This window comes from Gigantopelta aegis, chromosome 4 (genome assembly GCF_016097555.1).
Source record: "Gigantopelta aegis isolate Gae_Host chromosome 4, Gae_host_genome, whole genome shotgun sequence".
Classification (NCBI taxonomy): Eukaryota; Metazoa; Mollusca; class Gastropoda; order Neomphalida; family Peltospiridae; genus Gigantopelta; species Gigantopelta aegis.
The window spans coordinates 58,112,024-58,184,112 of record NC_054702.1 but is presented as its reverse complement, the minus strand read 5'-3'; the positions used below and the strand labels follow the sequence as shown (position 1 = coordinate 58,184,112).

At 39.1% G+C, this 72,089-nt stretch overlaps 2 protein-coding genes across 2 annotated transcripts; one reads left to right on the top strand and one right to left on the bottom strand.

Annotated features, from left to right (window-relative positions):
- Positions 1 to 33,813: 33,813 nt before the first annotated feature.
- Positions 33,814 to 39,470, bottom strand: LOC121372138. The gene is made up of 2 exons (XM_041498404.1): positions 39,299 to 39,470; positions 33,814 to 34,629 (listed from the first exon to the last, which is right to left on the bottom strand). Exons 1-2 carry the CDS (start codon positions 39,459 to 39,461, stop codon positions 33,926 to 33,928), a joined length of 867 nt encoding a protein of 288 aa, XP_041354338.1. The 5' UTR covers positions 39,462 to 39,470; the 3' UTR covers positions 33,814 to 33,925.
- Positions 39,471 to 45,323: 5,853 nt separating this feature from the next.
- On the top strand, positions 45,324 to 49,005 carry LOC121369910 (uncharacterized protein F54H12.2-like). The gene is made up of 3 exons (XM_041494989.1): positions 45,324 to 46,516; positions 47,291 to 47,404; positions 48,819 to 49,005. The coding sequence occupies exons 1-3, from the start codon at positions 45,324 to 45,326 to the stop codon at positions 49,003 to 49,005; spliced, it is 1,494 nt and encodes a 497-aa protein (XP_041350923.1).
- The last annotated feature ends 23,084 nt before the right edge of the window (positions 49,006 to 72,089 follow it).

The window sequence follows — 72,089 nt, the reverse complement described above, 5'->3', positions numbered from 1 at the left end:
GCTGAATGGATCCACTGAGGTGGTTCAATCCCGCGACGCAAGCACCTCAAGCGAGCACTCAACCAACTGAGCTAAACCCTGCCCTCAATATAGAGGGATGAATCTAGAATTTCTTTTTATTTGATTATTTTTAAATTGGAGATGGTGGGGGGGGGGGGGGGGGTTATGAAGCAAATGGGCACATGGACCAAATCGTGAAAAGGGCTACACAATGGACACTTTTTAAAAAGCCAGAAAAATAGGCAGTTGAAAATATCTAGAGAGGAGGGGACGGGTTCCTTGCCTCCAATACCCCTACCCTTGATCCACCTCTGACATAGTAAAAATGCACACGGTAGCCATATCAAGGCTGGTCTTCATTAAAAAAATCTGTAACAGGTAGACAACCAACAGCAGACAAAAGAAATTCTTTATGGAAACGCAGACGTTGCGTCAAAAACATGGCTGAAAAACGTTCGCTAGCCAGGTTAAACCAAATGACAACATCGGGGACCAGTCAAATATCACGCGAACGTTAAGGCCGTTGCACACATACGCGACACATCACAGCAACAGGCCAAGCAACAGCAAAGTAACAAGATGTTGTGGTGTAGGCTCGTGTGCGAGACCAAAGTACGCAACAAAACGTCGCTTGGCTGTGACGCGGCCACAGGCAACGTGTGTGGTACGGAATAGAACCAGTCCTATTTCGTGCGACACGTAGCGTTGTTGCAGCCAATCAGAACACGCGGAAAAGTTCAGGGTCACTATTATCCGATTTCAAGCAGATTGACTTTTAAGTTTTCGCGAAAATCACGATCGAGACAAAGAATGCAAGTCGCACATTTATTTTTTTATACAACTATTTTTAAATTGTTAAAAAAAACAGCACCAAAACTCCCCAAAATTATAGTTTGCGACAGGCCATCATGACAACATTATTTTGGCTTTGTACACAATAAATATAAAATAGTTTACCATAATTTCATTTCGGTTTTCTTTTATTGTTGTTTTAAAATTTAGATGCATTATTGTTGGAAATGCAAGACAGTTATTTTTCTGAGATATTTTCCATACATGGGTCCGGGGTTTAAAGTTGTAGTTTTTTTGTCTTTCGTTTGTTTGTTTGTTTGGTTGGGTTTTTGGGGTGTTTTTTTTTTTGCATCGTGGACCCGCTGTTGCTTGTGGCGTGTTGCCTATGTGATGCACGGGGCAGACTTCATGTAAACGCGTGCGTGTTTGTGTTTGCGAGTGTACGTGTTTGTGTGCGTACGTGCATGTTAGATGGCTGGATTGCTTGATGGCCGACTGGAACAAATAATGGAATTTAAAATAATAATAATAATAATAATAATAATAATAATAATAAAATGTTTGTCCATACATAACTTATTTTAGTGTATTTTTTTTGTTTTGGTATACTGTTTGCGCATCTTCGATACTAGAATCATCCGCCAATGGGATGAAAGTGTACTGTGTATTTACTTACTTCGAGGTTTACTCGGATTTTCCTATATATTGCACTTCCTGGTTTCTTACTGGTCAAACAAGTTTAGTTTTTTTCTCCTCGGCAATTCTTGTTACTTAACTTGGGAAAGATTCCGATATTTTCATCAACGAGACTAACGTATTCTCTTGGTTGTGTCGTGTTCAAGAGACTACAAAACAGTTTGACTCTGTTGCCTTGGAGAACGGCCGGGTATAACCAGTAGTTACCGTCATCATAGTCACGGTTACACTTTCGTAGATCTGCGCACGTCGCTGCTTCTACATAAATAACACAGTTAATTTTATAATTAGAGATATACTTACAATACACAATACTACAATGAAATCTTCACTACTAAGATTCAATATCCAATCTAAAAACGTTAGCACATCAATACAATAATTTAATCTCTAATCTAAAGAAATTCACACCTCACTACAATAATTTAATCTCTAATCTAAAGAAATTCACACATCACTACAATAATTTAATCTCTAATCTAAAAAAAATTCAGACGTCACTACAATAATTTAATCTCTAATCTAAAGAAATTCACGCCTCACTACAATAATTAAATTTCCAATCAAAAGAAATCCACACGTTGCTGTAATAATTAAATGTTCAATCTAAAGAAATTCACACCTTACTAGAACTACAATAATTTAATCTCTAATGAAAAGTAATTCACACCTCACTACAATAATTAAGTCTCCAGTCTAAAGAAATTAACATCTACTCCTGTCACGGGGATTCTATAATTCCCGTAACTGAATAAAACACGATTATCAAAATATCTCTCCTAACTGTATATCTATTAGATCTCTCTGTAACAGGCTGTTAAACCCTAGTATGGCTCGTCTCTAGGTATGATCAGAGATACGATCTTATATAAAGTATATATTATTATAGCACGTTTAGCTCACTAGAAACACAACAAAACACAATACATTTTGAAATCTGTATTATCCTACGCTGACAAATGTACAGCCGTAGTAGTTAATTAATAACAGCAGTAATAACAACCCAGAACTGATCACTTAATTAGTTAATCTCTAGGTGTCTAGTCAAATACTATTATATTGCCTTACTGTGACGTCACTACCCATACAAACAGAAAGAACTATATGCGCCGGCACACTACCACAGGCGGTGATAAGCCATGGTTTAACGAGGAATGTAAAGCTCGATTTAACGAATATAGAGCAGCTATCCATATGTTTAATGGTAGAAGAAGTGATCTAAATCGAATTGAACTCGTACGTGTAAAAAGAATATATAAGTCATTAGAACGCCGCCTAAAAAGAAATTATAAATGCCAACAAGGCAACATGCTCAACTATCTCCGCAAATATAACCCAAAGCAGTTTTATGTACATTTCGAAAAAAGGAAGAAAAACGTAAATTCAGAACTAACAAATGATGAATTCTATAACCATTTTAGCAAATTGGCTGAAAACGTGCCTAAATTAGACGACGAGACACAAGATTTTTTACGTAAATACGACCAGCAAGTTAGTGACGCACCGAAACGCGAGCTTGACTCTAAAATTACAGAGAAGGAAATTCTTAATGCTGTACATAAGTTAAAGACGAACAAATCCAGTGGGCTTGACAAGGTATTAAACGAATATTTTATAAATTGTATAAATGTTTTGATGCCATGTTTATTGATATTATTTAACGCTGTCTTTGATTCGGGTACATTTCCACACAGTTGGTCATTGGAATGCATTGTTCCTATTTTTAAAAAAGGCAATACAAACGACCCTGATAATTACAGAGGCATAACTTTAGTCAGTTGCTTAGGGAAATTATTTACTACCATCCTAAATGAACGATTATTAGTTCTTGATAAAATGATAATTTTTAATTAACCCTAACTACTCATTCAGTAACCTTGTAACACCGAATTAATACTGGTACCTATCACAATAAAGACAATAACCTACAGTTTACCTAGGTCCGCTAGGATGACTGGCTAAGCTTTATATTACCAAATACTCATATAATGTTAGAACAAAAAGTCTACGATTTACTTCGTCAGATGACCGAAGACACTGTCTAAAGAATATTGGTATAATACAGTATCAAAATATTTAAAGTCACATCAATCACATCAAGGTTATACACAGAGCAGAAATGATATTTACCAAAGTCCAAACGGACTAACGTTCCCGGGAAGCTTCATTTTCCGTTCTCCTCGATATCTCTAAAAACTAGCTATTTATTATAAAATCAGAATTCGCCTGGGGGTACAAGGCGGTACCTCCCCCTATCATCTGATAGTTCACCTCTACTAGAGTCGATATATTTCTCTCTGATCGTCAGTTGCCCATCTGGGCTTAAGTGCAATTAAACTGCACACGGCCCTCTAACACAATGAAAATCGCCACAGGCGAAACAAATGTAAGCGCATGGTCCGTCACACACCCCCACCTCAAAAAGGATATTTCCTCTACTCTAGGAATAGGGAAATATACTACATTAAAACAAAAAGGTGCGTTAACCGACGCATACGGGCATTTATAACACATGTAATAATAAGGTGACTACCAGTAATCACACTGAGTCTCTGAGTCCCTGGTATACAAATAAAATATATATAAACAAAACAGAAATAAAGAATGTCAACACATTATCATAACGTTCAACTTCGGGACAGGGCATCAGCGATTACATTGGATGTGCCCTTGATATGTTCAATGGTAATTGGGTATTCTTGCAGAAGAAGACTCCACCTCAAAACTCTCTGGTTGGTGGCTTTCATTCTGTGAATGAAAGTAAGCGGATTATGATCAGTAAAGACCACCACTTGGTGCACTGCCGATTTCACGTAGATCTGAAAATGCTTCAGAGCTTGTACCATGGCCAAAGCTTCCTTCTCTATAGTGGAATAGTTCACCTGGTGTTTGTCAAACTTTTTCGAGAAGAAACTTACAGGATGGTCCAGTCCATTTTCGTCTTCCTGGAACAGCACAGCTCCAGCTCCCACGTCACTTGCATCCACAGCTAGCTTGAACGGCATTCGGTAGTCTGGTGCTGCCATCACGGGAGACGAGGAGAGCATCTGCTTGAGACGGTTAAATGACTTCTCGCATTCATCTGACCACTGGAACTTCGTTTCCTTCTTTAGCAGCGAGGTGATGGGGGCCGCTACCGTCGCAAATCTAGCAGGTAGTACTATACCAGAAACGACGATATAAACGGCCATACTAGTACCAATGTGTCAGGTAGCCTTGTGCCATACCAAGGAACCGGCGAACTTCACGACGGTTGGTCGGTGCAGGGTACTGGCTGATGCTTAGTGTCTTGGCCTGCAGTGGGGCGACGCAACCATGTCCGACAGTATGACCTAAGTAGGTCACTGAAGCTCTCACGAATTCACATTTGCCCAGGTTCACAGTCAAGTTGGCTTTCTGTAGGCGACTGAATATTAGTTGTAACCCGGTTAAATGTTCATCCCAAGTGTCGGTGGCTAACACCACATCGTCCAGATACACACTGACGTTATCTAAATCAGATAACACCTGGTTCATCATCCTTTGAAAGGCAGCAGGGGCAGTCTTCAAACCAAACGGCATCACTCGGAATTGGAAGAGGCCGTCAGGTGTGATGATCGCCAGAATGTCCTTAGCTTCCTCCGTTAACGGAATGGCATAAAAACCCTTCAGTAGGTCCAATTTGGTGATGTATTGCGCGTGTCCAACTCGGTCGATGCAATCGTCAAGGCGGGGTAGAGGGTAGGCATCTGCCTTGATGAGTTGATTCACGCGACGTAGGTCAGCGCACACCCGGAAACTGTTATCTCCCTTTTGAATCAGAATAACAGGTGATGCCCACTGACTGACTCTTTTTTTAGTGCCGCACGTTTTACAGGATTTATCCGATAGGCATGCTGTCGAATCGGTGTAGCGTTGGGTTCCAAGCGCACATCCTGAATTAAAGTATTGGTAACCGTTGGAAAGTCCTGACAAATGGAAACATTGTCTTGTATCAACGTAGTCAGCTTTGCTCGCTGGGGGCTGTCAAGGTGCTGTAGATAGGAACTCAAGTCTGCTAGAATCTGGCTGTTGGTTAATTTGATCTCCGCAGTCTTGACGTCATCACAGGAAATTGAGTGACTCTCAATTTGGACAGGCAACACTGGAACTATCGGCAGTCTGTCAAAATAACCTTTTAGCAAATTGATGTGACAATACCTACTTTTCCTAACCCTATCAGGAGTGTTTATCACATACCCTGTCTCATTAACCCGTTTGTGCACAACATAGGGACCGAAATACCGGTTCTGTAATGAACCCCGTTTAATGGGAAGGTACAGCAGCACTTTATCCCCTGGTTTAAATTCCCGACTCTTAGCCTTCCTATCAAACACTGATTTTATTTTGCTCTGAGCATAGCTCAGATGCTTCCTAGCCAGTTCGGTCGCCTGCCACAACCTATCTCTAACTCTCCCTACATAAATCAGCAGGTTTTCGGCATTATCCTTATCTAACCAACTATCTTTTACCAATTTGAGAGGGCCTCGGGCGGAATGCCCATAGACCAACTCAAATGGGGTGAATCCTAAGGATTCTTGCTTAGCATCCCGTGCTGCGAACAACACTAAAGGAATTGACTGGTCCCAGTCAGTAATATTGGCGAAACAATGGCAGCGGAGCATACTTTTCATGCTCTGGTGGAAACGTTCTATGGCGCCCTGGCTCTCAGGGTGGAATGCAGCAGAACGAATCTGCCGTATCTCTAACATAGACAGTACTTGCTGGATTAACTTGCTCATAAAGTTCGTACCCCGGTCGCTTTGAATTTCACCTGGTAATCCTGTGTACATAAAGTACTTAAGCAGCGCACTAGCTACAACCGACGCAGTAACCTTCCTTAAGGGAATCGCCTCTGGAAAACGCGTAGTTAAGCACATAATTGTTAATAAGAATTGGTTGCCTGAACGCGTTTTCGGTAATGGCCCCACGACATCTATCAACACTTTTGAAAAGGCTTCCCCAACTATGGGAACCTTCTGCAGGGGATAGGGAGGAATTAGCTGATTTGGTTTGCCCACAACCTGACACACATGACATGACATACAATGCTTACTGACATCTGCAAACATTCCCTTCCAATAAAACTCTGAGGCAAGTTTACTATGAGTTTTATTCCGCCCTAAGTGGCCAGCAAACACGTCCTCATGTGCTAACAATAACAATGACGGACGGTACTTAGAGGGCACCACAATTCTACATCTTGTCACACATTCCTCACTATCAGGCACAACCTTTTCCACACTCTTATTCATTAACACTCCCATGTCCATATAATACCCTGACATCTGATCCTTCATCTCACCCTCAGTTAACAATGTAGTGCGAGCTGCCAACAAACTTGGATCAGCCCCCTGCTCTAGGATTAACTCTTGTCTATTACAAGGTAAGTCCCCCCTATCAAACACGACTGGTTCATTTCCCCTCTGCGGGAGATCAACAGGTTCCACCACATTTAATTCCTCAGTTGACTTATCTACCATATTACTGATAACCTCATCCACTCCAATTTCATGGCTCACACACGTATCAGACAAATCACAAATATCCTCTGGGTCTCGTGCTAACCTACTGGCCATAGCCCTAGTCATTACACACGCAGGATATCTAGTCTCATCAACCTCACACTCTTCTATGGGTAAAGGGCTGTCTTCAATTAACTCCTATGTTTTCAAAAGGCAAGTCCTTCACAACACCCATAATGACTGGTCCCGTCACAAACTTCGAACACAAAAAAACCTTATGTAACCTGACAACCATATTTTCTCCAGTAACCGAGGTTAAGGCCAAACTACGTCCTATGTCTGAATGTTCAATACCAGCTAAACTCTCTTGCGTGATCAAACTCTGACTACACCCGGTATCTCTATAGATTGATATAGCCTTAGGACTCAATTCTTGTTTCACATCACAAACCATACCAGTGGATACATACGGGTTTACTTTCTCTGCCATGGGACTAACCATTAATTCTCTCGCTAACGGAGCTGACCTCACTAAACCGACCACTTGCGCATTATCGCGTTTCCTTTTAAAACAGTCCCCGATAAGATGGTTATCCTTTTTACAGTAACTGCAGTGTGGACGAAAAGTTCGTGCATTGGCTGATAATGCAGGCCTATCCTTACTTTGCCCACCAGGTACATTCCTTGCCTGACTAGCTGACCAACTAGATGACTCTCCCCGATAGTTACTTTCCCGGGAAAAACCTGGCTGAAATTTCTTCTTATCACCCTGTTGTAAAGAGTTACCCGGTACTGCCTGAGCTTTGTGTATTAACACGTAATCATCTGCCACTATACCTGCCTCCTCTATCTTTTTGACATCACGATCCTCTAAATGAATACGTAAGCTAACTGGTAATCCATTTTTAATGTCCTGTAAGATCAACAACTCCCGTAACTCGGTATATTACTCTACCTGATGAGAAATCACCCATTTATCAAACATCCCTGCCTTCTTAGCCACAAACTCACTATAAGACTGACCCTGCGTTTTTCTCAACTCGCTATACCGTAAACGATAATCCTCAGGTCGTAATTCATAAGCCCTCAACACTGCAGCCTTAACTAGTTCGTACTGACTTGCTCGCTCATCACTCATTGAATTATAAGCTATACTAGCCTTCCCCTTAAACTTAGACACGGCTAACAATGTCCACTTAGACTGCGGCCAATTTAGCTGCTTAGCGGCCCGTTCAAAAAATTGAAAGAACATATCTACCTCCTGGTCATCAAATACCGGCACTGATCTATAAGCCTCCGACATGTTAAACCCATTTCCGGCTTCTCGTCTGACTTCTTCAGTATTCAACTTTAACTCATGTTCCACTTTTAATTTTTCTAACTGGAATTCTCTATCCCTATGTCTATCTTCTCTATCCCTCTCTTCTCTTTCTCTCTCTCTCTCTCTCTATCCCTCTCTCTATCTTCTCTATCCCTATCTCTATCTTCTCTATCTCTATCTTCTTTCTCTCTATCTCTATGTCTATCTTCTCTATCTCTCTCTTCTCTTTCTCTCTCTCTCTCTCTCTCTCCTATCTCTCTTTTTCTCTATCTCTATCTTCTCTCTTCTCTCTCCCTCTCTCTATCCCTCTCTTCTCTTCTCTCTCTCTCTCTCTTCTATCTAATGCACGTTCTTCTCTTTCGTACTCAAGCTTTTTAAAAGCTAACTGTTGTTCCATACTCAAGTCACTTATCTCTATCTCTGGAACAATCTCACTGTCTTCCATAACAGGCCTATCACCAAAAACTTCCTGGATAATAATTGTCTTTATATCACCTAAGGTTTTAGCTGATGTTAAATCAATTTCTCGCTCACCCGCGATTTCAACTAACTCGGCCTTACGTGCTCGCTTAATCTCCACTACACTGAGCGTAGGCCTATCCAGCAAATTCTTATCCATGTTTAGATATGACGCACTTATTATTAATTAATTTTCTAGTGAACAACGTGCTACTTCTGGTTAATTTGTAAAATTAATTTATAAAGCCCCCATTTACAAACAATACTTTTTTAAATATGCATGTCCCGTTTCAGATCCGGGACGAGCGCCCCAATTTTCTACTCCTGTCACGGGGATTCTATAATTCCCGTAACTGAATAAAACACGATTATCAAAATATCTCTCCTAACTGTATATCTATTAAATCTCTCTGTAACAGGCTGTTAAACCCTAGTATGGCTCGTCTCTAGGTATGATCAGAGATACGATCTTATATAAAGTATATATTATTATAGCACGTTAGTTCACTAGAAACACAACAAAACACAATACACTTTGGAATCTGTATTATCCTACGCTGACAAATGTACAGCCGTAGTAGTTAATTAATAACAGCAGTAATAACAACCCAGAACTGATCACTTAATTAGTTAATCTCTAGGTGTCTAGTTACACAATATGCGAATCACTTCACCGTTACACCACACCAACACGTGTGATAATTGAGAAACGTGTGTTAATTTTTAATTAACCCTTACTACTCGTTCAGTAACGTGTGAGGAACGCTTCCAGGGGAAGTTAATTAATAAAGGAATTACAGCTCTATTCCTAACGGGTTAATTTTTAATTAACCCTAACTACTCATTCAGTAACCTTGTAACACAGAATTAATACTGGTACCTATCACAACAAAGACAATAACCTACAGTTTACCTAGGTCCGCTAGGATGACTGGCTAAGCTTTATATTACCAAATACTCATATAATGTTAGAACAAAAAGTCTACGATTTACTTCGTCAGATGACCGAAGACACTGTCTAAAGAATATTGGTATAATACAGTATCAAAATATTTAAAGTCACATCAATCACATCAAGGTTATACACAGAGCAGAAATGATATTTACCAAAGTCCAAACGGACTAACGTTCCCGGGAAGCTTCCTTTTCCGTTCTCCTCGATATCTCTAAAAACTAGCTATTTATTATAAAATCAGAATTCGCCTGGGGGTACAAGGCGGTACCTCCCCCTATCATCTGATAGTTCACCTCTACTAGAGTCGATATATTTCTCTCTGATCGTCAGACTTACTGACGCCATCGTCGCCAAATCACGGTTGTAAAAACCGCACTCGCAGAGGTATTACGTAACTACTCGCCACATGGCCTCCACAGTTGGACTAAGTGCATATTGGAATGCCCGATCGCGCGAAGTATTACGTAACAAGTTGCCCATCTGGGTTTAAGTGCAATTAAACTGCACACGGCCCTCTAACACAATTAAAATCGCCACAGGCGAAACAAATTTAAGCGCATGTTCCGTCACAATCTCACTACAATAATTAAGTCTCCAGTCTAAAGACATTAACATCTCACTACAATAATCAAATCTCTAGTCTAAAGACATTAACATCTCACTACAATAATTAAATCTCTAGTCTAAAGACATTAACATCTCACTACAATAATTAAATCTCTAGTCTAAAGACATTAGCATCTCACTACAATAATTAAATCTCTAGTCTAAAGACATTAACACCTGACTATAATAATTAAATCTCTAGTCTAAAGACATTAACATCTCACTACAATAATTAAATCTCTAGTTCTAAAGACATTAACACCTGACTATAATAATTAAATCTCTAGTCTAAAGACATTAACATCTCACTACAATAATTAAATCTCTAGTCTAAAGACATTAACACCTGACTATAATAATTAAATCTCTAGTCTAAAGACATTAACATCTCACTACAATAATTAAATCTCTAGTCTAAAGACATTAACATCTCACTACAATAATTAAATCTCTAGTCTAAAGACCTTAGCATCTCACTACAATAATTAAATCTCAAATCTAATGACATTAACACCTGACTATAATAATCAACACCTCTCTAAAATAAGTCAGTTTCCAAGCTCACGACATTTACACCACACTACAATAATTAAATCTCTGTTCACACAATATTTCCATGGCAACTCGTCGCGATGGGATAATTAGATCTCCAATCTAACGAAACTACAATAATTAAGTCTCTAGTCTAATGAAAGTACAATAATTCAGTCTCTAGTACAATAATTAAATTTTGAGTCTAACAAAATCATCAGTCTAACGGAATTTACAACTCACCAATATGATTAAATATACAATTTAAAGGGACAGACCCTAGTTTCAACCCGTGAAAATTAACACTAAGTTTAGTTAATCTACAAATCTGTAACACATTTGGATAAAGTTACAATTGAGTGAAACATGAGTCTGTGACTATGAAATGGTGAAATACCCTCTAAAAATAGACTACCCTTCGACTCCATAACTGTTACTTCTTAGACGCGCGTGCGTTTAAAAAGAAATGTGAGAAATGTATTTGTGATATTAGAAACACCAGGATGACCAAAACCACTTCGAATGTACGGAAATTGATCCACTAAACCATAAAATCTAAGTAAAGCATGATTTCAGTTACAAAAAACGGCTATAATAGTAAATAGTAAAAAATATGCCTTAGTGTTTAAAAACTAGGGTATTTCCCTTTAAAGACGTCACTACAATAATTTCATCTCTAATCTTTAATCTAAAGAAATTCACACCTCAATATAATAATTAAATTCCAATAAAAAGAAATTCACACCTCACTACGTTAATTAAATGTACACATTTCACTAGGGCCTACAATAATTTCAATCGGACTAAATTCACACCTCATTACAGTGTAGTACTTAAGTCTCAAATCTAACGAAATTCACACTCCATTATAATAATTAAATCTCCAATGTACAACTACATTCATACCTCACTACCATACATAAACGTCCAAACTAACGAAATTCACACTTCATTATAATAATTAAATCTCCAATGTACAACTACATTAATACCTCACCACCATACATAAACGTTCAATCTAACGAAATTCACACTTCATTATAATAATTAAATCTCCAATGTACAACTACATTCATACCTCACCACCATACATAAACGTTCAATCTAACGAAATTCACACTTCATTATAATAATTAAATCTCCAATGTACAACTACATTCATACCTCACCACCATACATAAACGTTCAGTCTAACGAAATTCACACTTCATTATAATAATTAAATCTCCAATGTACAACTACATTCATACCTCACTACCATACATAAACGTCCAAACTAACGAAATTCACACTCATTATAATAATTAAATCTCCAATGTACAACTACATTCAAACCTCACCACCATACATAAACGTTCAATCTAACGAAATTCACACTTCATTATAATAATTAACTCTCCAATGTACAACTACATTCATACCTCACCACCATACATAAACGTTCAATCTAACGAAATTCACACTTCATTATAATAATTAAATCTCCAATGTACAACTACATTCATACCTCACTACCATACATAAACGTCCAATCTAACAAAATTCACACTTCATTATAATAATTAAATATCCAATGTACAACATACTTACGTCTACATATCGCTGTGCTCCACTGACCGTCTGCAACACACGATAACGAGTTGCCATCAAACGTATAGGCACCAGCATAGCACTGAAACGACAACGTCGATCCCACTGGCCACCAGAGGACGTTCCCAGTCATCCGTATTTTACCTAATTCAACAAGAGGCAGCCGACATCCTGAATGCACGAACATGTTATCATTAAGTAATGGAAATGAAATGTTTTATTTAACGACACACTCAACACATTTTATTTACGGTTATATGGCGTCAGACATATGGTTAAGAAACACACAGATATTGAGAGAGGAAACCCGCTGTCGCTACTTCATGGGCTACTCTTTTCGATAAGCAGCAAGGGCTCTTTTATATGCACTATCCCACAGACAGGGTAGTACATACCACGGCCTTTGATATGCCAGTCGTGGTGCACTGGCTCATTAAGTAATGGAGACTGTACGAAGGTGTGTAGATTCGTGAACAAATAATTAACGAGCCCCGTAATTTCTATTTTATCTTCTTTTTTTTAATGAAAATATTGGCTAAAATGGCAAATAATATTTGCAAAACTAATAACCCCAAACAATAGGATCCTTTCGGACCTAACCTGGCCTCAGATTACAGTTATCTGCCCATTTGGTTGTCGAAAATCCGGAAATTTGACCGTGCAAGTAGTCTGCTGTTTGACTGTGGTTATTTCATGGCAGACAGCTATTAAGTGGCAACTATTTGACTGAAGTGACAGGGGAGAGCATATAGTTTGTAAACATGTGTAACTTGTTAACATTGAAGACTTGTGTGTGGTAATTCCGGCCCATGCAAAAGTAGTGCTTTTTTGTATAAAATGGGTGTACTCCGGCCTGGTTTAGAGGGTGTGTTTGTTTAAACCAATATGCTGGGAGAAAGAGCTGGACAACAGGGGTTGTCCTTTTCAGGGTATGTGTCCCTCAGGCAGGCAAAGGTACATACAAAAATCCACGGGCCTGCTGACATTAATAAAAATGATATAGCCACTAAGGCTATATAGAAACATATAGCGAAATTAATTGTGGTCTGAGGCCACCTGAACGATTCGGTCAGGAAATCCTCAGCGTTATGGACGTGCTAAACGTGTAATCTTTGATTTCCGATTTAGTCTCCGATAAACTACGCCGCATTCCGCCAGAATATATTACTATCACTATAGTCCTGGGCCCCGTTCCACGAAACGATCTTAGCCCTAAGATTACCTCAAACGCATAGCTACCCTATGCACTTAAGTTGATTTTAGGGCTAAGATCGCTTCGTGAAACGGGGCCCAGTTCAACTGTTTAGACCCTTTTTTGTTTTGTTTAAATGTTACGTTTAATTCCTATTCAATCCTCGTTTTCTTTACATTTGCATGAAAACAGACCGAAACCCCGACAGGTTTTATATACAATTCATCATCTAAAATGCACGAAGTTGACTTATTTCCATTTTACAAAAATCTTTGTATGCAGGTTCTTTCTACTATAAATAACTACGGCTGTTTGCATAACAAAAGATCAGGCTACGAGGCTACGTGAAGGCCATTATAGTTTGTTTCATTGAATCAAGGTTATGAATGTTTTGGAATGTAAAATGTGTACCAGCTTTGTCTAACCTTTCCTTTAAACATATACGTAATAATACATGTAACCATTCCATGTACATGCAGTATAGTGAATCAATTTTGGCAATACATTATTTATTTAAATTTTATTTTATAAATTATATATTTACATACCGTACCTAACCTAAAAAACTGGGGTGTAATAACAAACAAAAATCAGCTTACACAAGATCGGGGTGTTACAGAGTCCACAGTGTTAGGTGAATGTTAACCATACAACATCCCAGCACTGGACAAATATCCATCCTGGCACACGCACCGCCAATCACCTGCCTAAATTAGACGCTACTCATCGAGTTCCTAAACTCTGTTCGATGACTGGGAAGGGAAAACTACTTATTATCTGTCATGCTGGCTGTGATAAATATGGACTGATAGATGGACTTGGTATTTGAAGCTAAAAAAACACACACAGACGGAGACTACCATGGTGAGATGAATCATGAACATTTTATTAAATGGTTTGAAGAACAACTTATGCCTTCTTTACCAGAGCCTTCTGTCATCGTCATGGATAATGCTAGCTACCACAACAAAATAACTGAGATAACACGATGTCCTACACTTCACGCCAAGAAAGACAGCATGCAGTCGTGGCTACGAACTAAGGAAATACCTTTTGAGAATAACATGACAAAATCAGTTGTTTATGATCTTGTGAAAAGTAACAAATGTGCACCGCAGTTTGTTACTGATGATATTGCCGAGCGTCATGGACACTTATGCCTAAGACTGCCGCCAAGACATTCGGAACTGAATCCAATAGAACTGATTTGGAGTCAAGTAAAAGGGCACATAGCTCGTCATAATGGTGGTAAAACGAGCACAGTAAAGAAAGAACTGGCACTTGGTTTGAACTCTGTCACACCCACAAACTTCTCTGACGCCGTTAAACATGTAATAAAGATCGAAGAAGATTTCAGAAAGCAAACTAGTTTTATAAGAAATAAAATACCACCTGTGATAGTCTCCCTTAACGAAGACAGTGATGAAGAAATTAGTTCGTCGATTGATTAAGTTACTTCTCCCTATCCATCATGCATATAACGTTCAATGCATGTATTAACTCTTTAACACTGAAAACAATTTATTCCCACGACATTCATTATCAGTCACTATCAAACAACCTATCAATTGAACAAATATAAACGTGTATTACAAAACACGGACAATCAATATAAAATCATATAAAATACACCTGCATACGAAGCCAGAGGTGGGTGTGTGATTGGGCAGAGGGCCACGCCTCCACCAGTCGCGGGTATACAATATTCTGGCCACGTGTATGTGCAACATGTCACAATGAATATCACCAGATTAAGACCTCACCCCAACCCACTCACTAAAAGGGAACGTGGCTTTCAACTGAACACTTGCCCATGCATTAGTAAATAATAAATATTACATATTATTCATGGCAATTCAACCTGACAGTCATAATGTATTAACCTATCTTATATTTACTTTACAGTGTTTTATATCCCCAATAGTACCCAAACGTATTTATTTTTGTGTCAATACATTACATTAATGAAATAGCAGGCGCGGATCCAGAAGTTTTTTAATAGCGGGGACTCAAAACCCGTTGTTGCTTTTGAACAGGTGGATGGGATAAGTTTTAGTTTTTTGTGTATTCTGTAATATATATTGTTTAACAAAAACAGAGGGGGACGTGTCACTTGGACTCCCCGCCCGAAATCGCGCCTGAATTGTTTATTGACTTATGTTTCCAAATTGTTTCTTAAATATAGGTCATACTACAATATATTCGCCTAGGAAGGTGGAACAGAACATTAGTTTAAAACACACTATGGAGTGATGCTTTTGTTATGCCAGTAGCCTTAGTTATTTATAGGAGAACGAACCTGTATTCAAAACATACAGAGATTTTTGTAAAATAGAAATAAGTCAACTTCGTGCATTTTAGATGATGAATTGTATGTGAAATATGTTGGGGTTTGGGTTTGTTTTCACGCGTATGTAAAGAAAACCAGGATTGGATAGGAATTAAATGTAACATTGCAAAACAACTTAGGGTCTAAACAATTGAACAGGACTAATAGAATCTAACACCGTTGTGAGGTATAGATAAGGCAATTCCAACCCGAGGAACAAAATGTTTTATGTGAGGGGCGAGGTTTACCGAGGACCTTACAAAAACATTTGTCCCGACGGTTGGAATTGCCGTATCTATACCTCACAATGGTGATTGATTCTTTTTCTTGCCGATTTAATTACAGTAACAAAACATTAATTTTGTAAGCTACGGTTTGTTTATTGTAGAACGATTCATAACATTTCACCTACAAACTCCTTTAATCATACGTGGAAAAATATAATCCACATTATGCAACGACATAAAAGTGTAACAACTTAAAATAAAGTTGAAAATATTAATTTGTTTAAACATTTTAAAAACAATGATACAACGTTAAATGGCAAACAGAATTCTGAAAAACATGAGTTATGACGTCAATCGTTGTAAAACATGAATTATGACGTCACGCGTATGTAGATATCGTCTAGCCCTCGGGTCGGACAGATTTATCTAGTCCTAGGGTCAGACAGATTTTTCTAGAACCGTGCAAAAGCTGGATAACTCTGTCCAGTCGGCAAGAATATAGTATCAGGTTTATAATTCTTAAATTACATGTTTATTTGATGATGCAGATGTCTGACATCGTGGGCTAAAGCATTGTACTTTTTGTTTTACAATGAATACATTCTATCAGTAGTGGGTTCGAATCAGGGACCTGATTGCAGAAACATTCAAATTGCAATAATTAAATTCCCGTTACATTCATTACAATTATAACGTCATCTCACTGGTCTAGCCGTAGTAATGGGAGTTTGTTTATTCCTTGATGAACGTAAAAAGTTATTCGTCTGATGATGTCAATTTATAAGCGCAAGTTATCTTATTGAGCGTTATTGTTTATGGACCAAAACTAAATCAAAATGAAGTATGAACTTTTAGTGTTATTATTAGCCAGTATGATTCAAATTTGATTATAAGTATTATCTTTTTTATTTCTTTTACGTTCATCTGGGTATGAAAACCCCCAAACAAAAACAAAAACCCAAAAGTATGTGAGAACGGTTTCGCGATTCTCAGATTTTGCGGATTATAATTTTTTTGTTCATACCCCGAAAAATGTAAAAGAAATAACAGACAATCCGTAAATGTTTCGCAGGTGTTGATTCTTAAAACATAATCTAGACCTAGAACAATAGACTGGCGTCACAAGTATGGATTAAAGAGTTTTAAATTTATCTCCAATAGATTTACATATTTATAATATACATTGTACTTCAGTCAATCTATGACCTAATCCACCACTAATGTAGAGAGAAAAAAAAAATGTTTTTCTCAAACCTTTGAGACCTATACAAATTATATTAAAATATAACGAGTGGAACATTGCACTGGCATAGGAAGCGGGGGGGGGGTGGGGGGGGGGGGGGGGGCGGGGGCATGACCTCCCCCTCTTTTCTTCATCCAGTAGCAGCAGCGATGGTTTATAAATATGTATGTATATATGTATGTATATATATATATATATATATATATATATATATATATATATATATATATATATATATATATATATATATATATAGATATAGATAGATAGATAGATATATGTATATATACTGAACAGCATTGAAAAAACGCACCACCGAGAAATGTTTGGATTTCGAAAAGAATACCTAAGCAATAAATGCTTTTGTTATGAACAGCAATAGATGGATGATTGATAATGACAACAAACAAAAAAGATTGCACAATCATTATTAGTTTTAATTCATCTACGTATGAAAGACATGTGGGGTCACAATGCAAAGCCAATAGCGCGTATGACCACCATCAGCAGCAACACAAGCCATGCAACGTCTTCTCATCGACCCAATAAGTCTGCGAATAGTGTTCTGGGGGATAGCATTCCACTCCTGCTGTAGTGCGTTTTTCAGTTCTCTAAGGTTATTCATTTGTGGACGACCTCAAAGATCTCTATTGGCGATAAATCAGGGGACAGTGCTGGCCATTCAAGCAAAGGGACATTATTGTTCTTTAGATACTGTGTTGTAACACGTGCTGTGTGCGCTCGGGCGTTGTCTTACTGAAATGTGTGCATATCCCGATGCTGATGAAAGAAGGGAATGACGTGATTTTGTAAGACGTTATCCCGGTAGTAAATGACATTCATTCTGCCACGGCAAACATGGAGTGTTGTTCGGTGATGATAACTGATCCCGCCCCACACCATGACAATCCCTCCACCCCATCGATCCGTCTGGACAAGGCAGTCATTGTGGTAACGTTCTCCACGCCTACGCCACACCCGCAACCGAGTATCAGCATTCCTTACGAGAACAGCACACTATGCCAACGTTGTAATCTCCAATGACGATACCTTCCTGCCAAACGTCGGCGCTCATTTTGATGTCGATCAGTCAGGATAGGTCCTACATATGGTCTATGAGCACGCAGCCCAGCAGAGCGAAGACTGCGACACACAGTGTCTGCGCTGATAACCCCTCGTCGACCTTGAACAGTTGGTGCAGTCCTGGCAGCTGGCCTCAGACTAGAGTTATCCACCCATTTGGTTGTCCAAAATACGGAAACTAATGCGAGAAAATATAGTTTTCTTGTGATGTGATTAATGGCTGGGGAGCTGCTTAGTATACTGGATTGTTACACTGGGTTTGACAGGTAAGAGGATGCAGTTAGTGAATATGTGCACTTGGTTTACACTGGATACTGCATAATGTCCCCCAGAGCACATTGAAGTCATTCAAAATTTGTGTAAAATGCAGAGAAATGGATGTGATTCGGTCCCTTAGCCCACGTGTGTTTGTTTACATTGATATAACGCGGAAAAGAGCTGGACAACAGATGTCGTCCTTTCGAGTGTTCAATGGGCCCAGGCAGGTAATGTTTCCCGTGAAATGCTAATGGCCTGGTGAAATTAATAAAAGTGCTACAGCCACTGGGGCTACATGAGAATACATAGTGAAATTAATTGTGGTCTGAGGCCTGATATAGTAGGATGTTTGACACAGGGTGACACACTTTGATACCTAATTGTGAGGTAACTATGCCAGTTACAGCACTCAAAATGTACATGCTAATTGTCCAGATAGGTGGAAATCTGAAACTAATCAGTTTGGGTGGTGAATATTTTATTTTGTTTAATTAAATTAAATTTTATTATATTTATATTTTCAAAATTTGTAATTTCACAAATTATGACATAATTCAGCATGCATTGTACCCCTATCAGGTCATAGGTCATTCTTTTCAATCAGGCTGTATCCCTACACCCTATGAGAGCCTCACTTTGAAGGTTAAGGTCAAATAAGTCAATATGGAGGATTTCTTCAATGATGTTTGACACAGGGTGACACACTTTGATACCAAATTGTGAGGTAACTATGCCAGTTACAGCACTCAAAATGTACATGATAATTGTGCAGACAGGACGAAATCTGAAAGTTATCAGTTTGGGTGATGAATATTTTATTTCTTTAAATTAAATTAAATTTTATTATATTTATATTTTGAAATTTGTAATTTCACAAATTATAACATGATTTGACCTGCATTGTACCCGTATCAGGTCATAGGTAATTCTTTTCAATCAGAATGTATCCCTGCACCCTGTGAGGGCCTCACTTTGAGTAATTGAGCTAATTGAATAAGTGAAAATGGAGGCTTTTTTTCAAAAATACCAGAGGGTAATTTTTTTCAAAATGTGATCCTGGGCCAAATGGTGAATGTATAATGTGGAATGGGCCTCCCAGACCAAATGGATATGGTGCTATTAAGTTCAAATCACCAATCACAGGCCAGTATCGTACAGTAAATGCTCACAGATTAAGTTTCATGGTCTTTAATAAGGAGATGGACCTAGATGGCAGTGACATCAGTCACCTGTGCCATAACCGTCTTTGTGTGTTTAAAGATCACTTATCTGCTGAGCCACATGCAATTAACAGCTCGCGCATACAATGTGTGAACCGGGATGTCTGTCAGGGACATGGACAATACCCTCCCTGCCTCTTGCATCTCAGAATGCATAACATATAAGAATGTAAAACAATAACAAAGTTTAATTTAAAGAAATATTTTATGTCATAAAATCACATATAAATATCACATATAAATATCACATGATACATTTATTCAAAAGCATACATTTATTCACATTACTATTTTTTATTGTTTAAAGTCAGTCTTCAATGTCTAGGGTTCATGTCCACAGCAGAAATGCTCTCATGCAAACTGATAGTTCCTATATTATATGTATCACTTGAAAGTTTGTGACAAAAATTACTTTGAATAACTGTGGTCACAGGAGTTGTCTGTTCTTTGACTGTCAATATCTAATAATCCTTTCTTGTAGTCAGCTTGTTGATCTCTGTGCAAATGTTTATATCGTAAGTGATCTCTAATTTTACTTCCTTGCTGGACTAAGTGCCTTTTAATCACCTGTGGATTGTTTTGATATCTTTTTTGATAGTCCGACTCTTTGTCCATCTGACGCAGTGAACGCCTCACCCGAGCTGACAGTTCGATGCCACAGTACTTGCACTTTTCTATCATCGATGTTCCCGGGGCGTTGTTCAGCCTGTGGATGGTGGATGCAGCTCTCCCAGTCATCGTTCGTGAATAGTTCACATTCTTAGGTAAGGAAACACTGAGAGAACGGTTCGCAGCCTCACATTTCTGTGTGTCTGTATACAGTTTCATTTGCTCTACAGCTGAAATACTTAGTTTAATCTTCAGAAGTTCCAGTACTAACATTTTGTCATTTTCATTCATATTCAGCTCTGTGATTCTGTGTGTACCCAGGAACATGGATCGGTGCCACCAGTTGTTCGTTATTCCTCCACTGCAGACGACCGAGTACCGCGAACACTTTGAACAGTCACCACCGTAGCACGAAAGTGTCGATTGCAGGACCTTTGGTAAGTTTCGTTTCAGTACACCGATATTACCAGTGTGTAGTTTCATCAGTTCTTTAAGAATTAAACTGCACCTTGCTTTCATATCCTGGCTGAATACCTTCTGTGCTTCACGCTTTTGTTCACGGGTGGACCCAGTAAACATGTCGGGACTGAAGTTAGCTTTGTAACACTTACGAAACTGACTCTGACCTAAGTGGGTTGGATCAGCTAGCCGCTGCACTTTCCACATTGGATGTAGAAGTTTCAAAGCACTATCAACTCCAGCAGATGATCTGGAATCTCCATGTGTTGTGACGTATTTTATGAGAATACCTTGTAGAGCCAAGTCTGTTCCGATATCTTTTCCCATCTCGTATTCCGACAGCGGAGCAAATGGCGGCAAGTTTGCTGTGCAGTCAGGATGACCACCGGGACACGTCACATGAATACCTTTGTTTCTTAACCAGGCTCCGGTCCAACAAAGTTTATTCTGATAGCAGGCACTTACAATGAATTTTCTTTCAGTCATTGTTTCACACGCAAGTCCTATAGCTTGTGATGCATTCTGGTCCGGTTTCTTCCGACTTGTTATTGTCGTGGAGTTGTATCTCCCATCCATGGCTATGTTAATTTCATCACGTTCATTTCCACGTTTCATGTTAATGTCTTTCAGTAGCTCAACTTTTTGTGCCATATCTTTTTCATTTAGATCTGTTACAGCCGTTGATACCTTGTATGATGTTCTCTGCATGCTGCTCCGACACGGCGGTGGAATGTCCATGCCTGCCAATAGCACTCTCGCTCTCGTATTGCCGACGGGAGTATCTTGGAGCCGATAGCAAGACCCACATTAGTTTTTGCTGCATTTGGGCCAGGTTTATTTGTCTTCACCTCATTGTACAATTTGCTTTCAGGAGCAGTGAAGTCACAATTCACACAGTGTAGTGTGATTTTCCAACAAAGACCCCACTTAACCTTAATATTTGCATTTCAGGCTCGTCGCACTCAGGGGAAGCTGTTGAGTGGTATCTGAAAGCTGCATTCCATGCATCTACCATTCTGTCATTGTCCATTATTCTCATGCCTTCTTTGTCTTTACACTGTTGTTCTTCTTTCATTTCAGACGCAGTACATGTACTCGTAATGGGACGTAGCAGGCGGACTGGCTGTGACGCACCTTCGCAATCTGGAGTGGATATGGTGGCTGAAGTGGAACTCGACTTCGTGACCAAGGCAAACTCGTCTATATTCATCCGGACTACTGGTCGCAACTTCTCAGTGTGAGATTCTGGACTTGCATGTTCATGCAGCAGAGTTGCACCCTTATTCCAAGGTGCATGTCCCTTCTTGAACTGTGTCTTTCGTCTTGTATTGCCTTCCATGGATGTGACTCGTAGTGTATAAAACAGTGAAATACTTATTGTGGTATGCATGTCCACCCTTATATATATGTTCATGTGTGATGTCACTTTCAGTTCTGATGCATTAAAACATTTCAGTGCAGTGGCAGTTGACAGCTTTTTTTTGTTCACTGTGTATTCGGTACTGCATCTTTGCAGACTGGTGCCCTGTCCTCTGCATTCAGGTGTGACCTGTTACGGTGTGCAGACACCTTGCTAATTACCCTCACCAGAATGACACTCGAGCAGTCCTAATTTGTAATTGGCATATATTGACTGTGTGCAGTATTCAAAATTTTACAGTTTTAAAGATTAAATTTTGTTTAAAAAGAGAACTTTGTGGGAATTTTTTCTTTTTAAATGTATCAATTTAAATTAAATTGATTTTTTTTTTGGAAAAAATCATATTCCTGCCAACTGCTATATTTCAATTGCAGAGAACACAATAAGGAGCAAGTTTCTTTTTGTTGTTCAGAAAAATGTCTGTAACTTTTAAAGTTATTGCATAATTACTAGTCCACTATTGGGAATAATTTGACGCAGATTGCCGCCTTTTGCGGCACAGGCAGTCCCCCATTTTACAGGCTCCAATAGCCATATTTGGTATCGAATATTCTTTTTATTCCCTGTATGCAACTTGACATATGTATTTAAATGCCATATGTGAGTTTGAGTGTCATGGTGAAAACAATTTTGGTCTGATAGGCCTCAGACTAGAGTTATCCACCCATTTGGTTGTCCAAAATACGGAAACTAATGCGAGAAAATATAGTTTTCTTGTGATGTGATTAATGGCTGGGGAGCTGCTTAGTATACTGGATTGTTACACTGGGTTTGACAGGTAAGAGGATGCAGTTAGTGAATATGTGCACTTGGTTTACACTGGATACTGCATAATGTCCCCCAGAGCACATTGAAGTCACGCAAAATTTGTGTAAAATGCAGAGAAATGGGTGTGATTCGGTCCCTTAGCCCACGTGTGTTTGTTTACATTGATATAACGCGGAAAAGAGCTGGACAACAGATGTCGTCCTTTCGAGTGTTCAATGGGCCCAGGCAGGTAATGTTTCCCGTGAAATGCTAATGGCCTGGTGAAATTAATAAAAGTGCTACAGCCACTGGGGCTACATGAGAATACATAGTGAAATTAATTGTGGTCTGAGGCCAGCTGGCAGCGTTTTAGCACGAATATGGAGGCGAACAATATGGCGATCTAGTCGTGGTGTCGTAACACGTCGTTGGCCTGGACGTGGACGGTCCCTGGTGTTTCCTGTCTGCTGGTATCTCCTGTGGAGTCTAGTGATTGTTGAATAGAAACCGCTGTGCGATGACTCTACTCGAAATGCCGACTTGAAGCATGCCTAAGGCGCGTTCACTTTCCTCAGCTGTCAACCTTTGCCATCACTTTTTTAACGTTCCCTCATAGACTACTTCATAAATGAAAGTGGCTTTTCACAGACCATCTTTTATCAGCATGATTTGCACATTCAATTTACGTTTTTCATGCTATGCATGCAATATGTTGTGTTTTGGTGTTGTGTTTCATGGAGTGTTTAAGCAATCGTTTTTGTAAGTTATTCGTCGTCATGCATTGTCTATAAGGTAGTATGGTACTTATTCTTTGATATTTTTAATGCTGATATACTCCCCATTCACATTTGTTATCAACTTGTGGTGCGTTTTCAATGATGTTCAGTATATACACATACACACACACACGCGCGCGCGCGCGCATGCATTCAAACATACACATACATACATACATGCATGCAGGCCAGAGGCCAGAAAGGATTTAATTATCCCTTGTGCCAGTGCGTTAATATCTATGCATATAGCAGTCAGCCTTGACATGCATACAATATATAGATATTCATACATCAACACATACTAGCCACTGCCAGGTCTGCCCACTGTTTCATGCACGTAAGCGGGATCGACTGCGTAAATTGTAGGCCCCATGCACGTGGTTGAGTAAAAGACCAACCTTTTTATGGATGCCTCGATAGCTCAGGACGCATCGTGGTTAGTCTGCAATTTGCGGGCGATTCGGTGCCACAGGTTCGAGTCCCAGCAACGGCATGGGAAAATTTGTGAGGCCAGAAAGAGTTTAATTATCCACTGTGCCACTGCGTTAATATCTATGTATGTAACAGTCAACATCGACATACATACAATATATAGATATTCATAGATCAATGCATATATTCATGCATACATACATACATCCAAATATATATATATATATATATACTCTTCAAAAAAAGTAGGGGAACTCTAATAAGACTTTACAATTGCCAAAATTGTAAAGTATATTAGCTGTGGGGAACCGCAACTACAACCGGTAGTTCAGTATTACAGTAGGTTATATGACAATAGTGAATTAATTGGGCAAACATTACAACCGGTAGTTCAGTATTACAGTAGGTTTTATGACCACCAAAGACCTTGAAGGACGATTGGGGTCAGAAGTGAAATGTGAAAGTCGACGGGTTTTTTTTATTAGTAGTGGGTGATATCGCCACGATGTGTCAGACATTCATTCAGTCGACGAGGCATACTGCGTATGAGTCTCCCTATTATGTCCCAGGCGTGTTCAATGGGGGAAAGGTCTGGGCTCATTACTGGCCATGGCATTCGATAGATGTTGTGCTGCTGGAGGTGAGCATTGACGATTCGTGCACGGTAAGCACGGGCATTGTCGTCCTGAAAAACAAAACGTCGACCCACACGCCAAAGGGTGTCAGTATGTTTTCCCGGTAGTACTGCCCAGTGACGCTTCCTTGCATAATATGGAGGGGGGTTCTGTCAGTCATAGTGATACTACCCAACACCATAACCGATCCACCGACAAATCTGTCATGAAATCGCATTGTGACGTTGGCGTGCCGTTCATTTCGTCGTCGCCAGACCCGACCACGTCTGTGAAGGAAGTCCAAAGTGAATAGGGACTCATCTGAAAACATGACACGTGACCGCAACTAATACCCCTGTTCTAATTCTCCCTACACCATTCACGTCTGTGGGCAATGTGACGATCTGTCAAGGTAGGCACAACCCTGGGCCGTCGAGCATGAAGATGGGCTGCATCTAATTTCTAATCGTCTGACCCGTAACTCGGACACTAGTAGCCTGATGAAGGTTTGCCGTTTGAGCTCGATTTCTTAGAGCCTGGTTACGGATGAATCGATCCTGTACTCCTGTCGTTGCCCTGGGACGACCTGAACGGGCTCGATCGTCAGCAGTTTGGGTTTGTTGGTACCTGTTCCATAGTCTGCTAATCACGTACTTCGAAACATTGAAGGTGTTGGCCACTTCACGCTGACTTCTGCCAGTTTGCAGCATGCCAATAGCCCGTAGACGCTCATTGCGTCGAATACGCCGCATCGCAAATTCAAACAATAAAAATTACTAAAAACAAAACAATAACAACTATATGATTAACAGAATGAAAAAGATTGACAGAAATAATGTTTCACAGTGATTAATGAACCTTCCTGGAAATTGTCAAAATCGAGAATGACATCCCACGCACGTGTACGGGGCAACTGTGTGATGCACGTGCAAACTATGGAATGTGTTTCGGTGTGTTGATAAACAGACCTGAACGTTCTTTACTAAGATGTCTGTGGTCAAAACGTATGTTCGGTCTAATAGTTGATATTAACATTAATATTCCAGGTTCCCCTACTTTTTTTGAAGAGTATATATATATATATATATATATATATATATATATATATATATATATATGTATGTATGTATGTGTGTGTGTGTATGTGTGTGTGTGTGTGTGTGTATGTGTGTGTGTGTGTGTGTGTATGTGTGTGTGTGTGTGTGTGTGTATGTGTGTGTGTGTGTGTATATGTGTGTGTGTATGTGTGTGTGTGTGTATGTGTGTGTATGTGTGTGTGTGTATGTGTGTGTGTGTGTGTGTGTGTGTGTGTGTGTGTGTGTGTGTGTGTGTGTGTGTGTGTGTGTGTGTGTGTGTGTGTGTGTGTGTGTGTGGCACCTTCCTACGCCACTGCATTGTTTATATTTAGATTGAAATGAATACTCCTTTTTCTATGCTTTAGCAAATGTAGGTCGAATTTCATCATTGGATGACTATGAAGCGTTTGGGAAAATGAAGAAGTATGAGAATAGTTCAAAGCTAAAGTCTGAAATATTTTTTAAATGTCAATGAGTGACTAGTCAATAATGCATACAATACCGGAACCAAAATATGTCACTTGTACGAAAATATAAGTAGAATCTGAAAATAGAGTAGGTATGCTATAAAATGACCATTAACCATATAAATTATGCTATAAGCATACTTGTCGTGTTTGATTTTTTGATTTTTTAAACGACACCATTAGAGCACATTGATTAATTAATCATCGGCTAATGGATGTCAAACATTTAATAATTCTGACGTATAGTCAGTCTTCAGAGGAAACCTGCTACATACTTTCATTAGCAGCAAGGGATCTTTTATATGCATTTTCTCACAGACCGGAAAGCGCATGCCATGGCCTTTAACCAGTTGTGGTGAACTGGTTACAACGAAAAACAAAGTCCTCGAATCAGTTGAATGGATCCACCGAGGTGGTTCGACGAGGCGAGCACTCAATCGACTGAGCTAAATTCCTCCCCATCCCCCTGTTGTGTTTGAGAGAAAATATAAAAAAAAAAAAAGAAAAAAAAAAAGAGGCAATATTGGTAGAATTGTACAAAGAGAAGAGGTAAACGAATTCTGCCAATAAGCTACATGATTTACAAATGAGAATGGAACAGAAATGTTTTATTTAACGACGCACTCAACACATTTTAATTACGGTTATATGGCGTCGGACAAATGGCTAAGGACCACACAGATATAGAGAGAGGAAACACGCTGTCGCCACTTCTTGGGCTACTCTTTTCGATTAGCAGCAAGGGTAGCCCAGTGGTAAAGCGTTCGCTTGATGCGCGATCGGTCTAGGATCGATCTCCGTTGGTGGACCCATTGGGCTATTTCTTGTTCCAGCCAGTACTCCACAACTGTTGTAACAAATGCCGTGGTATTTACTATCCTGTCTGTGGGATGGTGCATATAAAAGATCCCTGTGTCATATAACCGTAAATAAAATGTGTTGAGTGCGTCGTTAAATAAAACATTTCCTTCCTTCTTCTTCCACTCTGAGTTTGGCACCAGCCACACTCACATTCAACGTTAATACAATATGCATTTAAACAGTATAGAAGACTCGTTTATGAATTCACTGATTCAGTTTTTATTAAATCCTGAAACTGTACCTCTGTGGCATAATTAATTTCGCTTATTACTTTGTCCATTTCTTGATGCATCATCTTTGACGAACTTTTATCATTTGTTCACATTTGTTTTACATATATGTCAGTCAAAGGAAAGAAATGTGTAAGAATGGAAGGTGTCTGTTGCACTAGATTGTCCATAGCGGTTATTCGAGTAGGCTATCTGAAAGTATAATTTTCTTGTGTATAGATATGCCTTTTATATCTGGATTTCGATTGATTTCAAGTGACACGAGCTCAACACCTACGGTAAACAAGCATGGTGAAATGGAATCCCCTTGGCGACAACCACACATTTAAAGAAATTGGAAATATGACTAAAATTAATATTTTCAAAACATTTCATTAACAAAATAGATTGAACCATTTTTTAATGGAAGGACCGAAATGCAAAATTTCTAGAGTTTTATTAATACATTTCCAACTAATAGTATCGAATGCTTTTTCAAAGTATATTGTGAACAACAAGTCGAATATATATTTTTTGTTATTAATCTTCCTTTTAAAAACCTGTTTGTGATTCGCTTATTAAATGCACATTCGTTTGGCTAAATCTCCACATGCTATTTTATAATACACAAAAAGTGTTATAGGTCTTCAATTATTAATGCATCGCCTATCTTTACCGTCTTTGAAAATCTTATATTTTCACAGAGCTATATGCATGGTTAACTGAACAACAAATAAAAAATAAAACCCGACAGTGAAGCCACCAGAACAAGTGCTTTTTTTCTGTTTTGCATGTTTGTGGGCTTTGTCGTATCGCGGTATTTGTAATTTGTTTTATTACCTAACTCATCACTAATTGCAGGATATGAATATACATACCAAAGTCACGCATTTCACCCATTCTGTCAACTTCACAATCGCGGTATAATCTTGAATCGGAGCATGCCCCAACAGAAAACTGCTACAAACAGATTACATGTAATAATTACAATACTACTACTACTACTACTACAACTACAAGTACTACTACAACTACAACTACAACTACTACTACAACTACAACTACTACTACAACTACAACTACTATTATTACTACAACTACTACTACAACTACAACTACTACTACAACTACTACTACAATTACAACTACAACTACTATAACTACACCTACTACTACTTCTATTACTACTACTATTACAACAACAACTACTACTACTACTACTACTACTACTACTACTACTATTACTACTACTCTACTACTACTACTGCTGCTGCTACTACTACTGTTGCTACTGCTGCTATTATTATTACTACTACTACTACTGTCACCGCCGCTGCTACTACTACTACTACTATTACTACTACTACTACTACTACTACTACTACTACTACTACTAATAATAATAATAATAATAATAATACTTCTACTAGAAGTTTTTTTTTTTTAGGATCTGAATGTTTGATGACAAAAGATAAAAGAGAACGGGTAGAATGCATTTAAAAACGTTTTAGCTGTTCAGAGGTCGCTGTCGAAGGGAACATATTTTATTGCATAAAGTATACATATACAAACATTATTGGGCACAGGACAAGGAAATAAAAGCAATTTGGTTTTCTGCTCAGACGGCCCAACGTTGACACAACTAGTTATAATTTAATGAAACAATCTTTAATTTCTCAAATCTGTGTTTGTCTAATGTACTTTTGAATATAATGAAATATTTGTTGGTTAGTGGTCGTGATTTAAGGTAGTTCTACTATTTAACTGGTACAAAGGTACGTAAATCACCTTTATAACATTGGGGTAAAATGAATTTTTGGCCAGTTTATCAAACGCTGACCTTTTTTGACTTATATCAATAGCAAAATTAATTTGGCCAGCAAAAACAACAACAACAAAAGTATTTGTTAATTGTAAACAAAACACATCATTGTAATCATAGTTTAAATAAATGTAACAAACGCAGACTTGGAATATGGGCCTCAGCAGGAACGTTTTATAGATGGTGTAGGTGGGCCCTAGTGGAGAGTTTGTTTGTTTTGTTTAACGACACCACTAGAGCACACTGATTTACCGATCATTAGCTATTGGATGTCAAACATATGGTGATTTTGACAGTCAGAGAGAGGAAACCCGCTACATTTTTCCATTAGTAGCAAGGGATATTTTATATGCACCATCCCACAGATAGGCTAGTACATACCACGGCCTTTGATATACCAGTCGTGGTGCACTGGCTGGAACGAGAAATAGCCCAATGGGCCCACCGACGGGGATCGGTCCTAGACCGACCGCGCATCAGGCGTGCGCTTTACCATTGGGCTACGTCCCGTCCCTAGTTAAGAGAGTTAAGATCACTACGTTCTATGCAATTTCAGTTAAATCTCATGATTTTTAGAATCAATCCAAGATAACCGGCCTCGGTGGCGTCATGGTTAGGCCATCGGTCTACAGGCTGGTAGATACTGGGTTCGGATCCCAGTCGAGGCATGGGATTTTTAATCCAGATACCGACTCCAAACCCTGAGTGAGTGCTCCGCAAGGCTCAATGGGTAGGTGTAAACCACTTGCACCGACCAGTGATCCATAACTGGTTCAACAAAGGCCATGGTTTGTGCTATCCTGCCTGTGGGAAGCGCAAATAAAAGACCCCTTGCTGCCAATCGGAAAGAGTAGCCCATGTAGTGGCGACAGAGGGTTTCCTCTCAAACTCTGTGTGGTCTTTAACCATATGTCTGACGCCATATAACCGTAAATAAAATGTGTTGAGTGCGTCGTTAAATAAAACATTTCTTTCTTTCTTTCAATCCAAGATACTAATAACTAATTTGTATCATATATATATATATTAAAAAGAATTTTCTAACGTTCTACTTTACCTGTTGAACATCTGTTATGTCCATGTACAGAGTCATTGGGGTTGTTTTTATGTCGGCGGAATGTGTAGAACTGTTTTTCGAGTTGATCTCACATTCTAGCGTAGATTTCACAAAGTTTATAGACAAACACGATGGTATTTTCAGGCACATTGCGCCACATGCATGCAAAGCAGAATTTTCTACAGACACGATGGCGTAATCTTTGAGTTGCGCATTGTCTACTGTCATAAAAACAGCTTTATTCCACATAATAGTCTGAATCAAAATCCATGTCACAATTTTAATCCAGCCCATCATTTTAAGTATGATATAGCAAAACGACAAAAATTCCCTTTGAATAATATGCAAACTTGGTATCACGTAACACGGTAATATTTGCACAAAATCGTGTCAGAGCCACACCAGCGTGTTCACGAGGCCGAGCGACAGACAGCCCTGCCATAAACTGTTTAAATGATCAGTATGACATCAATGTACTTATAATGAAGGCTGCCCGGTATATCTATCAGCAGGTGACTAATCACAGCAGTGCAGGAATACTGATTGTCATCGATTCTGCCAAGTGCTGAAATATATACTCGAGACAGAAATATTCGTGTGATCAATAAAATACAGTCAAACCTGTCTTAAGCGGTCACACACGGGAGAAAATAAACGTGGTCGCTTAAGACAGGTGGCCGCTGATTACAGGTTGCCACATATAGTGTCTATAAAACATTTGTTGTTTCTTGTTTTACCGTCAGTATTGCTAATTAACGGACGTGCTTCACATAAATCAACTTTTGACATGTCGGCTCTTCAAGAAAAAATGCACCTGGAATTAATTAAATTAACCGTTCTCAACAAGTTTGTTTTCTTTTTCCATTCATGCGGTGTATTGTCACAGTAAGTGAATCTACAAATGTCAAGCTTAGCCTGCCCAGAGGCAATAAGATGCCTTCCTGTGTCATACTTTCTTAATTGATATACAGTAGAGATGTCGGGACTAAATGGGTACTAGTATTCCTGAAGGTGTGATGATCGGTTATTTGCTGCACCTTACCGCTGTTGTTAAAATATCCCTTTTATATAACAGTAAACATTTACTGTGGCCGCTTAATACAGGTATTTTAGCGATTTGGGATCCGATTTAGATGACCGCTGGCCGCGTTAGTTGACCGCTTATTACAGGTGCATTTACATTATAAATCGTTATAAATCATTAAAAATTAACAATGTGGATGTAAAACAAATCCATTCAAGTAAACAAAAGTGCAGCACCCTCCATAGGAAAGAGTGCAATGTTTCTAACTGCGTTCAGGCGCAGGCGTTTAGAAAAAACTATCGTACCGCGCATGTGCTGTTTGTAATTTTTCACTTTTAAGGCCTCTGTATGAAAACATATATGAAACTTTGTTTATTTATTTATTTATTTTTCAGTTTGTCAAGCGTTCCGGTCCGGCCCGCGTTTTACCAACACTCATCGCTAAAACTTGATGTCAATACAGATAGGCATTACGTTCATACCAGTGAATAGCTTGTAAAATATCAATTTTCAAATGAATTGATTCGTAATTAACACAATTTATACACTGAAAATTATTTACAATTGTTAAAAATGGATTATGAATAATATTCACTACTGCAGAGGCACGAACATGTAGCATACATTTTGCAGATCACATTTCATAATTGAAAACAAATTCTAACAATAGGGAGCTTAAAAATCATCGAAATTAAATGATTTGGCCTTGTTGATCTGGCACATGTGAGGTCAGGTGACACGCACCGAATGTTAATTCATCTTCCTCCATTTCAAATCAATTTCCACGAATTAAGTAGACCCGATATCGGTAATTTTAAGGAATAAACAAAAACGACTTGGCAAAATTAATGGTTTTCAGGGTTTGTAAAATATTGTATTGAGATACTTACTTGTCTGAACATAATTGCAAATGAAACTGTTCACGAACTGTGACGAAAAGCCTCACAAATGAACAACAAGCAGACGACAATAAATTGCGCGAACCGTGCACGAGAAAACAAACCGAACGGAGTTGGAAGCATAACGCAGTTAGGGACGCTGACGATAGTCTTAGAGGAAAGCAGCTACATTTTCTCCATTATTAGCATGGGATCTTTTTTATGCACAATCCCACAGAAAGGATAGCACATACCACGGCCTTTAATATACCAGTCGTCGTGCATTGGCTCGGACGAGAAATAGCCCAAAGGGCCCACTGACGGGGATCGATCCCAAACCGACCGCGCACCAGGCGACCGCTATACAACTGAACTAATTGATTTTAAACCCATTTTTTTTTTTTTTAAAGATATTTTTCGGGGAAGCATGACCCGACCCCCATATAAACTTCGCTTACCACAAGCAAGACCACTCGCATTTTGCACACGCACCCGAAAACCTCAGTCGAGCGTTCCACCGACCTAGTCTGACGCCCCCCCCCCCCCCCCCCCCCCCTCCCCACACACACAGATCCATAGATTGGTAGCGTTCTATCTCTTGAAATACATCACGTGGGGTCAAATATCTTTATTTGTCTTAGTTTTAATACTTTTCCATAAATTGTATCTCTTCAAATCACACCATCTGAAATTTAGTTTTATTTTAATACAGCGATTCCTTTATATATAATAACTTATATAATTTCTTTAAAATATAATAACCTACCGTCGTGCATTTTTAGATTATTAACGATATAGAAATGACAAACAATTCTTATGGGCAGAATGTTCCACGTCTGGTATAGCAGAAACGAAGGAACAATCTATATTGCGACAGTTTGTTTCGTCTCTAAAAAGAAGAAGGAAATGTTTTATTTAACGACGCACTCAACACATTTTATGTACGGTTATATGGCGTCAGACATATGGTTAAGGACCACACAAATTTTGAGAGGAAACCCGCTGTCGCCACTACATGGGCTACTCTTTCCGATTAGCAGCAAGGGATCTTTTATTTGAGCTTCCCACAGGCAGGATAGTACAAACCATGGCCTTTGTTGAACCAGTTATGGATCACTGGTCGGTGCAAGTGGTTTACACCTACCCATTGAGCCTTGCGGAGCACTCACTCAGGGTTTGGAGTCAGTATCTGGATTAAAAATACCATGCCTCGACTGGGATCCGAACCCAGTACCTACCAGCCTGTAGACCGATGGCCTAACCACGACGCCACCGAGGCCGGTTCTCTAAAAAGAAACTTCTGTATTGGAGAAATAAATAAATAAATAAATAAATAAATAAATAAATAAATAAATACATGTATGAATGAACAAATGATTAAATAAATGAATAAAATTTTATTACAAATTTGTATTTACTTTATAATAAAATAGTTTACCTAAAATATATGTTTCAAAAAAAAAAAAATATTAACTGGGTTAAACAATAATTAGTAGTCTTTCGCCACACAGTATTCTTCTAAATTCCAAGGCCACTCTCTAGGATCAAACGGTTGCTTTCTCAGTTCGGTTAAAAAGTCTTCGTTGTTGCGTTCGTACTGTCGTTGTATATTATCCAGACGCGAATCAAGTTTCTTAAGTTTGAGATTAACATCTCGGCATCGATTTCGAAACATCAGAGCCAGGTTGTCTCGAATAACGCGAGCGTGGTCCGTGTACAAGGTCTCCAGCAGCAGCGGGAAATGCTCCTCGTAAAAAGTCATACACTTCGTCCAGTCGACGTTCCCGATCTGCCTCAGCGAGTAGGACCTGAGCACCTTGCGGAACTGCCAGCTGTCCAGGGTGCACGGGGAGTACCGGCTGCCCGTCGGTCGTCGCAGGAGACTCAGCGATGTTTCTGAAGCCGGCTGGACGAACGATTTGGACGGTTCCAGTGTCTGCTCGATCTTCGAGTCTGTCTCTACTGGAGGTGGGGCAGCAGATGGTGATGGTGATGGTGGTCGCGGAGCAGGAGCTGGGATAGATCTGGTGAATAATGGCGGTCTGAGGCTCGCGGTGCCTACTTCTGGAGCGCGGCACCGAACTCGCAGTGTGCGCGTCTTCTGACACAGCTTGGGTAACCGGCTCCCTCTCCTTGTTCTCAGGATGGATTCGGCTTTCAGTAGCTCATCTACCTCATTCATTTGCTGCTTTCCTGAATGAATGAATAAATGAATCAATCGATCAATCAATCAAAATATATTTTTAAAATGCAATGACAAAACAAAAGAAATAAAACAAAACTAAGTACTTCTGCAGCTACTACTACGTGTACTTATAATAAAAAAAAATGAGTGGTTGATTAACTTACACATCAGCACATTTGGAGCTACGACTATTTTGTGCCTAAAATGGGTTGCCACATTAAGCTACTCCTATCAGCCAGTATCAAAGGATCTTTTATACGCACTTTTGCATAGACAGGACAGTATATACCTTGGCCTTTGATTTAGTAATGATGATAATGATGATGACGAGGACGACGATGGTGGTGGTGGTGATGATGATGATGATGATGATGATGATGACGACGATGACGATGATGATGATGACGACGACGATGGTGATGGTGATGATGATGATAATGATTATGACGATGATGATGACGACGACGACGATGAAGAAGACTATATTGATACAATTCTATGTGACAATTCACTGGAATGTCCATCCAAAAGTAATATTAGTTTATGTATCGTCGAGATCGGATGACACGTTTGCATCTATTATGGCACAGCTGGTGTAATAAAGGTCGTGGTATGTCCTACACTGTCCGTGGAATGGTGCATATAAAAGATCCTTTGCTGCTAATCGAAAAAGAGTAGCCCATGAAGTGGCGACAGCGGGTTTCCTCTCTCAATATCTGTGTGGTCCTTAACCATATGTCCGACGTCATATAACCGTAAATAAAATGTGTTGAGTGCGTCGTTAAATAAAACATTTCCTTCCTATTATTATGGTAACTAGACGACTTGACAACGTCACATCATACCACACCTTGACCGACAGACGTTGTTTTGTTTGATATAATACTCTTCAAAAAAATAGGGGAACTCTAATAAGAATTTACAATTGCCAAAATTGTAAGGTATATTAGCTGTGGTGAATGGCTATATGATAATTGTGAATTAATTAGGCAAGCATTACAACCGGTTGTTCAGTATTACAGTAGGTTTTATGACCACCAACGATCGTGAAGGACGATTGGGGTCAGAAGTGAAATTTGAAAGTTGACGTTTTTTTATCAGTAAATCGCAAATTCAAACAATAAAAATGACTAAAAACAAAACAATAACAACTGTATGATCAACAGAATGAAAATGATTGACAGAAATAATGTTCCACAGTGATTAATTGACCTTCCTGGAAATTGTCAAAATCGAGAATGACACCCCACGCACGTGTACGGAGCAACTGCGTGATGCACGTGCAAACTATGGAATGTGTTTCGGTGTGTTGATAAACAAACTTGGGCCCCGTTCCACAAAAGAATTGTAGCTGAGGTTAATTGTAGTGACTTAAGGTGAGTTTTACAACTGGCACCGTAAACGTTACAGCCGTTCCACAAAGCAACCTTACAGTAGTCGTAAATTCCCCTTTAATGATTAATACATTTTTTGCAAAGAAGTGCGAATTAGTTAAATAATAAATTGGTTACCGACTTTTCGGAACATCTTGGATGTATTTATTGGTATCGGACATCCATGAAGTAACTTTGTCAGTTTGTGTGCTAACCGACATGAGAGTTATCTCCCATATTTTCGTGTGACGGTCGTATGGCCTAAAATGTTTTTCATCGAACGCCGACTTTCATAAAAGGTATTTGGTATATATTAGATCTATTTTTACACAATAAGTTAGTATCTTTCTTAGAAATTTATCAAATCATCATCTGCCATTTTACATCTACGTTAGTGGCTTACAACTGCCTCGTACCTATTGTAAATTTTCACAGTAATTTACGACGATAGTAAGCTACGCCGCGTCGTGGACGGGCTGGCGATCGTAGACACAAATTAAGGTAGCGATGGTAGGTATTTACGGCGATAGTAGTGCTAAGATAGCTTCGTGGAACGGGGCCCTGAACGTTCTTTACTATGATGTCTGTGGTCAAAACGTATGTTCAGTCTAATAGTTGATATTAACATTAATATTTCGGGTTTCCCCTACTATTTTTGAAGAGTATATAATATGATGCTGGTGTTATGCGCCTCGCTGTGTCTAATGTTGGTGCATAATATATATATGTTGCTATGACAATATAAATCAGATATTAACTATGTTTCCCCGTTTCAACGTCACATACTATTATTTCTCTCTATTGTAACTTTATCTAGATTTGTTACAGGTTTGTAGATTAAAGGGACATTTCTGAGTTTGCTGCATTGTAAGATGTTTCCGACTAATAAAATATTTCTACGATTAAACTTACATATTAAATATATTTTCTTGTTTAGAATATCAGTGTCTGTATATTCAATGTGTTTCTGGTCGTCTTAATATTTGTAAAAAGCCCAAACTGGATTTTGTCTTCAAATAATTTCGTACGTACAAAAAGATATATATTAGGAAATAAAATGAAATTTAAACTAGTACAAATATTAGAACGATCAGAAACACGTTTAATATACAGCCACTAATATATTATGCAAAAATATTTTTTTATATATGCAATTACAATCGTTAAAAAGTCTCTGTTAGTCAATGAAATCTTTAAAATTTCAGCAAACTCAGGAATGCCCCTTTAAGCAAACTTATAGTCCATGGGCCAATACCCCAAAATTCACATTATGAGAGAAAAAGGCTCACTATATTTGTTTTGAAAGACCATCACCGTGGGCATATTTTTCAGTACGATGGACATTCTCAAGTGGTAGCTTTATACCTTTTTGGGATAACATGTGTTTTTGGGGGTAAAATCACGTTTTTTAAATTTACCTTTACGAAGTGACAGGTCAGTTATACTTGAATCTAAGATAAAACGTGCTAAAATGCCTGATAGAAATAACGTTATTAACAGCAGTAAAAAAAGTTAAAGACATTTATAAAGATATTCTTTGTGACTTACACATTATTATTCATTGTTTATTTACGTTTGGATACCGCTCCAGTGACGGATCCAGAAAATCCATTTAGGGGAGGCCCCAAGGACATGAGGCGCAATGACAAGGGAACTTTGGGGGAGGTTTGGAGGGGATCGTAAAAAAATGAAAATGAATATATAATAAAATTATAACTGTAGCAAAAATTGGGGGGGGGGGGGGGGGACGGGCCCCTGGGGCCCCCCTAGATCCGCCTCTGCGCTCTCATCCTGAAATAAATTAACGAATAATAACACTTTCGAGCACGTCAAAATCATGTGAAGCGTTCGTGGGCCGAGTTCAGCGAGACCGAGCAGATAAAAAGTAAAGTTTGTTTTATTTAACGACGCCACTAGAGCACATTGATTTTTTTATCTTATCATCGGCTATTGGACGTCAAACATATGGTCATTCTGACACTGTTTTTAGAGGAAACCCGCTGTCGCCACATAGGCTACTCTTTTTACGACAGGCAGCAAGGGATCTTTTATTTGCGCTTCCCACAGGCAGGATAGCACAAACCATGGCCTTTGTTGAACCAGTTATGGATCACTGGTCGGTGCAAGTGGTTTACACCTACCCATTGAGCCTTGCGGAGCACTCACTCAGGGTTTGGAGTCGGTATCTGGATTAAAAATCCCATGCCTCGACTGGGATCCGAACCCAGTACCTACCAGCCTGTAGACCGATGGCCTGCCACGACGCCACCGAGGCCGGTCCGAGCAGATAAATGTCCGCTAAACAGGTTTATGCATTTCACAATCTGATTAAAATTAGCTCCACTGGTTAATAGACCAGTAGGGCTAATTTTAATCAGATTGTGCATTTCAAATCACAGTAAACCAAATGGCCACGTCGGGAAGCAATCAAATAGTTCGCGAACGTTAGCGAAATGGTTTGTTGGCTGAACTTAGTACTACCCCCACACTCCAGATATCGTTCCTACGGCCCTATCCCTGTCCCAAGTCGGGCCGCCTATTTTCTCTAATTTTAACACAAAAATCATTGATGTTAGCTGAACTAAACTTAAGTGATACGAGTCTTAGATATGAGGTTATACACCTGTACCTGTATCATGTATTTACTACTACCATATTATAATAATGTTAGGTACTTTTATTACCACTTCATGACTCCTTTTTTTAATTCAATTCAAAAATATAGTTACGTTGTATATTATAATATATAATCCTTCTTTGTTAGAACTTGATAGAAAGTATGTTGCCTTCGTGCCCCTCTTTTGAAGGAACAGTTTGCCTTGGTGCCCCTCCAACTTGCCACGGTGCCCTAATGTTTGTTATTAAACCGAAATTCGACCCCTGCCGCTTTTATGAAAATCTCGCATCACCAAAGCCCCCCCCCCCCCCCCCCCCCCCCCCCCCGCGTACGGGTCTGAATGGCTATTTAGAGTAGAAAAGTCGGAAAGGAGTTTAACTTATCAAATACTTGTTGCTTTTCAACACAATAAATAAGACAGTTTAAAATAAAATATTTTTCATCTTCCACAGCTTGGGAATTACAAACAAAACAAGTCCTCTATTCAATTTGTTGGGGTTTTTGGTGGGTTTTTTTACATTTACAGAATCTTACAGAAGTTCAGTATGAAAATTGTCCACTAATTCTCATTTTAGGTAATTGTCTGCGTTATACCAATATTCGGTGTCGGTCCAGTGATTCTATAAACGGTCTTATACGGGAATTGCAAACGTCTGTTAATTGATACAATGTTGCAAATGTTCTTACTTTTATCTTGACCTGGTCCGAACATGTGGCTACCAACCAACCCTCGCCAGATGTACAGTCTGGACACGGACGATGAAGCAAAGACATCCATTATAATTATTACTCTTAAATTTTTTTTTTCCAAAAAAAACCTCACGCTTAAGACCGCTTGATATGACGTCATCTCACTACCATCTAAAGTTATCATTCACCGCTTTAGTATGACGTCACGTCCAATTATTAATGACAACCTACGAGCACTTTACAGTTATGTTAGTCTCAAACTACCAACTGTCAACAGAACGTTGGCCCACTTTCTGCTGTTACAACTTCTACGACTGTCCATTAACGGCTAATCTGAACGCACCCGTAGTAAGGCGGGAGTTAGGGGAAATTACAACGCAACCGTCGAGTTGGACAACTTTCTGCTGGCAGTTGGTAGTCTGGGACTAGCATTAGGCCTACACTTTTTAGTTTTGTTTAAAATTCCAAACATTATTTCCTCTGGTGGAGGAATATTTTATAGGCGTCGGAAACAGGCGGGGCGCACTAGCAGTCATAACCCACCTCCCTGGTTGAAAGGAAAATTAAATGAAGTGTCTGGAGTTTGCAATCCTTCTTTTAGTTAAAGGGACAGCCACTAGTTTCAACGCGTGAAAATCAACACTTAAGTTAAACCTGTAACAGATTTGGATAAAGTTACAATTGAGTGAAACATGAGTCTGTGACTTTGAAATGGTGAAATACCCTCTAAAAACAGACTAAAACTGTTACTTCTCAGACGCACGTGCGGTTTTAAAAATATGAGAAATGCAATTTGTGATATTCAAAACACCAGGATGACCAAAAACACTTCGAATGTACGGAAACTGATAATCTAAACCATAAAATCTAAGTAAAATATGATTTTAGTTATCAAAAACAGCTATAATAGTCAGAAATATGCCTTAGTGTTTAAAAACTAAGGTACGTCCTTTTAAGAAAATCAGTGTGTGAATATCCCGAATGTTTCTGGGCACCGTTTTACGAAGTGATCTTTAGCATGGACGTCAATCGGTGGGGGACGAGGTGGGGGGGGGGGGGGGGGGGGGGGGCGTTCCTCCACTTTTCAGCTAGTGTAGACAGCATACGAAATGTCCTGTCCCCACATTCTCATTTCAGATCAAAGAAATATCTGCTGGCATATAGCGTAACTGATCACCATTTACCGGCCTCGGTGGCGTCGTGGTTAGGTCATCGGTCTACAGGCTGGTAGGTACTGGGTTTGGATCCCAGTCGAGGCATGGGCTTTTTAATCCAGATACCGACTCCAAACTCTGAGTGAGTGCTTCGCAAGGCTCAATGGGTAGGTGTAAACCACTTGCACCAACCAGTGATCCATAACTGGTTCAACAAAGGTCATGGTTTGTGCTATCCTGCCTGTGGGAAGCGCAAATAAAAGATCCCTTGCTGCCTGTCGTAAAAGAGTAGCCTATGTGGCGACATCGGGTTTCCTCTAAAAACAGTGTCAGAATGACCATATGTTTGACGTCCAATAGCCGCTGATAAGATTAAAAAAATCAATGTGCTCTAGTGGCGTCGTTAAATAAAACAAACTTTACTTTGATCACCATTTCGCCATTCGACCATTCGTATAGTCACAATATATATAGATAAATGCAACCAACCTAATTATTTAAGTAGCCTCCAGTAAACGTCTTCGCTTATTTAGAATTAACAACAGACCAATAATATATTATAGTCCTGTTCAATTATTTAGACCCTAAGTGTTTTGCAAATGCTACGTTTAATTCCTATTCAATCCTCGTTTTCTTTACATTTGCATAAAAACAAACCCAAACCCCGACAGGTTTTATATACAATTCATCATCTAAAATACACAAAGTTGACTTATTCTCATTTTACAAAAATCTCTGTATGTTTTGAATGCAGGTTCGTTCTCCTATAAATAACTTAAGGTGGCCTTACCGCTAAGACCATCTTAAGGTCATTAGTTAGTTGATCACTTAAGGTGGTCTTACCGCTAAGACCGTCTTAAGGTCATTAGGTAGTTATGAACTTAAGGTGATCTTACAGGTGATCTTACCGCTAAGACCGTCTTAATGTTATTAGGTAGTCGTGCCCTTAAGGTGATCTTACCGCTAAGACCGTCTTAAGTTCATTAGGTAATTGTTCACTTAAGGTAGTCTTACCGCTAAGATCGTTTCGTGAAACGGGACCTTGCGGTTAGTTTTACTATTGAAATAGTATTGCGATAGTTAAAATATTATTCTGATAGTATTGCAATAGTATTGTGAATTCTTAAAATGAATGTATGTATGTATGTATGTATGTATGTATGTATATATGTGTATATATATATATATATATATATATATATATATATATATATATATATATATATATATATATATATATATATATACCAATTATATAAGGAACAACTAATTTTAGAAAAATACATTAATATACTTTCACCTTTTTTTTCTTGTTACACATTATATAGTCCTGACCACTGTTTGCACGCTAATTTATAAGTTTCATTAGGGTTTTTTTCATTGAATTATTTCTTTCTTTCATTATTTGGAACGAATAATATGTTTCAGTCTAAATAATAAAAAACTTCGCCCCAATTGTTTTTTAGAATAACATACACATTCCTTATGATCATAGATTTTATTCGTGTCGAGTACAATGCAAATATACCATGAATTGTAATCAACAAATCGGCGTTATTATTTGTACATGTGTGTTCATGACATATACAATGGTTTACAATTCCAACCAATCCGTTTCGTTGTTTTTACAATGTAGATAGATAATGGTTTATATCCAACCAATCAATAGCCCTTTAATTATAGCCACGACTTATTTATATTTATAATTGTTCATTCGCTTTTGTAACTTTATAATTAATTGAGTCTTGCTCGTCGCAGTACACATTTTAATGATGGAGAAAAGGTGTTATTTTAAATGGAAATACGTACAGAAATCCCCAGACCATTTATCAGAAAATTCTATTAGAGAATGTTTGTTATGGTTTAAAGATCGAAATGAATGTGTACAAGATGCTAAAACCAACTACCACGATGCCACACAGCAGTCCAAACTTGTGATTATTAGAAAAAACGTACCCAAGTATCATACAGACGAGATGGACTCTGCCAATATGAAACTCTACATTGAATCTCTACTGACATTGTGCTATAGCATGGAAATAGCCAAGAATATTAAACGGTTGAATAAGGAACTGTGTTTTGGATGCATGTTTGACGAGGAAGTTGTTCACACATGTCTAGACATGCCTGATAGAGAGAAAGTTGAACACTACTACTCAATGGCTTGGTCAGAACTGGACGAAATGGGCGTCATCCACAAATGGATTAGTGTGTTACGAAATGACCCTCAGACACAGGATCGCATACCTTCTAGCATGCTGCATTCTTATCAATGTCGAGATTATTTAGATGCCTGCATTAAGACAGCCAACTGGTTCGAGACTTTAAAATCACAAGTTTTAAAATACGTGCAACTTGAACGTCTTTTCCCCAGTTGAAAAAACAAAACACCCACCGGTTTCTTTTCTTTTTTTAACATTATACAGGATGTTCTGTCGTTGCATTGTAATAGGCGACACAAGACATGATGACAGACACATACACAGATTATGTGACTTTTAATTCCAATTGCACTAATTGGAATGTGCTTTTAAAAAAAACACACCCCAGCCTATCATCATTTACAAACTGATCATGTCAAACGATGCAATCATCGAGGACCATGGCTCATGCTGGTTTTGTGTGTTTTTCTTTCAAGTTCGAAATCGTGCTGAAGGGATAGGAGACTATCGATAATCCATGGGTGGAGCACAAGAAAGGGGCATCAAACTGCGACTATATTAATATGGTTGGCGTTATCGAGAAGAAAAAGAAAAACATGTAACCAAAATTCCTTTTACATTTGATTGATTGTATTAGAGCATTGTGAATATATGATGTATAAATTGATTATCGTTTGTTATTGTATTTATATAGAAGCAATTTTATTTGAAAATCATTTATATCATGGATAGCGATAAGAAACAGTCTGTCAAGGTGGACGATAAGAATGATTTAGAACAGTATTATTTTAACCCTCGTACACCTGGGGCATTTTACGGTCCATCTAAATTTCAAAAGTCTTTGAAGAGACGCGGATTATTTAATATTAAACTCAACAATGTGAAAGAGTTTTTAAGTGATCACGAAGCATATAGTCTTCACAAACCAGTAAGACACAGATTTCGTCGTCTCAAAGTCAGGGTGAACTCAATGAACGAAATGTTTGATGTCGATTTAGCTGACATGTCTCGTTACACCAAGTGGAATGATGGCATACGCTATATGCTTGTGGTTATTGATATACTATCTAGATATGCATGGGCCGTGACATTAACCAATAAAAAGCCTGAAACAGTTTTGGAAGGTTTTAAGTCAATCCTACAAGAGGGTCGTGTCCCTAAGAAGGTACGGGTGGATGGAGGATCTGAATTCAAAGGTGCTTTTAAAACTTATATAGAAAATCAAAATATAAAACTCATCATTACACACAATGAAAACATTAAGAGCAATTATGTCGAAAGATTTAACAGAACTTTAAAGTCTCTCTTGACAAGATTCATGACACATAACAACACGAAGCGATACATTGATAACTTGCAAGATCTGATTCACAATTACAATCACACTCAACACTCGTCCTTAGGTAAATGGGCTCCAGCAGATGTGAATAGCGACAACGAGGTAAAAGTGTGGAAACATCTGTATGTAAAACCCATGATGGATCGAGTAAAAGCAAAGAAACCAATACAAAAGTTTATATTTAACGTGGGTGATCTGGTTAGAATGTCATATCTAAGGAAACCGTTCAGTAAAGAACTAGACCTGCGTTGGACAGAGGAGCTATTTAAAGTAGCCTCGCGCACACGTCGTCAAAGAATACCTATTTATCATCTGAAAGACTTTCATGATGACATAATTAAAGGTAGTTTCTATACCAATGAGCTACAGAAAATCAACAAAGACCAAGACGTGTTGTGGAAAGTGGAGAAAATACTAAAGAAAAAAAGACAAGGTGGGAAAACCTACTTTCTAGTCCGGTGGCTTGGATGGCCTGCCTCTTTTGATTCATACATCGAGGAAAGTCAAGTAAAAGACATCTAACAATGGAGAAATATATCATATTGAACAACATGGATTCTAAAACAATTTTTCCAGACAACAACCCATATCATTTCCGAGTAAAGTTAAACCGGAGATTAACGTTTGAAGGTGTTTGGATAGTGTCTCTCGCGGAGCTGAACTTTGGGGAAATCGACATACATGGCATAAATGACCTACAAGTAGACGTGTTGTGTAATTTGTGTGACAGTAGCTTAGTGGGCGAAGGTTTCGTGCCACTGCTGAGACACGTGGATTTAAGAGATGGTCCACGATACGAATTTAACACACTGTGGAACATACCCGTTGTTGTGAAGGACAGTGATTACATTGATATTTCTATAAAATCGGCTTCGGACACTCCAGCCTCATTCATCAAAGAGACGACGAGTGTGACACTACTGTTGAGACGTTATCCATTTCTGGAGTAAATTACCATGAATCGGAAACTTTACGTGCCTGATGTGAATAAATGGTTAAAGTATTTTGATAAACGAGGAACGAATGTTGTTCATTCAAATAAGCAGATTGGATCTGGAGTTGGGAACTACAAAGACAAGTGGTTATCTTACATGATACCGGTCGTGCCCAGACATGTAAACAGTGATGAGGACAAAAAGAAAATCTCAACTAAAATAGAAGTGACGTCACAGACTCAAGACGTAGTGGAAAGGGCCGAAGCAGAACAAGAACGCAAGATGGCTATAAAAAGAAAATCTGGTGAACAAATCGTTAGAAGCAAAAAATTCAGACGCATGACGGCACAGAAAAAACGAGCTCCCGCATCGAGGTATAAGACACCTATCAACGAAAAGGATATATTTGTATAAACGTCAACAACAAACAATATGTCGCTGCTCACTGACAAAGACTTTGTGGAAGGTTTACCCAGCGCATTGGACCTGTTTTTAATGCCCCCATACCAAACAAGCGTATTTCAGCATTACTACGTGGACGTCAGACCCGTCAGCCAGATTACAGATTCGTCACCAGTAGAATTTCAAATTTCAAACAGTGGAAGCGACTACGTGGATTTGAAACGAAGTCGTTTACATGTTAAACTGAAAGTGAGTCACTCAGACGGAACGGTTCTGGGTAAAGATGAACATGTGTCTCCAGTAAATCTATTCATGCAAGCCCTGTGGTCACAGGCCGCTGTGTACTTACAAGGTCAACTAGTGAGTTCCGCGAACAGTCACTATCCCTACAAAGCATATATTCAAACCTTACTGAATTATGGAGCAGAGGCTAAAGAAACTCAACTCCAGTCTCAGCTGTTTTACAAGGACATCGGAGAAACACAAGCAGACATCGAAAGTACCAATCCCATTACTCGAACTAATTCTGGACTATCTTCTCGAGGAACGTTCATCGCCGACAGCAAAACGGTTACTATGGAAGGAGCCCTGTGTGAAGATATTTTTAACATGGGTAGATATCTGGTGAATGGTGTGGATATGACAGTTAAGTTATTTCGGAGCTCCAGCCCCTTTTGTCTGATGTCTGGGAAGTCGCGTCAGCAGTACAAGATCGACTTGCAAGATATTTACTTCAAGATATGTAAACTGAAAATTAACAGTGCACTTATTTTAACGCACAACAAGCTGTTTGAAAACTCCAACTCCTTGTACCCCTTCACTAAAACAGAAGTTAAAATGAGCAGCATCCCCTCTTCTCAACAGAGCTATGTGTGGGACAGCGTGTTCCAGTCGCAGTGCCCAAACAGACTGATTGTTGGGTTTGTCAACGGTGACGGAGTGAGCGGATCCTATACAAAGAATCCGTTTAACTTCCAGAGTTCATTCGTGAAGACGGTGGCATTGTATCTCGATGGTGTCAGTGTGCCTGGTAGACCCGTTGAAGCAGACGACGTCAGTGCTTACGTGAATTTGTTCGAGGGTGTCGGCAGATGGGGGCAAGACGGTGGAAATTACATTGAAAGAGTCGAATTTGCACTTGGAAGTGGATTGTTTGTGTTCAACCTCGACCCCGTTTTTCTTGACTCTGATTATTTAAGTTTATTAAAGAATGGAAATTTAAGGTTAGAAGTACAGTTTAAATCGGCACTGACAAAGACAGTTAGTTGCGTAGTGTATGGTGAATTTCCTAGCTTGATTGAAATCGATCAGACCAGAAACGTGTTTGTTAAATAGACAAATTATGTATGCTTCACAGATTCAGTGTGGTGTAAACTGTGACCCAGATTTACGTTCACGTATTGTAGGTGTGTACTCGAGTAATACACTGCCACGGTTAATCCGAGGTGGAAGCTGGGGATGTATTGTCAACACAGATCCAACTGACCTCCCGGGTACACACTGGGTTGCATTCTATTTTGACAAAAATAAAGGAGAGTTTTTCGACAGTTTTGGTAAACCCCCCGAATATTATAATATAAAGTTTGTAGAATTTTTAAAGAAACATTCTATACATTATGTTTACAATGGCAAATGTCTTCAAAGCTCGAATGCTAAAACATGCGGATTGTATTGCCTGTATTATTTGTTACAAAAATGTAAAACTGAACTAACAATAAATAATATTGCTAATCAATTCAGTGACGATAAGTTACAGAATGATGTATTTGTATTGAATTTTATATGTAAATATTTTAGATATTGTACACCACATGTTTGTAATAAATTTGTGTATTGAATATGTTTTGGGGGTTTTTTTTTTTTTTTTTTAAATATTACTATGTAAATGCTCGAGATGGTTCATTTGTTTATAGACAAGCAGAGAAGAGGGACATGGCTAGATATGTCATAAAACATTACGATTTTTTAAGGCATTTTCTTGCTTTTAATGATTACAGTGAAATTATACAAGATGTCATAGCTATGAGTCATGAACAGATGTTAGCGGTGGTCGCCATAGCAAAGCGTCTGCTCGACAATCACATACCTGTAACGAGGAGTGAACAGCGAAGGTTTTTGCAAAGAAATCCTAATAATTCATATGTGATTGTGTTGCGTCAGTTCATCCATTCTTCCACAAGAGACCCCACTAGAAAACGACTTTTGATTGGTAACACACCCCTGATTGTATTTATATTAAAACCAGAGCACGTCATAGCAGTAAAGCAAGAAGGTATCAGACGTGCAAGATTATTGAATAGCGCAAGAGCTTAAATATCTACGGTAACAATACTTGGCCTCATTTAGGTATCCAACATTGCTTTTACAAGATGTCCATCCCCCTCAGCGATACAGTAAACCAAGAATGTCTGCTTCCCATACAGACACCTACGACTATTTCAGTGATTGGTGGGTCATCAAGTGGAAAGACATTTCTAACCAAACGTATGTTGGAGCAAGCCGATGTTATGTTTGATAGGTCACCCAATCTAATTGTATATTGCTACGCAATTTGGCAAGATATGTATACCGCAATGCAGTAGACCATCCCTATTATTCACTTCCACGAAGCATTACCAAGCCTGAACGAATTACAAGACTGGTCTGTTCAGTCCAACAAACAGATGATCTTGGTGCTTGACGATTTAATGATGGAAGTGTGTAAGAGTCATCTCATGTTAAACCTCTATACCACTATGTCCCATCACATGGGTATAACAGTGATCAACATACAGCAATCTGCCTATCCCAAGGGCGAATGTAACAGAAGTATATCCTTAAACACCCATCTCTTTATTTTAATGTCGAACCCACGTTCAGCTCATGAGTACAAAATATTAGCCTCTCGGATGTTTCCTGGCCTGTCTAATTATTTTTGGGAAGCATACCGTGATGCTGTGGATGGGAAAAAGTATGGTTACTTGATAGTGGATGTCTCCCCTTATAGCGACTCCAAATACGGCCGATTGCGTACTGGTACATTTCCGAATGAAGTATGTACGGTGTATTTACCCAAAAATTGATCCTATTTATATAAAATATCAAACGCATACTACATTGGCTCATTTGTACCTTAGACTGACATGGAAGAATAATATTCCCGGTATCATTGTGGCTCATCCTAGAGGCGAACCAAAAAATGAATTTTGTCACAAAGTTCACAGTGGTAAAAAAAAGTCTGACCGTGTTTTAGCACGTGGAGTTGACATTCTGGATTGTTGGGGTGGACCATACTATTTCTTACTGAAAAGATCAGCTTTTTGCTGTAAATTATGACAGACTTAATTAACAACAATTTGAGTTATCTAACACTTTAAGGATGGAAATGTGAAACAGAGATGTGCTTTGTTGATTCACGCATCACACAACCAGTTTAAGGCATTGATAGAAGTGAGTTACAACATCTTACGTGGTAATATTGCAATATCGGACCGTGTTAAAAAAACGCTTGCATCGTTACAGATCAGTCATTCGTTCATTGTCCAGCAAGACAGTTCACAAGAAACATAAACTGGAACTGTTAAAATCACATCAGTTTATTATACCCGCCTGTATTCTGGCTTTGCTTGCTTACTTAGGGGACGAGAACGAAACTACATACGACGAGCAGACCGATGATTCTCTTATCGAGGGAAACTTATCAGAGACTTTTGAAGAATCAGGTGGGGAATGAAAATCAAACTGAAAAGATGGAATCAAATGAGACTGAACAAAACAAAAAGATACAAAGCTTGTCGAATGTTCTCAATGGAATGGATATTGAAAGGGATATCGTACGTGGAATTAGCTGTATTGAATCAATTGGTAAACTCATGGCTCTGTGGTTCTTTATTAAAGATCAAATAGAATTAGGTCACTTGTTTATCAATGATCAAAGTGAACTCATGACAGAAGACAGTCGGGTTTTCAACAGATCAGACATTGTTCATCTGATACGCCACGTGGTATTACATGACAAACAGAAACAACCTGCAGACTATGAGCGTTTTGTAAAAATAATGAACGATTTAAAGGCCCCTGTAACACTACTGAATCATAGCCAACTTGGTTCTGGAAATAAAAAACAACAAACATTACCAAGTCATCAAACATTGTATTTAAAACGTAAAGCAGTTAATGGTCCGCCAGGACAAAGAATAATTAAGACACAGAAATCACTTGAAAAGTTTGAATGATGATATTTTTTTGTCTACCGTCATCATGTATACCATATTTGTGGTGTGAATAAAAATGTTTAAAAAAAACCCCTTGGGTTTTATATTTCTATCTGTCATTATTGCAGCCATTGCTGTGTTCTGTTTTTTGTTTTGTTTTGAAGTTCAGTATATATATATATATATGACAGCACTTGTATTGTGTCTTTCAATTATAGCTATTCACAGAGCCTCGTCATATAAGTCATCAACACAAAACCATTTCAGTGACACCTTTTTTTTCTCTTTGTTTTTAGAGAGGTCCAAGTGGAGACTTCTTTTTCATAAGCATCTGTATAACACCTTGTAGTTGTGATTAAGAAAAACAATACTTTGAACATCGTTATTCACATGTCTGTCTTCCATAGTGTTGCTGCTTTTATTAAAAGTTTGGTCACATTATTATGAAATGTGTTTCTGTTTTTCTTCTGTTGATATGCAGGGTAATGACAGAGCCACTAGACGTTGATCCGCTTGTCAAGATGTGATTAATTAATCCAGTTAAATGGAACAAGGTATCTGTTGAAAGAAAATAATAATTTGTTAAAACACGCGCATTAATATATACCTACTTTTTAAACAAAAAAAAAAATTACTGCACTTACAACAAATGCCACCTTTGGGATCAGGATACTCTCACCTGTTTGCTTTGTATAAACATACCTTCGACTTTGCTGTGCATAGATACAACTTTGATCACACTAATGTTTTTGAGTTATAGATTATATGATATAACAAATGTTTCTTACCTGTTTTTGAATGAAACGTTGCGGAACATATCACTGATGGCTGTCTCTTTACTGTCGATTGTTGTTTTCACTGTTTTGCTATGCATTTTATTAAACATGTGATTTATTGATATTTGAAGGAATTGGCAAGTAAAGATATTTGAAAACTAAGAGACTTTTTTTTCACTCTGGATTGTAGCCATAGGGCACAGATTCGATGCCATCGTCTAAAAGGTATCTCTTATCATCCAACGATGTTAATGCAATTTTGGATACTTTAATGGTGTACAATTCATTTAGGATAGATCTAATCTGATGATAAGAGGCCATGATTTTTTTACGTTTCAACAGACAATCTTTGAACATTTCATGACGAAGATGTTTACGAATAAATGTTTTTTGAATGCCTTTTGCTCTCAGTTCTTCCCTTGTATCGTCTGGAAGTTTGTCCACTATATATGAATAATTTTTGGCTCGTAGCCCTACAAATTCGCGTATTATTTTACCACCGGCTTCATCCTTCATGACACCGATGGTTTTGTGTCTTTCCATAGAATGGAGCGGGTGGTCCTTTGGATAGTTGGATGTGTCAAATAGAGACAGATGTTCATGCATGAAATCGTAAGGGTCTCTCAAGTGTATACCTACTGGTGCTGAGATTTGATAGAGCAAACTGTCAGTGTCCGTCATAAGTACTCTTAATCTATCCCCGTATTCTTTCAGCATGACGTCGTAGTGAAATTGGTACAAAATGCGTTTTGCATGTTCCAAAATTACGAAGCCTACTGACACTGGTTGATTCAGAGTGACAGATACTTTGTCCATGCTGACAGCGACCAAATGTTCCGAAAATATTTTTACTGATTTAAAATTTGTTTTTGCCGTGTACCGTCTCAGTCTGTTTTCCTCTGTGATTAATTCTATTTGTTGATAATTCCTAACATTTTGCAATTGTTTTCCATAAACTGAATTTGATAACAGTTTAAAGAGATCTTTTGAAAAGTCGTCTGTGGCTTCTTTGCGTTTCTGTGTATTAAAATCAATGTACGGTTTCATCCATGTACTTTGTTTAAATTTCAATACTTTGCGAACCTTGACAAGTTTTAAACCTAAACGTAAATACATCTGTAAGGTTGAAAAATAAATAACATAGTCTGTCTTGTCGTTTAACGTAGAAAAAAGTTTGTTTCCTGATGGTTTTGTATTTTTTATCCCCATTGTTTTGAGAAGGTCTTTGTGGTAGGGGGAGAACCTATTGTAGGGAATACTCTCTTTCTCTGGAGCCACGGGCAATGTTTGATGAGTTCGATGAATTCCTCATGGATATTCCAGATCGCATGAAATAATATATCCATCTTCTCCCTCGGGATCAAGGTGGAGCCAATGAATGTTATTTATTTTTTCTTCTGGCACCCATTCAAAGTCTCCCAGAGGAAGTGGTTGCGACATGGCTGCACCATATAAATTACTGACATCGAAATACAATAAAGTGGACTCTGGTTGGGTGGGGTCAAAGTCGACCATGTGTTTGTTATTGGCTTGGGCATGTCTGTGATTGATAGATGCTACACCCCCTCGAATACCCCGTTCGATGAAATTATACATGTCTGGTTCTACAAACAGATCTAAACACACGCCTGTTAGCTTTAGACAGGCATGCATGGCCATTCCGGGAAGAGTGAAAAAATGGAGAGGATCCAACTCGTAATATTGTAAACACATGTCACGAAATGATTCCATGACATCCGTTAATATAAGTGTGTCTACGGAGACGTAAAGCTCCATGAACTCTCTCACAAATTGACAACGAAAAGTGTCCCATATACCACGTGCAAACAGGTAGTCTTCTTGGGACACCGTCTCTTCTGTCAGAGTGGAATAAAACTCATCCCGACTAGGGAAGACGGTTTCGTCTAGTTTATCGAAACTGTCGACATACTCGTAGAAATACGGCAATTTTCGGGTGAGCAATTCAACATGATCAGGAAAGTGCCCACGCAGATACTTGAATTGGTCTTGCCCTTTACTTTTCAAATTGTTGCCCGATGTTTGCAAGCTGGCATTTAAAATTTTATAAGTGTCCAAAAACCGTAGATTGTCAATTTCGAACATAAGAAAATGTTCTGAATTGTGAGGAATTGTTTTAATTCGACTTCCGGCAAACAATTCTGCAGCTTGCAAAATCAAGTGGTTGTCGTACCGAGATGCGTTGTGACAAACCACTGGGACAAATTTACACTCTTTATAATTGACATTGCAGTACGAGTGGCATACACCCCTGAACTCACCCGTGAGATGGCCGTGGTCGATGTGTCTGTTACCTTCTATTTTGTGCCTGCACAAATAGCATTCGGTTGTGCTTTCAATGGTTTCTCTATCATACTGAGTTAAATGTACGGGGACGGGATCATGCAGAATCTCTAAAATATCCTGGTAATCGGCTAAAACACTTTCCATGAAATGGTGTGCCGCATGTTCACCGCTGAACGTCTTTAATTCAAAAGTGTGGAGACTTGGTTCGCGACAGACAATTTGGTAAAAATAGCCAACATGATTTAGTATTTGTCCTTATTTATAATCAGAACTCTGTTTATTTACACTCTCGTGGATAATCTTACAAACCGTACTGTGGATCACGTGCGGACATACGGATTCTTTTTCCAACTCGTTCAGGTACACGCTGGAATAATATTTCATTAGAAGATAGAATGTGTACCCTGTGCAATGAAAGTGAAATTGGTGATGAGTTTAACTATCTTTTCATTTGCCACTTTTTTAGTAATTCTAGGACTCAATTTTTATATCCATATTACTATACTCGACCAAGTACTTATAACTTCAAAGAACTAATGCAAAACAAACGAATCAGTACACTAAAGAATTTAGCAAAGTTTATAAAAGTAATTATGAATGCATTTAAACATCCTTGATATTTCACATCCCCAACCCCCAGAAGTACATTTTATATATATATTGAACATTAATTTACCAATAACAATTTTAACTAGTTCTACCGGCTAAACAGTTTATATATTTGTATTTTTATGAATATTCACAGATTTATGTTGTATGCAAATGTTCATAGGAATTAATTCATATTCAATGTAATTTAACTTTTGTATTTCTCTTTCATCTTGTCACGTGTTTATAGAAATATTATGTATATATTCCTCCTACGCCGTTGTGCAACGGCCAGAGAGTAAATAAAGTCTTGTCTTGTCTTGTCTTGTGTATGTATACTTGTACCACGCTTTGGTGTCGGTCCCTTGATTTTAGCGATTGCTGAATGTATTTGTATGTATGTATTGATGTACGAATATCTATATATTGTATGCATGTATGTATGTATGTTTGTGTGCGTGCGTATGTACTGTGTTTGTACTTAGTTATTTGTCATTATAAACTAGGTAGTGAAATCATACGTTGGTCGTAGACCATATTTCACTATGCATACTGTCGAAACTATCGATAGTTGAGCAAACAATTGCGATAGTTATTGATAGTTGAATTAACTATTGATGCATTGCTATCGAGGCACTGACTATCGGAATATATCGGAATATAGTTCGATGTATAGTTATAACACTGTGTCAAGTAGCCTTGTGCTTCAAACAAGTATGGGGAACCTGTAAAAAAATGTACTCAAATTTTGTGCGACACTAGGGGTGTTGTAAAAACATCTGTTTATACTGAAAGTGAGCCATGAAAGGTATCATTTTCTTCAGTTAATACTTTGAGGTAGGGGTTGTAGTACTGATATTTATGGGTCATAGTTTGGTTTGATATATTGCGTATAGTGTTTTTAAGCACAAAAACGTTAACATGGTCGCCTATGGGATTTTATTTGGTATAGTACAACCTATAGGCCCCTATATTTAAAATTTCAGTATTTGTATATTCAGTGTGTTTCTGGTTTCCATTATGTTTGTAGAATTCCAACATAGATAATTCCATACGTACGAAAACATAGGCTATACTTTAAGAAACTAAATTTGAGCTACTGGTTTACATGAGACGATCAGAAACATTTTAAAACACTATATAGCCACTGATATTTTAACACAGAATATGCATTTCAGTATGCAATTTTAGTTGTCAAAAGAGCGCTTGTTAGTCGGAATACTTTAACAATGGCTACAAACTCAGGATGTCCAGTATCTTTGTCATGTTCAAAATGGGCATTTCGACATTTTAGCGATAGGCAGAGAGGAAACCAGTTGTCCACATTGAGTTACTACCTTACTGTCTAGACAAACAAAACGAAACGAAACAAAGCACACACACACAAACACACACACACACACACACACACACACACACACACACACACACACACAGAGGGAGAGAGAGAGAGAGAGAGAGAGAGAGAGAGAGAGAGAGAGAGAGAGAGAGAGAGAGAGAGAGAGAGAGAGAGAGAGAGAGAAAGAGATACACACACACACACAGAGAGAGAGAGAGAGAGAAAGAGAGAGAGACAGAGAGAGAGAGAGAGAGAGATACACACACACACACACACACAGAGAGAGAGAGAGAGAGAGAGACACACACACACACACACACACACACACACACACACCGTAGCTAGGATTTTGAGAGGGGGATCGTTTAGGCTTATGGTGAGCAACGAAGTGCGTCACACGAGGGCGCGAGGCGCCCGAGTTGCTTAGGGGGGTCCGGGGGCATATTGAAAAAAAAAGCCACCGGTAGTGGGGTCGATCGACCCAGACACCCCATTGTCTACGGGCCTGCACACGCAAACACACACACAGAGACACACACACACACACACACACACACAGACACACACACACACCACACACACACACATACACACACACACAGACACACACACACACACACACACACATACACACACACACACACACACAGACACATACACACACACACAGAGAGACACATACACAGACACACACACACACACAGACATATACACAGACACAGACACATACACAGACACACACACACACACACACAGACACATACACACACACACACACAGACACACACACACATACACACACACACAGACGCACACACACACACACACAGACACGCACACACAGACACACATACACATACACAGACACGCACACACACACAGACACACACACACACACACAGACAGACACACACACACACATACACAGACACATACACACACACACAGACACACACAGACACACACACAGACACACACACACAGACACACACATACACACACACATACACACACACACACACACAGACAGACAGACACACACACACACAGACACACACACACACACACATACACACACACACACACAGACACACACACACACACACACACACACACACACACACACACACAGACACATACATTATTTATAAAACTGAAACACTGTAAAATAATACGAACTGACCGAATGTTTTTTGCGACATGGCTCTTTTTAAGGTTAGTCTCTTAAGTTGTGTTAGAAGGTTTTAACCCAAAATTAGTCTATCGTTAAATTTTATTAACATTTAAATTTATGAATCTATTTAGATAACACTATAGGTTTCAATGGAAGTATAGGTAACTGCCTTGACGTCTTGGTATAATACGTTGGGCGGGATGTAGGCCTGTGGTAGGGTCGATTCTCGTCGTAGGCCCATTGGACTATTTCTCGTTCCATTCAGTGCACCATGACTGGTATATCAAAGGCAGTAGTATGTGCTATCCTGTCTGTGAGATGGTGAATATAAAAACATCTCTTGCTACTAATGGAACAGTGTAGCGGGTTTCATCTCTAAGACTATGCTGTCAAAATTAATAAATGTTTGACATCAATGTGCTCTAGTGGTGTCGTTAAAAAAACCCCACAAAAACAACAACAAAACCGTTTCATACAATCTGTTACGCACGGAACCATGAGAACAAAGACATATCGGGGTAAAAACACCTTACAATAGCTTAGTTCAGTTTAGTTTATTGTTGTTGTTGTTATTGTTGTATATTATTATTTTAAATTATTATGTTGATACTGTACATGTACTGATATTATATGTAACTTTATTCGCATTAGGCCGAATGGCCCTTGAGCATTTAATATATACATATATACATGCATACAGAGATATAGTGTTAGTATACAACTTGTATAACGTAAAATCGCATTGACACATAATTCGGTTACATTAGTGACATGGTGCGCTTGAGTATTAACATGATGTTTATAAAATAAATAAATACAAAATTATAGATACACATAATATGTATAACACACTTTCTACTTATGCATTCACATTCACAAATCAAATGGATTTTAATATTGGGTGATATTCCTGTGATCATGACAAAGGGGGCTTGTTTTAGAAATAAAATACACATACCTTTTTGTCTTGAAACAGCTGGTTTTATTGTAGACTATAGCTGTACGTAAGTGGATTCAAGTGAGAGATGGAATAGCCATAAAAATCCATGAGAATATTCTTTTTCAAAATATTAATATCAACAAGGATATCCCTGTGATAAAGACAAAGAGAACTGGTTTTGTTCATGTAATCAAGGCAACACAGTTTAAAGTTTGTTTTGTTTAACGACACCACTAGAGCACATTGATTATTAATCATCGGCTATTGGATGTCAAACATTTGCCTATTCTGACATATAGTCTTAGAGAGGAAACCCGCTACATTTCTCTATTAGTAGCAAGGGATCTTTTATAAGCACCATCCCACAGACAGGATAGCACATACCACAGCCTTTGATACACCAGTCGTGGTGCGCTAGCTGAAACGAGAAATAGCCCAATGGGTCCACCGACGGGGATCGATCCTAGATCGACCGCGCATATAAGGTGAGCGCTTTACCACAAGCCTACATCCCGCCCAACGTGTTATATCAAGACCGCGCTTTGCGGCTGGGCTACGTCCCGTCCCCTCAAGGCAAAAAAAGAAGCCATAAGCTAATCAGAACAATTTATACTGTAAATAATCAGCACTGTACACACCTGGGTCAGAGAGAGAGAGAGAGAGAGAGAGAGAGAGAGAGAGAGAGAGAGAGAGAGAGAGAGAGAGAGAGAGAGAGAGAGAGAGAGAGAGAGAGAGAGAGAGAGGGAGAGAGAGAGGAGAGGAGAGAGAGAGAGAGAGAGAGAGAGAGAGAGAGAGAGAGAGAGAGAGAGAGAGAGAGAGAGAGAGAGAGAGGGAGAGAGACAGACAGAGCGAGAGAGAGAGAGAGAGAGAGAGAGAGAGAGAGAGAGAGAGAGAGAGAGAGAGAGAGAGAGGCCGATTTCAAGGAATGTTGTTGGGTGGGGGTTTTTGTGCGGGGTGGGGGTGGGGAGGGGATTCAAACAATACCTCCAGATCCATAACAAGCAGAGAGGAGGGTGGTCTGAAGGAGTCATTTATTTCATTCATTTCAACTTATTTTCGTGCTTATATCCAATTAAGGTTCAAGCACGCTGTCCTGGGCTGGGCACACAGCTCAGCTATCTGGCTGTCTGTCCAGAACAGTGGGTTAGTTATTAGTTGTTAGTGAGAGAAAAGAGAATGTAGTGGTCTTACACCTACCCAATGAGTCGTTAAAACTCGCTCTGGGTAGGAGACGGTACCGGGCTGCGAACCCAGTACGTATGAGCCTTATGTCCGATGGTTTAACCAAGACACGACCAAGTCCGGTTGAGAGAGACTCTTTCAAAAAAAAGAGTAAACTTTTAAGAATGATCTTTTCCCCGGGTATTATTGAGTCTCGTTTACTCTGCCACATATGTTTGAATCTAAGTACGGCCGCGTACGTGTTCACGTTTCGAACTTTAAGTGTCGCATAGTTAATTCAGGTCAGTGTTTTCAACCTAGAATCACAAAACGCATCACTTCCTGGCGTCAGATGTTCCCTACAGTTATTTTTACACGTAGCTATGTACTGATACGAACTCAGTGTGCCTATACCACAAGTGGGGCCTACTGTTAAAGGGACACTCCCGAGTTTGCTGTAAGATGTTTCCGACTAATAAAAGATTTCTACGATTAAACTTACATATTAAATATATTTTCTTGTTTAGAATATCAGTGTCTTTATATTCAATGTGCTTCTGGTCGTCTTAATATTTGTAAGAAGCCCAAGCTAGATTTTGTCTTCAAATAATTTCGTACGAAATAAAATGAAATTTAACCTAGTTTAATATACCGCCACTGCAGAAAAATATATTTGATATGTAATTACAGTCGTTAAAAAGTCTCTGTTAGTCGATAACATCTTAAAAATTCAGGAATGTCCATTTAAAACAAATGTCACAAATAATTTTTCGATCTGTGGATTTCCATTCTAGTTTACAAAAACATCCTGGTTGGGTACAGGTTTTTGCAGCAGGGATCCTATGAATTAAGTCAAACCTATCACGCCACTGGCAGGTGGCAAGCCGTATCCTCCCAATATACGGTTATCTATGTACATCAGAAATTGGAACAGTATGAGGTATCGAGACGTCCAGAGCTGACGTCGTCGTGCATTAAATAAATGTCGGTTAGCTTTTAGAACCCTGGATACTGGCGTCGGTGGCTCCAACCCAAACCGAGCTCTTAAGGGCTCAATGGGTAGGTGTAAGGCCACTACACCCTATTCTTTCTCACTAACCACTAACCAACTAACAACTAACCCACTGTCCTTAACAGACAGCCCCTATAGCTGAGGTGTGTGTGCCCAGGACAGCGTGCTTGAACCTTAATTAGATATAAGCACGAAAATAAGTTGAAATGAAATGAACCCTGTGTATTTGTGCGATGACCTAGGGCGGTTGGTTTGGGATCGTTCCAGCCAGTGCACCACGACTGGTATATCAAAGGCCGTGGTATGTGCTATCCTGTCTGTGGGATGTTACGGGTTTCCTTTCTGAGACTATACGTCAAAATTACCAAATGTTTGACATCCAGGAGCTGATGATTAATAAATCAATGTGCTCTAGTGGTGTCGTTAAACAAAACAAACTGTAACTTTTGTGCGATTACCTGACCTCATGTGCTTTGGTTTTAACTGCACTCATCATTTTAATATAGTAGATGTACTATTAAAGTCAGTCAGTTGGAATACATTTATTGGTGCGGGTTTGTTGGGAACTGTTGTTTACATTTGTGGTGTGTGTGCACGTGCTTTATTTAATCATCACAAGTTTGTTTGTTTGTTTGTTTTATTTAACGACACCGCTAGAGCACATTGGCTATTGGATGTCAAACATAATTTATGGTAATTCTGACTCGTAGTCATCAGAGGAAACCCGCTACATTTTTACTAACACAGCAAGGGATCTTTTATATGCACCATCCCACAGACAGGATAACACATAACACGGCCTTTGATATACCAGTCGTGGTGCACTGGTTGGAACGAGAATGAATGAATCTACCAAGGTGGTTCAATCCTGCGACGCAAGCACATCAAGCGAGCACTCAACCGACTGAGCTAAATCCCTCCCCTACCTGGAATGTGTTACAGGCCCCCCCCCCCCCCCCCCCCCCCCCAAAAAAAAAAAAGGCGCCTCGAGGTAATTGTCTGTTCCGACATATATTAAACGTAATACTGAGAGTTTCATCACGTTATGTTTATCGAAATGGCAGGAATAAATTACTTAGGAGGAAGAAAGGAAGAACTGTTTTATTTAACAACGCACTCAACACATTTTATTTACGGTTATATGGCGTCAGACATATGGTTAAGGACCGCACAGATATTGAGAGAAGAAACCCGCTGTCGCCACTTCATGGGATACTCTTTTCGATTAGCAGCAAGGGATCTTTTATATGTACCATCCCAAAGACAGGATAGCACATACCACCGCCTTTGATGTACCAGTCGTGGTGCACTGGCTGGAACGAGAAATAACCCAATGGGCCCACCGACGGGGATCGATCCCAGACTGGCCGCGCATCGAGCGAGCGGGCTACGTCCCGACCCAAATTACTTAGGAGATGCTCATCAGTGCGATCTTTTTCTCTAGTATACATTAATCAATCAAACGATAGTGCCATTTGCTGTCAGTAGCCAGTTGATGCGCGGTCGGTCTTGGATCGATCCCCGTCGGTGGTTCCCATTGAGCTATTTCTCATTCCAGCCAGTGTACCTCGACTGGTATATTAAAGGCCGGGGTATGTGATTAAACATCAAACACTGCACAGACTGACTTCGAAAACATCTCACACAAATCGTAATTGGCTTTACACAAAATCAACGACTGTGATCAGTTGTCTTGCGAATAGCATACAGGGTATCACAGTGGCCAGTTAGGCTATAACTGAGTGCTCTATTGTTTAACTTTACACGTTGGTGGTATCGAACATCTGGCAGCCGACGTGAAACTTTAATCAACACTAACAAGTATTCTCGCAACTAGACTTGCTAAAACTCGAAAATAAAATCACTTTCAATTTAGATTTGGCAAACGACGAAATTAAGAAACCTTAAAATGTTTTTATACCCCAAACCACGAAAAATTAAGACCACGAAAATTTCCGGTTATACGGTATTGATTTTGACATTTTCACCAATGACGTAGCCCAGTGTTAGAGCGCTCGCCTGATGCATAGTTGATCTAGGATCGATTCCCGTCTGTGGGCCCATTGGGCTATTTCTTGTTCCAGAGAGTGCTCCACAACTGGTTTTTCAAAGGCCGTTGTGACGGTACATGCTCTTAATTTCTTTTCGCCTGTGGCGATATTAATTGTTTTAGAGGGTCGTGTGCACTTGTTACGTAATACTTCTGCGCGACGGTCCTCGATCGGTACGCCTAATACACACCCTTAGCCAGGTGCGGAGGCCATGTGGCGAGTAGTTACGTAATACCTCTGCGAGTGCGGTTTTTACAACCGTGATTTGGCGACGATGGCGTCAGTAAGTCTGACGATCAGAGAGAAATATACCGACTCTAGTAGAGTTGGAATATCTAATGATAGGGGGAGGTACCGTCTTGTACCCCCAGGCGAATTCTGATTTATAATAAATAGCTAGTTTTAGAGATATCGAGGAGAACGAACTAGGAAGGTTCCAGGGGATCACGAACGTAGTCCGTTAGGACTTGGTAAATATCATTTCTGCTCTGTGTATAACCTTGATGTGATTGATGTGACTTTAAATATTTTGATACTGTATTATACCAATATTCTTTAGACAGTGTCTTCGGTCATCTGACGAAGTAAATCGTAGACTTTTAGTTCTAACATTATACGAGTATTTGGTAATATAAAGCTTAGCCAGTCATCCTAGACGACCTAGGTAAACTGTAGGTTATTGTCTTTATTGTGATAGGTACCAGTATTAATTCTGTGTTACAAGATTACTGAAAGAGTAGTTAAGGGTTAATTAAAAATTAACCCGTTAGGAATAGAGCTGTAATTCCTTTATTAATTAAGTTGCCCTGGAAGCGTTCCTAAATTATCATACGTTACTGAACGAGTAGTAAGGGTTAATTAAAAATTAACCAGTTAGGAATGGTGTTGTAATTCCTTTATTAATTAACTTCTCCTGGAAGCGTTTCTCAATTATCACACGTGTGGGTGTGGTGTAACGGTGAAGTGATTCGCATATTGTGTAACTAGACACCTAGAGATTAACTAATTAAGTGATCAGTTCTGGGTTGTTATTATTGTTGTTATTAATTAACTACTACGGCTGTACATTTGTCAGCGTAGATTAATACAGATTCCAAAGTGTATTGTGTTTCTGTTGTGTTTCTAGAGAACTAACATGCTATAATAATATATACTTATATAAGATCGTATCTCTGATCATACCTAGAGACGAGCCATACTAGGGTTTAATCGCCTGTTACAGAGAGATCTAATAGATATACAGTTAGGAGAGAGATTTGGATAATCGTGTTTTATTCAGTTACGGGAATTATAGAATCCCCGTGACAGGACCAGAAAATTGGGGCGCTCGTCCGGGATCTGAAACGGGACATTTATATTTAAAAAAGTATTGTTTGTAAATGGGGGCTTTATAAATTATTTTTACAAATTTACCAGAAGTAGCACGTTGTTCACTAGAAAATTAATAATAAGTGCGTCATATCTAAACATGGATAAGAATTTGCTGGATAGGCCTACGCTCAGTGTAGTGGAGATTAAGCGAGCACGTAAGGCCGAGTTAGTTGAAATCGTGGGTGAGCGAGAAATTGATTTAACATCAGCTAAAACCTTAGGTGATATAAAGACAATTATTATCCAGGAAGTTTTTGGTGATAGGCCTGTTATGGAAGACAGTGAGATTGTTCCAGAGACAGAGATAAATGAGTTAAGTGTGGAACAACAATTAGCTTTTAAAAAGCTTGAGTACGAAGAGAAAAGGAAGAGAAAGAGAGAGAAAGAGAAGAACGTGCATTAGATAGGGAAGGAGAGAGAGGGGAGAGAGAGGGAGAAGAGAAAGAGAAAATAGAGAGATAGAGAAAAAGAAGATAGGGATAGAGAAAAAGAAGATAGGGATAGAGAGAGAGAGAGAGAAAGAGAAGAGAGAGAGAGAGAAAGAGAGAGAAAGAGAAGAGAGAGAGAGAGAGAGAGAGAGACAGAGAGAGAGAGAAAGAGAAGAGAGAGATAGAGAAGATAGACATAGAGATAGAGAATTCCAGTTAGAAAAATTAAAAGTGGAACATGAGTTAAAGTTGAATACTGAAGAAGTTAGACGAGAAGCCGTAAATGGGTTTTAACATGTCGGAGGCTTATAGATCAGTGCCGGTATTTGATGACCAGGAGGTAGATGTTTTTTTCCAACTTTTTGAACGGGCCGCTAAGCAGCTAAATTGGCCGCAGTCTAAGTGGACATTGTTAGCCGTGTCTAAGTTTAAGGGGAAGGCTAGTGTAGCTTATAATTCAATGAATGATGAGTGAGCAAAGTCAGTACGACCTAGTTTAAGACGGCAGTGTTGAGGGGCGTATGAATTACGTCCTGAGGATTATCGTTTACGGTATAGCGAGTTGAGAAAAAAAACGCAGGGTCAGTCTTATAGTGAGTTTGTGGCTAAGAAGAAAGGGAGGGATGTTTGATAAATGGGGTTGTTTCTCATCAGGTAGAGGTCAAAATACCGAGTTACGGGAGTTGTTGATCTTACAGGACATTAAAAATGGATTACCAGTTAGCTTACGTATTCATTTAGAGGATCGTGATGTCAAAAAGATAGAGGAGGCAGGCATAGTGGCAGATGATTACGTGTTAATACACAAAAGCTCAGGCGAAAGTAAGACGGGGGCTCTTTACAACAGGGGGTGATAAGAAATAAAATAGAAATTTCAGCCAGGTTTTTCCCGGGAAAGTAACTATCGGGGGAGTCAAAATCTAGTTGGTCAGCTAGTCAGGCAAGGAATGCACCTGGTGGGCAAAAAGTAAGGATAGACCTGCATTATCAGCCAATGCACGAACTTTTCGTCCACAGTGAACGTTACTGTAAAAAGGATAACCATCTTATCGGGGACTGTTTTAAAAGGAAACGCGATAAATGCGCAAGTGGGTCGGTTTAGTGAGGTCAGCTCCGTTAGCGAGGAGAGTTAAATGGTTAGTCCCATGGCAGAGAAAGGAAAACCCGTATGTGTCCACTGGTATGGTTTTGTGATGTGAAAATAAGGTTGTGTCCTAAGGCAATATCAATCTATAGAGATACGGGGTGTAGTCAGAGTTTGATCACGCAAGAGTGTTTAGCTTGGTATGAAAAAAATTCAGACATAGGACGTAGTTTTGGTTTTAAACTCGGTTAATATGGTTGTCAGGTTACATAAGGTTTTCTTGTGTTCGAAGTTTGTGACGGGACCAGTCATTATGGGGTGTTGTGAAGGACTAAAATGTTGAAAAACATAGGAGTTTTATTGGGAAAATGATTTGACTAGTCAGTGAGTGTGTCAGCCGAAATGTGACCAACTGTTAATTAAAGACAGCACTTTACCAATAGAAGAGTGTGAGGTTGATGAGATTAGATATCCTGCTTGTGGTAAAGACTAGGGCTATGGCCAGTAGGTTAGCCAAGACGCAGAGGATAATTGTGATTTGTCTGATACGGTGTGATCCATGAAATTGGAGTGGATGAGGTTATCAGTAAAATGGTAGATAAGTCAAACTGAGGAAAGGAATAAATGTGGTGGAACCTGTTGAGACTCCCGCAGAGGGAAATTGAACCAGTTGTGTTTGATAGAGGGGATTTACCTTGTAATAGACAAGAGTTAGTACTAGAGCAGGGGGCTGAAAAAACAAAGGTTGGGAGCATGAAAATACCTTAAAACTGAGGGAAAAGGGAGAAGGGGGAGGCAATGAAGAAGCGAGAAAGGGGAAAAAAGAAGGGAAGAATAGATAGAAATAGAGCAATGAAATCGAGCAAAAAAAAATGGGGAGGAGAAAAAAAGAAAAGGAAGATTTAAGAAAAAGAAAAACAAACAAAAAAAGAAAGAAAAGAAACAAAGAAGGGGGGAAAAGAAAAAAAAAAAAAAGAGAAAAGCAAAAAAAAACACAACGCAAAGAAAAGGGGGGTGAGGCGCAAAGGAAGGGAAATGGGGAGAAGACATATCAAGACAAAGGGACAAGAAGCAAGAAAAAAGAATAAGATAGGGAAAAGGAAGGAAAAAGAATGAAAAGAAGGAATGGAAAAATTGAAAAAAGGAAAAAGAAGGAAAATAAAAAGGAAAAAAAAAAAAAAACGAGAAGAAAAATGGAAAGGGCGGAACTAAATGAAAAAAGGAAAAAGAGGAGAAAAAAAGAAAGAGAGAGAGGGAGAGAGGCGAAAAGGAAAGAAAAGAAAAGAAAAGGGAAAGAAAAAAAAGGAAAACATAAGAAAATAAAGAGGAAAAGAAAAAAAAAGAGAAAAAAAGAAGAGGACAAGAATAAAAACGGGATAAAGTAAAAGGAAAAAAGAAAAAGAAAGGAAAAAAAAGAAAAATAGAAAAGGGAAGGAAATAGAGAAAAACAAAAAAGGAGGAAAAAAAAAGAAATATGAAGGAAAAAAATAGAAAAAAAAATAAAAAAGAGAGATCGTTATAAAAAGAAGACAATAAAAAAAGAAAATAAAATAACAAGGAGAGGGAAAAAAATAAAAAAAAAAAAAGAGAGGGATGAAAGGTAGTAGAGAAAAAAAAAGGAGATACTAGAAAAATTGTGAAAAAAAAAAGAAATCGTCGTTTCAAACGGAAAGGGGTAAAAAAAGATCCCAAAAAAAGAGAAAGAGAAGAACAAATAGAAAAAGGCGAGGAAAAGAAAAAGCATAGATTAAAAAGATGAAGAAGAGGAAAAAAAAAAAAATAACAAATACGCACAGTGAGAAAAAAATGGATAAGAAGGAAAAGAAAGGATTTTTTACAAAAGGAAACTATAGTACTCAAAAAAAGGTCACGGGGAAAGGGGAAAAAACTAATAAAATGCGGAAAAGAGAAAAAGGAGAAGAAGAATTTGAAAGGAAAAAAGAAACGCTCAAAGAATGTAGTGAAAAAAAAAAGAGAAAAAAAAGGGAGGAGGAGAAAGCAAAAGAAGAAAAAAGGAAAAAAAGAAGGAGGATTAACATCAATAGGAACACCTTAGGTTATATAAAGACAAATTATTTTCAGGAAGTTTTTGTGTGATAGGCCTGTTTATGGAAAGGACAGTGAGATTTTCAGAGGAAAAAGGAAGAAAATGAGTTTAAGGTTGTGAAACAGGGATTAGATAAAAAAAAGGCGTGGAGAAAAAAGGGAAAAAAGAAAGAGAAGGAAGAGAAAAAGGGGAACGTTCATGAGCGGATAGAGAAAAGAAAAAAAGTGAAGGAGAAAAAGAAAAACAAAAGAAGAAAAAAAAATAGAGAAAAAACAAAATAGGAAAATGAGAAAAAGAAGATAAGGAGAGGGCAGAGAGAGAGAAAAAACAAGAAGAGGAGAGAGAGAGAGGAGACGGGAGAAAAGAGGAAGAGAGAGAGAGAAAGAGAGAAAGAGACAAGGAGAGAGAGAGAAAGAGAAGAGAGAGATAGAGAAGGATAGCATAGAGGATAGCGAATCCCAGTTGAGAAAAATTAAAAGTGGAACATGAGTTAACGTTGAATACTGAAGAAAGTTAGACGAGAAGCCGGAAATCGCGATTTAACACATGTCGGCGGCTTATAGATCATGTGCCTGATATATAATGATGACAGGAGGTAGATTAATGTTCTTAATCAACTATTTTGAAACGGGGCCGTCTAAGCAGCTAAAGTGGACGCAGTCTAAGTGCGGACATTGTTGAGCCGTTGTCTGAAGTTCTAATGGGAAGGCTAGCGTGCTCTATAATTCAAGATGTTGAGGGAGTGAAGCAAGTCAGTACGGACGCTAGTTAAGGACGGCAGTGTTGAGGGCGTATGAATTAGCGTCCATGAGGATTACGTTTTACGGTATAGCGAGTTGAGAAAAACGCGGGTCGTCTTATAGTGCGTTTGTGGTAAGAGGCAGGAGTTTGTAAATGGGTTGTTTCTATCAGGTAGAGTCATATACCGAGTACGGAGTGTGGATCTTACAGGACATTAAAAAATGGATTACCCAGTTAGCTTACGTTTCATTTAGAGGATTCGTGGATGTCAAAAAGATTAGTGGAGGCAGGCAAGTGGCAGATGATTACGTGTTAATACACTAAAGCTCAGGCAGTACCGGGTAGCTCGTTCAACAGGGTGATAAGAATAAATTTCAGGCCAGGTTGTTCCCCGGGAAAGTAAAGATAGGGGATAAGGGTCAAAATCTTAGTTGGGCAGCTAGTCGGGCAAGGAATGCACCTGGTGGGCAAATTAAAGGGTAGGGGACCTGCATTATCCAGACCAATGCAACTAACTTTCGTCCAAAGTGACAGTTACTGTAAAAAGGATAAACCCACTAATCGGGGCACTGATATTTAAAATGAAAACGGCGATAGATAGCGCAAGTGGGTCGGTTAATTGGTGAGGTCAGCTCCTTGTTAGTCTATAGATGTTAAGTGGGTTAGTCACACATGGACAAGAGAAAATTAAACCCTATGTGTCCCACCCTGGGATGGTATTGTTATGATGTGAATAAAAGATTTTGTGTACTAAGGCAATAGTGCACTCTCTAGATATCCCGGATGTAGGTCACCAAGTTTGAATCACGCAAGCGGTGTGTAGCTTGGTCTTGAAAAATTCAGACATAGGACGTAGTTTGTGGTTTAACCTCGGTTAAGATGGTTGTCAGGTTAACATAAGGCTTTCTTGTGTTCGAAGTGGTTTTTACGGGACCCAGTCAGTATGGTTGTTTTGAAGGACTGTGCCGGTGTTGACAACATAGGAGTTTATTGGGAAGATGATTTGACTAGGGTCCCTATGTTGTCAAGCCGAACATGTGACCAACTGGTAAGTAAAGGACAGCACTTAAATACCAATAGAAGAGTGGGAGGTTGGATGATAATTAGATCTCCTGTGTGTGTAAAGACTAGGCTTATGGCCAGTAGCGGTAGCACAAAGACGCAGAGGATATTTGTGATTTGTATGATAAGCGTGTGCGCCCAAATGAAAATTGGCTGAGTGATGGTTATCAGTAAAATGGTAGAATAAGTCCACATGCGAGGATAAAGTAAAGGTTGATGGAAACCTGTTGATCTCCCGCAGAGGGGCAAATTGCACACGTTTGAGTTTGAATAGAGTGGGATTTACCATGTAATATGACAAGAGTGAAGTACATAGCAGGGGGCTGATCCAAATTTTTTTGGGCACGCTCCGTCACTAACACATTGGTAACTGTGGACACAGGGACGTATTAATGAATAGATATTTATTAGGGATATGAAGGCTATGTGAAGCACTGAGTACCAGATTCTAAGAGCAAAAATAAAATCAAGTGTTTGAGTCAGGAAGAAGACTAAGAGTCGGGAAATTTAAAACAGGGGATAAGGGGCTGCCTGTAGCCTCCCAGTATAAACCGGGGTGTCGTCAGAACAGGAACAGGTATTTCGGGCCCTATGTTGGGCTCAAACGAGTTTATGAGACAGGTAGGTGATAAACACTTCCTGATGAGAGGTTTTGAACAGTGGTACTTGGTCACCATCAATTTAGCAACAAGCGTTATATTGAACAGACTGACGGAGGTAAGTTTTTTTCCAGAGAGACCAGGTCCCAATTAGAGAGACACTCAATTTCCTGTGAGGACGTAAAGACCTTCAGAGGGTCAATCAAACTGAACAAACGGCCAGAGTCTTAGCAGACTTTGCAAACCCCCAGCGAGCAAAAGTTGACTACGGCCGAAACGAGACAATGTTTCACATTAATTGTCAGACCTCTCCAACACGATTTACCAATGCCTGTAAGCCAAGATTGTCGCTTGGCAAACCCAACGGCACGACCAGATTCGACAGGCCGGCCTATCGGAGAAAACAGGGAGAAGCGTGCGGACGCCATGACAAAGACGGAAACGAAGGTTCATTCGTCAGTTTGTGAATGCGAGAATCATTCAACTCGGGTTAACGGTCAAGCCGAGAGGCGCTATCGTGCTCCCGTGATGGCAGCACCATACTACCGAATGCCTTACAAGCTTAGAATAGTGTGGTGCCAGTGGCGTGGGTTGATGGAGTTGTGCTGTTCCAAGAAGACGAATACGGGACATGGATAACCTCATAATGAAAGCATCCAACCCAGAGAGTTTTGAGCTGTGAGGGGGTTTTTTCGGTCTTCTGCAAGAATACCGCAATTACCATTGAACATCTCAATGTCACAGTCCAATGACCTGTCCCGAATTTGAACGGGTTTATGATAATGGTGTTGAACATTCTTGATTTCTGTTTGGTTTTTATATATTTTATTTGTGATATTACCCAAAAGGGGCTTCTGAGGACTCCGTGTGATACTGGTAGTCACGTAGTAGTACCATGTTTTTGTTTTTTTTATTTTAACTTCCCGTATGCGTCGGTTAACGCCCGTTTGTGTTTAATGAGTTATATTTCCCTATTCCTAGAGTAAGATGTAAATATCCCTTTTTAAGGTTGGGGTGTGTGACGGTCCGATGCTCTTTAATTTCTTTTCGCCTGTGGCTATATTAATTGTTTTCGAGGTCGTGTGCACTTGTTACGTATTTCTTCGTGCGCGCGACGAGGTCCTCGCATCGGTTAGGCCGCTGCCAATTAGACTATACAGAGACTACCTGTTTTCTTGCATGCGAGACATCGTCTGGTTCGATTGAGCGTCCCCATTTGTAGCCCGAGATATGACTACGTGCGATTACTACGCCTTAGGCCCTGCTGTCCGCGGTCATCTTGGTTTTGTGCTTTCCAATACCTTCCCGTTTGTTGTAGTAGTCTTAGTCCGATTCGCTTCGTTACTCTCTTGCGGTTCCATGTGTCAGTAAGTCGTGCGCGAGCGCTGCCATTGCACCGAGGCAGTGCATTGTACTATCGATATCGACGTAGTTTTTTGCCTAGGTCAGACGTAGTATGTTCATTAGAGAGGGCTGATGCATGTACCGCACCTCTTGTGAATCACCATGGCGAATTTTTTATGCTTAGTTAACTATCGAATACGGCTAGTTATGTTGGACGAGTGAATACGCGTACTGATGTTGTAGAGACAGCTGAACTAAGGATACACGGCCGAGGTTATTCCTATGGATGGGATAACGAAGAAAGTGGCAGTCGTCGGTGTGGACTTGGTAAATATCATTTCTCTCGGTGTATACGCATGATGGGATTGATGTGTGAAACGTTAAAAGTTTGATAGGGTGTATTATACAATAGTCTTTAGACAGTGTCTTCGCGTCATCTGACCGAAGTAACTCGTTAAGACTTTTAGTTCTCACATTAGACGGTGATTGGTAATATAAGCTTAGCCAGTCATCCTAGACCGACCTAGGTAACTGTAGGTTATTGTCTCTATTGTGATAGGTACCAGTATTATTCTGTGTTTTACAAGATTACTGAAAGAGTAGTTAAGGGTTAATTAAAAATTAAACCCGTTAGGAATAGAGCTGTAATTCCTTTATTAATTAAGTTCCCCTGCAAGCGTTTCTTAAATTATCACACGTTACTGAACGAGTAGTAAGGGTTAACTAAAATTAACCAGTTAGGAATGGTGTTGTAATTCCTTTATTAATTAACTCTCTTATTTCTCCGGGAAGCGTTTTCTCATTATCACAGTGTGGGTGTGGTGTAACGGTGAAGTGGATTCGCATATTGTGTAACTAGACACCTAGAGATTAACTAATTAAGTGATCAGTTTTGGGTGTTTATTATTGCTGTTATTAATTCACTACTACGGCTGTACATTTGTCAGCGTAGCTTGATACAGATTTCCAAAGTGTATTGTGTTTTTGTTGTGTTTTCCTAGAGAAAACTAACGTACTATATAATATATACCTTATATTAAGATCGATCTCTGATCATACCTAGAGACGAGCCATGACTAGGGTTTAACAGCCTGTTACGGAGAGATCTAATATGATATACACAGTAGGAGAGACCTTTTGAATAATCGTGTTTATTCGTTTACGGGAATTATAGAATCCCCGTGACACTATTTTAAGATAATAATTTCATGTCCCCACCCTGACATTATAAAAATATATAAATATCTGGGGCAATAAATATATTTAGAACAATTTCTCAAATGTATATAAAAAGAATTACAAAAATAATAAAAATCTAAAATCCGTGGTATGTTGCGTGGTATCCCTGTCTGTTGAGGTGGTACATATAAAGGATCCCTTGTTACAATTGTGGGAAAAGGAGAGCCATCCGGTAGCGCAGTGGGTTAAGCCATCGGAATTATAGGCTTTTAGAAGAGTTCGCCACGCTCTGTACCGGCTGGCCAACCCATAGCGGCATTTCTTACGGGCTCAGTGGGAGGGGGCTAAGGCGTCACTACAAGCCCTCTTTCTCTCTCACTAACAACCAGTAAGCCCACTAACATACAGCCCCGATAGCATGATGTTTAATGTGCCCAGGATAGCGTGATACTGAACCTTAAATTGGTTATAAGCACGCAATAAATTGAAATGAAAAGATGAAACACATAATGGAAAAGTGTATCGAGGTTTTTCTTCTCTAAGACTATATGGTCAAAATACCAATGTTTGACATCCAATAGCACGCTCTTAAAGCTTAGAATGGATTGCCCGAGGTTTGATGGGTCCGAAGGATCAATCGTTCTCAGCGAATTCGATGGTTTTTCCGTACGTAGTTTGTAGCTATGAACAATGTCTAATTTAAGCGCGCCCCGCGTAAACTGTAACCCCAATAGTGGAGCCACATTGATTATTATTTTGGGTGCTTTTGCACCAAATACTAATATTTTAGACTTATCTATATTTACTTTTAGTTTCCAAATTTCACAAAATAACATTACAGGAGCTTGCTGATAGATGGTTCAGTACTGAAGAAGGTTAATGTTCTGAACCACTATATTATGAGTTCTAGTAAGTGATGGATTGACTGTCTAAATTAAGGAAACATGCATTTGTACATCCAACATGATGAATTACATTCAATTAAAAGAAATAAAAAAGGGTCGCAATCGAACAGCAGCACAGATGTTATATATAATCCAATATACTTAGTATTGCTCAAAAGAAAAAGCAAACTCCATAAACACAAAACCGGCCTCGGTGGCGTCGTGGCAGGCCATCGGTCTACAGGCTAGTGGGTTCGGATCCCAGTCGAGGCATGGAATTTTTAATCCAGATACCGACTCCAAACCCTGAGTGAGTGCCCCGCAAGGCTCAATGGGTAGGTGTAAACCACTTGCACCGACCAGTGATCCATAATTGGTTCAACAAAGGCCATGGTTTGTGCTATACTGCCTGTAGGAAGCGCAAATAAAAGATCCCTTGCTGCCTGTCGTAAAAGAGTAGCCTATGTGGCGACAGCGGGTTTCCTCTAAAAAAATCTGTGTGGTCCTTAACCATATGTC

Coding starts and splice junctions, on each gene's coding strand:
- LOC121372138 (XM_041498404.1), bottom strand. CDS start 39,461: ATGACGTCATATCAAGCGGTCTTAAGCGTGAGGTTTTTTTTGGAAAAA. Junction 34,630..39,298: donor CGGACCAGGTCAAGATAAAA/GTAAGAACATTT, acceptor TCATTCATTCAG/GAAAGCAGCAAATGAATGAG.
- LOC121369910 (XM_041494989.1), top strand. CDS start 45,324: ATGTCGCTGCTCACTGACAAAGACTTTGTGGAAGGTTTACCCAGCGCA. Junction 46,517..47,290: donor TTAAAGAATGGAAATTTAAG/GTTAGAAGTACA, acceptor TAATGATTACAG/TGAAATTATACAAGATGTCA. Junction 47,405..48,818: donor ACGAGGAGTGAACAGCGAAG/GTTTTTGCAAAG, acceptor TTCATTGTCCAG/CAAGACAGTTCACAAGAAAC.